The sequence below is a fragment of the Helianthus annuus genome, chromosome 17 (genome assembly GCF_002127325.2).
Source record: "Helianthus annuus cultivar XRQ/B chromosome 17, HanXRQr2.0-SUNRISE, whole genome shotgun sequence".
Lineage (NCBI taxonomy): Eukaryota > Viridiplantae > Streptophyta > Magnoliopsida > Asterales > Asteraceae > Helianthus > Helianthus annuus.
The window spans coordinates 23,467,476-23,539,564 of record NC_035449.2 but is presented as its reverse complement, the minus strand read 5'-3'; the positions used below and the strand labels follow the sequence as shown (position 1 = coordinate 23,539,564).

General features: G+C 39.0%; 4 protein-coding genes and 1 long non-coding RNA gene across 15 annotated transcripts; 1 reads left to right on the top strand and 4 right to left on the bottom strand.

Annotated features, from left to right (window-relative positions):
* Positions 1 to 3,125: 3,125 nt before the first annotated feature.
* On the bottom strand, positions 3,126 to 3,828 carry LOC110923183. The gene has a single exon (XM_022167354.2). It carries the CDS (start codon positions 3,618 to 3,620, stop codon positions 3,369 to 3,371), a length of 252 nt encoding a protein of 83 aa, XP_022023046.1. The 5' UTR covers positions 3,621 to 3,828; the 3' UTR covers positions 3,126 to 3,368.
* A 430-nt stretch (positions 3,829 to 4,258) lies between these two features.
* LOC110923227 lies at positions 4,259 to 7,972 on the top strand. 4 transcript variants are annotated; one of them, XR_004886387.1, is made up of 9 exons: positions 4,261 to 4,476; positions 4,594 to 4,636; positions 4,733 to 4,793; positions 5,910 to 5,971; positions 6,241 to 6,401; positions 6,644 to 6,758; positions 7,032 to 7,118; positions 7,339 to 7,555; positions 7,661 to 7,972. It is a non-coding gene; the product is annotated as an uncharacterized LOC110923227 (long non-coding RNA). The 4 variants fall into 4 exon arrangements; XR_002583866.2 differs by having other exon boundaries at positions 4,262 to 4,476; positions 7,444 to 7,555; XR_004886386.1 differs by having other exon boundaries at positions 4,260 to 4,476; positions 7,032 to 7,555.
* Positions 7,973 to 14,086: 6,114 nt separating this feature from the next.
* LOC110923854 lies at positions 14,087 to 22,546 on the bottom strand. The gene is made up of 4 exons (XM_022167910.1): positions 22,138 to 22,546; positions 17,926 to 18,516; positions 14,309 to 14,500; positions 14,087 to 14,193 (listed from the first exon to the last, which is right to left on the bottom strand). The coding sequence occupies exons 1-4, from the start codon at positions 22,544 to 22,546 to the stop codon at positions 14,087 to 14,089; spliced, it is 1,299 nt and encodes a 432-aa protein (XP_022023602.1).
* Positions 22,547 to 23,388: 842 nt separating this feature from the next.
* On the bottom strand, positions 23,389 to 24,112 carry LOC110923192. The gene has a single exon (XM_022167357.2). It carries the CDS (start codon positions 23,879 to 23,881, stop codon positions 23,630 to 23,632), a length of 252 nt encoding a protein of 83 aa, XP_022023049.1. The 5' UTR covers positions 23,882 to 24,112; the 3' UTR covers positions 23,389 to 23,629.
* A 4,389-nt stretch (positions 24,113 to 28,501) lies between these two features.
* Positions 28,502 to 30,882, bottom strand: LOC110921569. Of its 8 annotated transcripts, XR_004886382.1 has the most exons (6): positions 30,551 to 30,833; positions 29,582 to 30,053; positions 29,368 to 29,461; positions 29,226 to 29,267; positions 28,923 to 29,089; positions 28,502 to 28,835 (listed from the first exon to the last, which is right to left on the bottom strand). XR_004886382.1 is itself a non-coding variant. In XM_022165920.2 (4 exons), the coding sequence occupies exons 1-3, from the start codon at positions 30,690 to 30,692 to the stop codon at positions 29,182 to 29,184; spliced, it is 333 nt and encodes a 110-aa protein (XP_022021612.1). In that variant the 5' UTR covers positions 30,693 to 30,841; the 3' UTR covers positions 28,502 to 28,835; positions 28,923 to 29,181. The 8 variants fall into 8 exon arrangements, 1 of the variants encoding a protein (XP_022021612.1); XR_002582461.2 differs by having other exon boundaries at positions 29,217 to 29,267; positions 29,582 to 30,882; XR_004886385.1 differs by having other exon boundaries at positions 29,217 to 29,267; positions 29,357 to 29,461; positions 29,582 to 30,880.
* Between the last annotated feature and the right edge of the window lie 41,207 nt (positions 30,883 to 72,089).

Genomic DNA, 72,089 nt, shown 5'->3' with positions numbered 1-72,089 from the left:
ACATATGCTCTGATACCACATGTTGGTTCAGTTCTGTTTAAGCATGAAGGAAAACATATGAATCATACCTGTCACCGCAGATAGTGCAGAGGAGAATCCTGTAAGGGAGTTCGACATGCCTGTCATCTTGATTTGGTTCCTCCTTAGGGTGCTAACTGATGATGGGAACTTAGAAACCGAAAAGGGTATCGGTTACGGAGAGGAGGTTTCGTGATGATGTTATGGCTTATGGGGGGTGTGAATTGTGTAACTGAGTAACCCTTAAACCTCCACATAATTCTCCTTATATAAGCACCCAAGAGGAAACCTAATTAGTTACTAAGGGTAATATGGTCCATCAACAATTACCAAACTAATTAAATAATAGGTTCTAATATATTTTGATCTCTATAATGTAAATGATTAAGATGGCTATAGATTAAATATTAAACATAATATATTTAATCTTACACATGAATGTGTTTGGGAATGTTGCATGTATCTGTGCGTTGATTGTGTGTGGTGGTATATGTATAAAAGTGTGTGATGTAGATATCTAAATATGCATGTGTACTGTATGGGTGGATGAATGTGTGTTGGGTTTTGTTTGTGTGCATGTGTGTTTTGGTTTGTGTATGTGTGTGCATGAGTGAGTATGATATGTATAAGTGTGTGTTTGATTATATTTTATGTTATTAGTATACCTGTGTGTGAGTTTGATGTGCATGGTGTATGTGTGTTAGATATATTATATATGTGTGGGTTATATTTTATATTATGTATTATCTTATTCAACCGCATCTTATCTTATATTATATATATATATTATATTCAACAACATGAATGACAAGAAAAATATATAACTAGGTAATATTAAATAGACCATGTATGTGTCTGATGTATACTTATATATGATTAGCGTTTGTGTTCGTGTAAAATGAGACAATTAAATTAAGTATTGTGAGTTTTAAACAAAAAGCGTGTTTTATTATTTCATAAGTTAGTCCGTGGTCGCCGGGGAAAAATTTAAAGAACGATCCTTTAAATAAAATTATACATTTATAATAAACTAATCAAGATAAAATATACGGGATCTAGGTTGGCAATATATTTAAGGAAGAATCGGTTTTTGGATTTTGCTTTGCTTTGCTGAATCAAGGTACGGATTCTTTGGTCTTCTCATTAGAGTATATTTTTCTTTTTATCATATCCGTCACTTTGCAGTACGGATTTTGTTTGTTTCAGTTAGTTGTTTCAGTTCACATTTATTATTTGACAAGTTCGTAGCGGCATGCAATAGATTTTAGCAATTGTAATCATTGTTGCATGTTCCCATGAGAATCAGTTTAAGTTACCTATATATTAATACATGGCCCAAGTTTCTGTACTCTGTCACCCGAGCATGTCTGGCTTGCCGTTTGGGCGTCAACGGCATGACACTTATCGTGACAATGCGTAATAAAAGTTCACGGCGTCTCTAGTGTGCTTGTGTGGCCCCTAGAGACGTATAGATCGATCTTAGCTCTGAGTCCGAGTTTGTTGTCTGGAGATTGGAATAATGGGTGAACGCCACACTCACCATCTCATAGGTGCATGGACTAGCTAGCTATGTACCCGTCTGTTTAGGCTCGTGGGTGCTTCCGTCTCACGTGACTTGGTTTGTTGTTATTTGTGGTCACGTAGTCTGATATCTGTTTCTGATCTGATATGTTTATAATATTGTCTGGTATGCTTTGTATGTCAGATTATGTTCTGCCTCAGATTATGTTCAGCCTTTGGCTCAGCCGTAGTTTTCTTTGTTGTGTTTTTCTTATTTGTTGACAGGTAATCCGGGGAATGTTGGGAACTAGTGATGATGAGAGTAAAATGCGGTTCAAGAATAAAGACTTTTATTTATTTAAGTATTTTGAATTAATTAATACTTACGATTCTTGGTTTGTTTTCGAAACTTTTGGTTGTCTTTTGGATCCTACTTTTCTTTGTTAAACGGCTTGAGTTTGGTTTTTGATATCTGTAATAGTGACATGTCAGCCCTATTCGGGTTGGGCTGTTACATCAAGTGATACTTCAATGGATGGAACAATGTGATCAAACTTCGGAGATAAACTTCGAAGTATCTTCTCAACAATGGTTTGATTAGTAATGATCTCCCCATAAGCTCTCTTCTGACTCACATTTCCCATATTCCGAGAGAAGTATTCACTGACTGTTTCATTGTCTTTCATAGAGAGATTCTCGAACTCTCTTCTGAATCCTTGCAATTTTATTGCTTTCACTTGGGTATCTCCTTGATACTCCATCTTCAGAATATCCCAACTTTCTTTGGATGATTCAGCAGCAGCAATTCGAGAAAACAAATGATGATGAACAGCCTGTTGAATAATGGCCATAGCATGAGCATCTCTTTTCTTAGCATTCTTGAGTTTGGTTGCATCAGATTCTTAGCAACCAAACAGAATGGAATGAAGATTTAAGAACAAACAGAATGGATTAATATTATTAGCAACCAAGTCCCATTGTCCGATCGTAGTTTTTTTGGTCTTTGGTGTATGCTTAGGAGAGCAAACATCGTACCATAATCGTTAGCCGAAAAAACTAACCATAATTAATCATAACCAACAAATCCAGTCGGTTGTGGTTAAGCGAATCAGATTACCATTTGGTTATGCTTGTGATTAAGATTAATGTGTCTTCATGAACCGACTTTAACCAAAACCGAACCAGCCTTATATGTTTGTGGCTTTGTGTTTTTTTAGCTTTTATACCTCTATATTTCCAACTTTTTATATCTCCATCTTTAGCTTCTAACGTTTGAATTCGTGCTTGGAACCTGTATAACCGAGCTTAGTTTACCATAACCGTATGATTTTCCACTCGAACAACCGGAGGTTAACTGACTCATGCTTAACTGACTTTCATAAGTGTCAAATTTATATGTATCATGCTTTGCCGTTAAATTGGTCGACAACAATCCATAGTCGGTGCTCTTTCAAAAGAATTTCAACCCACTATGATTGCAACAAAAAACAGCCAAATTATTTATTAGGAGGCATACAAAGTTATTTTTCCTTTAGTTGCACATGCCAAGCTCATAGTTTAAAATAAATTATTAAAATCTAATCACCATGCTTGTATGCTTACTTTGTGCGAGAAAAAAAAGATGGCAACTTCATTTCATTTGAATCAATAATCATGCATACATACAATTCATCATATTTTTGACTCCTTTGAGTACGTACATAATATTGAAATCCATATACAACCGGGAAAATCGTTGACGACAACATCAACTCTGACCAGAAACCCACTGAGCATATGGAGCTTGTTGATTTCAAGCTATAAATTACATCTCCAGGTTGATTTCTTTAAAGTAGATATATATATTTAATTCAATTGGGACCCCAACAACTCAAGTACATAACTTTTCTCAAAGACTCTTCTGATTGGTCAATGCCTTTGCTTGAAGCCAAGGCAGCCGGCGAAGACAACTTCTTTGTTTGGGTGACTGAACGGAGATTAGACTTAGCGTGGTGGTGGATGGCTCTGATGGTGTAGTTCCACCGTGCAAACCCTTGATCTTTTAGTGCCTCCACCAATCCAACGGTACCGGCCACTAACCATGCTCTCGATGTCGAACTCATTGTATCTTGAAATTGAAACTTTTTAACTATTGAAAATGTTTGTAAGATTTGTTTGATGAAGCAGCACAAGATAAGAATCGGGTATATATAGACGCCACTAGGTAGAACTGTAGAATAGCACCAAGTTTTTTGGAAGCAGAAACGGTAGGCGGACAGTTCATGGTTTTCTAGGGGCAAAAATGGTTTTAGTTGTTAAGGATATGATGTATAAATGGGACAGGCTTGAACACCACATTATGAGTCATCATATTTTATCTTTCACATATCTCTTTGTGAATGATTATCTATACTATATTTATAATACATGAGGGAGGGGTATTTTAAGATACCCAAAAAATAAGAACTTTTCACCACCTTTATTTATAGATAGACCCTTAAAATGAGGGTAATTTGGTCTTTTAAACACTATTTTTTTTGCCCCTAAACTTTTTATACTTAAATTCATTAGTTTTAACAAAATATAGAGGATTAGTTACACTTTCCCCCCTTCACAACAACCTTATAATTATTTTTCCGTGTCTTTTTAAACACTAAATACATTTTGGTCCCTTTATTTTATTTTATTTTAGTTTGACTTTAATTTCATTTTTTATCTTTCACAAAATTATCGGTAATTAGTTAGTATAGTTATTCATGCACGTATGAGGATCTCAGATCCCCAATTTGAATTCCCACTCCTCTCCCAAAAACCTAGCAGTCGTCGTTGCTTCTCCCACGACATTTCCTCTTCACCTTTCAAGATTATCAAGTGTTCGACATCATTCACCATCACTTCCGATGTATCACAATCGATTGCATCACACTATTGCATTAAAGGATCTATTAGAGTTTCTCAACATAAGCCCTAGCGATTAAGGTAACCAACATGTCAATTTAAGTTTTTTACTTTAAATTTGGTTTTATTTTGAAATTTGATAAGCGATGCATCATCTGGGTATTCACCACATCCTTCTTCGTCTTTCTATCTGTTCAGAATATTGATGAATGTGCGTGGATTTAATAGGTCACTTTCACAGGTAGTAGATTCTAACTCTGTTCAATCAAACTCATATGAAGGGATTGTGGTACTTTTTCATCCATTTACGTTTTTGGGTTCTTGGCTTTTGAATTAGGGCTTATGTGAGATGCTGATTACTTAGGTTTTTGGGGGACTTAGACATGTCGATATCCCAGGTAATGGGTTTTAACTTATATAAATGGATTGTTATATTTTTGGTTTTTGAATTAGGTCTCATGTAGGGTGTTTATTTATTTATTTGGTTTTTTTATAAGTTTATTTCAAGCCTATTGTCAACAATTGAAAATCCTAGCCGATCAACTAGCCAATGTCGGTGCCCCAGTAGACAACACCCAGTTAGTTCTGCAAGTTATTTCTGGCCTGAATGATAACAGTGGTATTTTGCAATAGGATCGATGATCCCATCTCATATTCTCATTCCAATATATAACCCAATAACAATCCCTATTTTAGGGAGGATATAATAATAGGAATGGGATCAAATACAAACACTTAAGTTTGTAAGAACCGTAAGAACCAACACATAATTGACAAGTGTCCATCAATAAAAAATTAGTTTAGGGGTAATTTAGACCTTTTGACCATATTTATTTATAACTAATTAAAAATAATTACAAAAAATATAATCAGCACACCACTATATAATTAGCATAACATCCTTAATTGTTCTTCATTATCAGCACATCGTCCTCAATCGTTCTTCATTATCAACATAAACGACATTAGCACAACATCCTCAATCATTCTCCATTATCAGCACACCAGATGTGCTGATTATATCTACTATTGATGTTTGTTTGTATTATTTTGTAACTAACACATAATCAGCACGTTATCAGCACAATTATAAAATACCTTTTTGTTAACTTTTTTAAAAATCACTTTTATAAATACAAAAAAGGTATAGCAATATGGTACTCATATTAAAGATAAAAAAATACTTGATTTTATGGTATGTATATTTTTTTTAAATAATGAAGTATATAAAAGTTATTTTAGTTTAAAAAACCTTGGTGGAATTTGTATTTAATGGAAAATGGTCAAATGAATAGTAATTTTACAAAATTACCCATAATTTGTTAGTAGTAATTTTTAATTATAAGGGTTTTATTTATAATCAATATCAACCCTTGATTTTAATTATTAATGGTTGAGATCTGTTCTTATGGTTCTTATAATTAGCACTGTTTGTACAGGATCTCAACCCTATAATAATATGCCATTATTAAAGGGAGAAATATATTTACCAATATACACGGGTTAATAATTAGGTTATGGAGGAAGAAGCTCTGAAGGTGGAGATGTTGGCCAATGTAGATGATGCTCTTTTGAGGTACAACGTTGTTTATAGGTTATCTCGATAAAATTTCAAAATTTGGCAGGAATTGGTGTTTTTAGCTGGTCATCGACCATAATTTTTCAAACTTGATCTATATCAAAATTTGCTTTAGGAAAAAAACCAGGGTTTACATAACAATGATAACATTGCTCTGTAATTGCAATTGGGATGGTTGGAGTAATTGATTCTTTGCTTGTAAACATCGTATATTTATGTCATCAGAGCCTAAGCCTGCATTAGTAATATTGTTTTTACATTTGCAGGTCTTAAAGTTTTTTTTAAAGGTGTTGTTTGTGGGAGATTGAGATGGAGGTGGATTAGAGAGAGGTTTAAATGGAGTGTTGATAGGAAGTGATATGTTAAGAAGGAAGACGATGGAACACAAGGCTTTGAACTTGCAAGAAGTAGCTTTTGTTTTTTAGTGGTAAGTTTTTGAATTCAATCTTTAAGCTTTGATATTGAATTTGTAATGTTACTCTCACGAATTTGCTGCATAAAAGTGTTAAAGATGGTCGCAAACAGAAGAAATCAGTGTTAATTCTCATATGATTTCTAAAATAGATTAGGGCTTTTTATAGTTAATGGTTTATCGGTTACGCATTTGTTTCTACTTCTGCCGTCATGTCATCAATTGAAGCCCTAATTTGTGGCCGGGGTCTGCTACAGTTGGTGGATTTTTCGATTAAGGTGGTTTAGGAAGTGGCGCAAAAGTTGGTGGATAATAAGGTTAGAGTGGCTTGTAGAGGATCAATGGGTTCTCAACAATTGTTCTCCTATCACTGTAAGCGTTTATTTTAACAACACCAAATTTTTACATAAAAAAAATTAACAACTTAGGGTAAAAAAGTTCTCTATATACAAATCAGGGAGATCTGATAACTGCTTTTATGTGCACCCTTTTAGTTTGATAAATAAGATCTGTATAATAAGATAATTCTTGCTCGAACAGTGAAATTCAGTTTGTGATTATTCTGTTTTTTAAACATTGAGAGATGGAGATAGGTGGATGTTTAACTTGATGTTTCTGACATTAATGCATTGGATTGTATATCAGGTTGCAATCATGACCCTTGCTGTGATGGCCATGAAGTTAAGTTGTATGAGTGTTCTGCGTTGAAGTTGTGGAGGTGTTAGTAGCGGGGTATATTACTAACCCAATCCCAAAAAAGATCAAGATTAGAGGTTTTGATTTAGTCAAATGTTAGTTGATGTATCGTTAGGAATCTGAATCTTCATTTATTATATTGGTCGTTGTAGGTTTTCTTTAAAAAACCTATAATAGGTTCGCATTAGGGCCCCCTTAACCTACGTTTTAGTGAAATTGGAAGCCTAAATTGGACTTGGTTTTGATTTTTTTCCAGATAGGCACCTGGTGGTAGGACAACCCCTGGTTGTCCATTTATATTTAGAATCCTATACTGTGTACTTTATTATGTTTCATTCTCTAACATGTTTTCCACCTTCAGTAAATTCGATTCCAGGAGGCTACAAGCTGATCTAAAAGCACCTGTTTCTGCTTCATTTGAGATTTGAGATGACAGTAAATCAAATCTGTGAGAACTTTGCCAGTATTGAGAGGTATGTTTGATGACACAAGAAGTCCCCTTTATGTCTTTTGACTCAAATAGGATATATGCAGGCGTAGTTAACATTTAAGCTAAGCCCAATGCTTTACTTATTCAGGTTATGTCAAGAATTGCAGACATTAATTGAGAATCATGATCTGACTAAGCTTTTTAGCACTGCATGAAATACTTTAAACAACACATTGAAGGTCTTGGAAGTTTTGATGCTGCACTTGAATCTCCTAAATCTTGGGTTATGAATGTGATGCTGACCATAGCCATATTAAGACACGCTTGGTGTCATTTGTGTATGAGGCTTGAATGGAACCTATCATGATTGTTAATTTTGAAGTCTTGCATTCAAGTATGCTATTTTTTTTTCTAATTCTAGACATCTTTCTTAATTATAAGGCAATCATCGTTAATGCTACTGACCCACTTGCTTAGATATGGCAAGATGGGGGGTCTGAATAACGTGTGAATAAAGGTTGAAACTTGAAATTAGCCAATTTGATGTAGTAATCAAAATATTTGGATAAAATAATTTAAAAGGTGGGTATGCAATAAAAAAGTTTCATCCCTTTTGTTTGCCAATTTAGAGATGAAATTGTTTTATTTAAAAAAAAAAAATTCAGGTGCGAATTGTGAAAACTTCTCTACATACCCTAAGACATATATGACTATTTCATGCTAACGGTCTTTTCAGCTTGTACAAAGACAAGTAAAAATATATTTACATAACAAACCACCTAATAGAATGTGTGTGAAATTAGCCATATGAAAGGACTTACCATCTCTAGACAATTAGATATTTCATGCAATATATAATAAATTACTAACATAACTCCTAATACAATCAAAGAAAAATGATTATATAGAACGATAGCATACTATATATTAAAATTCGTATTTTTAAAAACTAAGCTTTTCAAAGTAGAATTAGTATTAAGGTTTGATGTCTGCCCATAAAGCACCATCGAAAAAGAGGGGCACCTTGCACCAAACAAATTCACAAACATGAGCTTGGGTAAGAGGGCCGGTCGAAGAATCAGGAATTACTCACCAACTGATCCAATCCTCTATGAGAGAGTGGGAAGCGAAGCAAGAAAAAAAGAGTATGAGAACACCACCTCCTCCTTGCGGAAATTGTAGATTTCTTTTCCCGGCCCGACCACCCTAAAAATATCTATGATCAAGATGAAAAATCCTAAGAAACTATTAGACCATCCACATTCTTAGTTTTCACTTTTTCCTAACATTTTTTTTTTGTCAACATATAAATAGATGGGTCATTGATAGACTATACCGATGCTACGAATAAGAAAACTAACAGACGATTACCGCAATGCAAGTTGTCTCCCCCGCCGCATCGCGCGGGCACCCTGCTAGTTTTAGTAATACAAGGGGGGACGCACCATACAACAGAAAACGACACACGCATTTGAAACCGTACTCTTTTGGCCTTTTCGAACATTTGTTTTCTACTCATCTGTCGAATGTATAATAATAAATTTCAAAAATATTTTGTTTATTATTTATCTCCAATCATGCATTCAAAAGTTTCATTATTGTAAGGGGCTGTTTGGTAGGCTCTGAATGGTCATTAAAAGGCTACCTCTTAATGAAATTATTAAGAATTTTACCAATGAGAAGGTAGAAAAATGTGACATGTGATGATTTACCATTAAGAGGTTACCTCTTAACCATTCAGACTTGAGGTTACCTCTTATTCATTCAGAGGTTTTAAACTATTAAGAGGTAGCATCTGAATTGTCATTAAGAATCTACCAAACAGCCCCTAAATTTGTTTATACAGTATGCTAATATAATTAGATTCTTCTATGTATATAACTGAAATAACAAAATTTTATTTCAACTAAATCTTAAATACACTTTGTATGCTAGATGGATAATATTTAACTTGGAGTTAATTACACAGACTGATGTAATTTGTTGCCGAATTTTAGAAAACCGAATGATTAGAGAGCCGTGTAATTACTCCCAGATCGTTCCTTTGTGTTGACACTTGATTTTTACGCGTTCTTCAGGTAAATGAGTTCAGCTTCACGAATTTTGACATGTCTTATGGTAGTTGATGCAATGGTTATTAAATAATGTTTCAGACAAACTTTTAAAACTAGTTTGGGAACGAATGTACTAAGATCTATAAGGATCAGACAACGATGTGATGGTTGTGGCTGTTCATTTTTATCCAGAACCCGAAACCCAACCTGAATTCAAAGCCACCCGAACCCGAATTAGAGAATACCCGAAAAACCCGAACCCGAGAAACCCGAACCCGACCAACCCGAACTTTAAATGGTTCGGTTATCGGGTCACTTTTTCCAGGCCAAAAACCGGAAAAACCCGACCCGAAACATGAAACCCGAAAAAAACCCGAACATTTATTATTTTTTTCTTATAAAAGTGTTTAGATTTGGAGTCTTTAATAGATGGAACACTAAGTTTTGGGACTTTTAAATATGATAATATCATATTGTTAACTAATCTTTGAACTTTGATGATATTTTTTTTTTTTTTTTGAACGGCAAATTTGGATCACTGACGGACCACTGGAGTATCATCGTGCTACCAGAGGAACCACCCGATCATATCCAACTCCACTAGGCATAATGTCACACCAATTCAGGAGGAAACCCAATAAACATGGGAAAACCCCCATTGTGGGAATCGAACCCAGGACTTATTAGTCCCAAAGCCTTATCCCACCACCAAAATGCCACTAGGCTATAAAGCCATGTGTCTTTCATGATATTTTTAAAGTAACAATATGAATTATGATGATATTTTGTAAAAAAAAAATTATTTTCATTTTACATCTAAACCCGAAAACCGAATAACTCGACCTTAACTAACCCGAACCCGAATAACCCAAACCCAACTAACCCGAATTTTAAAATGGGTTGGTTATCGGGTCAATTTTTCCTAGAGAAAAACCCGAACAACCCGACCCGAAAAACCCGAAACCCGAAAAAAAACCCGATGAACACCCCTAGTTGTGGCTATGTTTAAACGTTAAACTTTAAAATTTCATGTTTTAATTAAGTGGTATGTCCAAATTATTATTATATCGTCCACTAAGATATTTATGGGTAGCAACCTCCGTTACCGACACATTTGTATTTCCACTTCGACGTGTTTTGGGGTGTGACACGACGACTCCTCTTTTTCATCTTGTTCAATGCGGCAAAGTCTACCCGTGGACACGGAACCCGCTCAGCCTACCTGTGGGGTGACGACGGTGTTACCTCCCGGGTTCGAAACCTGGAGCGCTACCCGTAAGGGTGCCCGTCACACCTGAAGTGGGTTTAACCGTAATTGGTGAGTATATTTAAAATCACAGCCCAATATAAACCACTGACATCAGAGATCTCAGAACGCTACCCAACGACGCTTCCAATGGACTCCATGGTCACCGTCATAATCCGAGTGTGTAAAGTCGCCGGAGCTAGAGCTCTTGGCTCGAAACCCTAGGAGGCTATCACCTTCTGAACTCAGATCCACCGTCTTTTATCATCAAAATCCCCAATTTTTTATCATCAAAACTAACCCTGGAATCAAAACCCGACTTTTATCATCAAAATCCCCAAATTTTTTTTTAAAAAAAAGCACACAAGGAACAAGTCTTGAATAATGGATTTTGGTAAAGGAGATAGATATGCGATCTTAATTGATAATGAGATGGTAGTCCTTGTAAAAAAATGGTCAAAAGAAATTTTATGAAAAAACGACCTAAGATCCGACCACTCAATGCCACTATGGTGGTCCAACCAATAATCATCAATCGTTCAAAAATCTTGTTATTGATAATCAAAATTACTTTTGATTAATAAGAAGGCTGTACATCATGTGTATCAGGATTCAGGAATACAATATACATATACACCTAACCTCATCTAAAACAAAAACAAAATAATCAATTGGGACCCCAACAACTTAAGTACATGACTTTTCTTAACGACTCTTCCGATTGGTCAATGCCTTTGCTTGAAGCCATGGCAGCCGGAGAAGACAACTTCTTTGTTTGGGTGACTGACCGGAGATTGGACTTAGCATGGTGGTGGATGGCTCTGATGGTGTAGTTCCACCGTGCGAAGCCTTGATCTTTTAGTGCCTCCACCAATCCAACGGTACCGGCTACCATCCATGCTCTCCTAGTACTAGAACTCATATTAGAAATGAAGGTGAGTGAGGTTTAGATTCTGTTTGAAATGAAAGTATGTTGTGAGTGGTTGATGACAAAGCCAAAGATGAGGATGAGGTATATATAGATGCAAAGAGCAAAGCACACGGGAAGTTGAAACAGCACCAAGTTTTAGGGGATAAAAACAAAACAGGAGGCCAAGGCATATTGTTTTTTTTAGTGGGCTGCATGGTGACGCTTTTAGGATGGGGACATTTGTTATAGATGCGTAATAAATGAATGTATCTATTTAAACATGTTAAATAGATTTTTTTTTTTTTTTGTGTACAATATATAAAATTAAATTTGTGCTATGTAAGGTTTTGTTAAAAAAAATAAATTTGATATTTGATGTATTTTTATTTCTCCTTTTCACGTTATGGACCACAGACCATGTTGATTTTTTCTATGGACCACAGACCATGTTGATTTTTTTTCATATTTTTATAGACTTGTGACATGTACCATTTAATGTAAATGTTATTGCTATGAGGGGGCGTGGCACCTTGCAAGGTAGGGTTGCTGTTAGCGTAGTTTACACGGCTACATTGTTGCCGTGATTGTTTGGAAAGTTTAAGGTTTGAGGAGGTGGGGTCTGTCTCTTTGGGGTGTGTGTGATTGTTTGGCTAAAGGTTGTGTGGGAAGTATGGGTTGGGTTATCAATGCCACATAGGACCATTAATTGATTGCTACACTGTCCTCTTGTCTCATCTACCATGGTTGGTATGGATTAAACCATGACAACCATGAACCTAGTTTTCTTTTTCAATATTTCTTGTTTCCTTTTCACAAAATAAATTAAAATAAAAAAATAGTGGTTTGGATCATGGCCACACCCTTAGGGTAGTGGTTTTGAATGATGAATTAGAAGTGGATGACATGACGCTGATGTGGAGAGTCAAGGTGACCATAAGGGTCATGACCACACCCTACAGCATTAGGGTAATAAATGGGTGAGATCCATGATTTTATGGTAAGTGTGGGTGGGCTTCCCCATCGTTTTGATGGTTTTAGGAAACTCAGGGATGAAAATGACATGATATTGTATTATTGGTTGACCTACCCTACCCTACGGCCTCCTTTTCCCATTATTATATATAGGGGTGCAAACGAGTCGAGCGGCTCGCGGGCACTCGAGATAGGCTCAAGAAAAAGCTCGAAACGAGCCGAGCCTTATCGAGCCCGAACCGAGCTCGAGTCTCACATGTGAAGCTCGTTAGGCTCGTCGAACCTTGTCGAGCCTTAGTGTAAACGAGCCGAGTCGAGCCGAGCTTATTTAAACTTGTTTACAAGCCGACCTCGAACCTAAAAATAAGCTTATTTAGTAAACGAGCCCGAACCCGAGCTTTACTTATCGAGCTCGCAAGCCTAAAAAGTCTATTATTTATATTATTTTTATTTAATATACTAATTAATAGATAATAAACGAGCCGAGCCCGAGCCGAGCTCAAGCTTGACAAAATACAAACGAGCCGAGCTCGAGCTTTGAAAACAAAGCTCGAATCGAGCCGAGCTCGAGCCCAAGCTCTCATAAGTTAATCGAGCTCGAGCTCGAGCCTGGCCGAGCTCAAACTCGGCTCGACTTGTTTGCACCCCTAATTATATATAACATTTTGAGTAAGTCTTAGCTAGAGTACAAATGCAATCCCCTCTTTAATACTTAATTACTAAACTAGTTTTTTTAACGTCGCGCGTTGCGGCGAAACCGAGCAAATGATAATGTAAAACAAACGTGATTTAAAAATAAAGCATGTTGTTTAGAAAGACAAACCATTAGAGCAGTTTAATTTATCATCGTACCGTTTTATGATACCAAATAAATAATTTATTTTGAGTACAACTTCGTTTTTAACAAAACTTATAACGGAATGTCAAGGGGAAAAAATCAAGCACAACTACGTACTTAAGTTTTTAGAAAAAAATTATAAAAGTAAATTATTGAAGAAGTATCAGATTAATTGATAAATTAATACATGTTCTTAAAAAGAAAAAAGATTATTAAAAGAAGGGTAAATTACACTTTTCGTCCTTTATGTTTGTAGCGGGTTGCAATGGATGACCTTTAACTTTAATAATTACAGTCTCAGTCCTTTATTTGCAAAACCTGTTACACCTTAGGTTCTTTGACCCTAACCTGGTTAAAACTTTCATTGTGAGGTCATGTGCAACCCATGTGAAGGCAAAACAGTCATTTAATACAAAAAAAAAAGAATGTCAAATTTTAAAAACTTATATAAAAATTATAAACCTAAACCATCATCATCTTCCATGTACTCTCTCTCCCTCTCTCTCTACATACCACTTCTCCAACCATCATCATCAGGCCACCACCACCGCCCGCTAACACCGTCGACCACCGACATCATCACCATAACCATTGACCGCCATAGTCCCACCACCATCAAGATCCAGCCCCTCGAAAGGGGATTTCACCCAAAAAGACGAATCTACCCAAAAAAAGGGTAGTGAAATCATTGGAATACAAAAGACGTGAAATCATGAGACGAGCTTTATTCAACAAAATCCTTGTTCGTCACCTCTTATACCCTAATCGATCATCACCTTCCGCACCTAACTCCAAAATCATCAATTCTCCCTTTCGTAGCTTTGGATCGAACCTCGGGTTCTTCTCAACTAAAAATGAGAATTCGTTGACGGATGAATCGAATATTCCGTCGGAATCTAACAACATTTTGCAACCTCCGTCAAAGGAGCTTGACGTTAAAGATGTCAGCAATAAAGATACATTAACGGCTGAAATGATATTGATATTATAAACTCTAATTTTAGTTTTGTGTATGTTTAGTGAACTGTAGGTTGTGCTTTCCTTGTTGTGATTGATTTGTGAACAGGATAATTTGCACATGTAGAGAGAGAGAGAGTACAGGGTGATGATGGTTTAGGTTTATAACTAATATAAGTTCTTAAATTTTGACATTCTTTTTTTTGTATTAAATGACTGTTTTGCCCTCACATAGGTTATGTTTTGCAAATAAATGATTGTGACTGTAATTGTTAAAGTTAAATGTCACCCATTGCAACCTGCTACAAACATAAAGGACGAAAAGTGTAATTTACCCTTAAAAGAATGGTAAAGGAAATATATGGTTTTAAAAAAGGAAAAAAATATATGTTCTTAGAAGTAAATATAATAATAAATTATTATAACATATTAAATAAAAAATAACAAAAAAACAATATATATTATTATAAAAATAAAGTTACTATTCATCGTCCTTCACCAACAATATATATATATATATAATATATAATATATAATATATAATAATATATAATCTATAATTGTTACCCTTTAATTTATCTCTTTTTTCACCCCAAAGAGAATTGGAATGATGGAATGTGAGGTTTTTTTAGTTATTCGTTGGTTTTCATTTGCACTCTCTCATATTTTATGTTAAATTATTGGAATCATAAGTTTTATCTTTAATTTAAAGTTTTATCGTTATAGTTATAAATTCGAGTTTTTCTACTTTTTACGTTAGCTCACGGCATAAGTTCGTGTTTGATTTTGTCTACGTTTAACATCATGTGGAGGTATAACTTAACGTTTTTGTTTTACGATTTTTCCATTTTTGTTGTTTGCTTACTATCTATCACAGTCTTACAACCTATACCCTGAAACGAGGGGGTTAAACAGTAGTTAATTTATCAATTTATAAGACCACCCGTAGTGGCCAACATTTTGGCGTTTTCCCCCTCAAACACGCCCCAAAACGCCCGGTCCCCACCCCCGCCGGCCGTTTTCCGGCGTTATTTAGCAAAAAAGCCCCCCTAGCGTGATTTGAAACACGCCGAAACTTCATTTGTTTGCCCAATAAGACCTTGCCATGTGTGTATAATTAGTTTTAATTAAAAAAAACAAAAGAAATAATATTTGTGTGTGGATAATTAGATTTTGGCAAAGGTTTTTTTTTGAAGGTTTAAGTTGCAGGTTGTTGTGGGTGACAAAGGAAGAAGAAGGTGATTTTGCACATTCAGTCCCTGCACTTTGATTGTATTTAAAAAAAAGGATTTAAACTTTAAAACCTTTAATATTTCAAGTTTCAAAAATGCTAAATCAGTCACTAAAGTTTTGTTTATTAAATGTCTGATTTGGATCTTTCATAAAACCAAAAATTTTGCAATGTAATTTTTTTACTTAATTTAATGAAGTATTTTAAGTTTTTAATTAAAAAAAAATAATTGTGATATGATTGGAAGGGGCGTTATTGGGCATTATTCCCACTACGCCACTTTTACAATAACGCCCAATAATTACCCCATGCTGACTGGACTGACACATGACAGAAAACGCCCCAGGGTGGGGGCATTATTCATCTAACGACTACGCATGGTCTAACTACACAAACGTACAATCATTGTCCTTTTTGCAAGCCTTAATTATAGATTAACTGCTTTAAAACTTCTACTTTCACTCGTTATGCTTTATTTAAAACTTTGTCACATTGCTTCATTTACACTTAACTCCATCTAAAGACTAAGTTAGTTCAAGCCATGTACATAACATGTGAGGGTGTTAAAACTATTTTCCTTTCCCATTTATTCCATGCCATGCACATGTCTTGAACTGATTGATCCTTTGGACGGAATCTATCTATACTTTCTATAAAAGGAGAAATCCAAGTGACATAAGAAAAGCTGATGTGTCAGCTTGAAAGCATGTCCAACAAGGCTTTTCTTATGTCATCTGCGATGAGGTGGCAGCGATAGAGGAAGCATAGTGACATCATAATTTCAAAGATCTGCCATCCAAACCACTGCCCCAACTTTTAATTTCAAAAGTCTGGCCCACATTCAATTATGAAACCGCTGATGTTCATTGAAATTTCAAACGACTAATGCTCATTAAAATGGGAGGGTAATTTGAAATTTAAAACTTCATAGGGATATGTAATTTACATTTAATGTCATTAGAGCTTCAATTCTTCTCTCTCTCTCAAATATAAATTCAAACCCAAATTCAAAGTCGATCATAATTTCAAAAACCCATTTCAATCTCTCTGTCTACACTCTCTCAACTCTCTATTTCTAAAACTGTAGATATAGAGAAGAGGATGAAGACGAGAGAGGCGGTGCATTTACCATAGATTTCAATGGTAGTTTAAAAATAGATATTTTTGATATTTTTTTTGATTTTTTTCCTTTTATCATGAACTGAAAGTTTGTATGCTAAATGTTCTTCAGGTAGATCTTGCTGGATTTGTTATTTGGTGTTGAAGTCTTTGGTTCGTTGGCCGAGCTTCCGAATGTGATCAAGGTTATAAAATGGATCTCAACTTTATTGATGAAGAGGTAATGTCTGTGTGTGTTTAAAATAAATCATGATTCTATGAAATTTGATTGATATGTTTGTAGCTTTTGAGTATGATATTTTTTGATTTTTTTCTTTTTATCATGAACTGAAAGTTTGTATGCTGAATGCTCTTCAGGTAGATCTGGCTGGATTTGTTATTTGGTGTTGAAGTCCTGAGTTCGTTGGCCAAGCTTCCGAATGTGGTCAAGGTTATAAAATTATTTTATGAAATTTGTTTGATATGTTTTTAGCTTTTGATTATGATATTTTTTGAATTTTTCTTTTTATCATGACAGATGAGAGTTTATATGCTAAATGTTCTTCAGGTAGATCTTGCTGGATTTGTTGTTTGGTGTTGAAGTCTTGGGTTCGTTGGCCGAGCTTCCGAATGTGATCAAGGTTATAAAATGGATCTCAACTTTATTGATGAAGAGGTAATGTCTGTGTGTGTTTAAAATAAATCATGATTCTATGAAATATGATTGATATGTTTGTAGCTTTTGATTATGATGCATTTGATTTTTTCTTTTTATCATGAACTGAAAGTTTGGATGCTAAATGTTCTTCAGGTAGATCTTGCTGGATTTATTATTTGGTGTTGAAGTCCTGAGTTCGTTGGTCGAGCTTCCGAATGTGATCAAGGTTATAAAATGATTTTATGAAATTTGTTTGATATGTTTGTAGCTTTTGATTTTGTCTTTGATTTGTATAGATTGTTTATTGTTTATTCAGATGCTTGCATTGGTGTATGAATGTTGTTAAAGAGGAAGCACTTATGTAAAACCACATAGATCGGCATGCACCAGTTCCAATTTCTTTGTAGCTCTCCAGGAAGTGGATTTGAAAGGTAGCCTGATCTGCTTGCCTAGAATGCACCCTTCACAGATGCTTGTGCCTTTAATCTGAGGTAAACCAGAAACCATAGCTTTCTCATGCAACAACTTTAAACTATCCCAATTTAAGTGTCCATATCTCTTGTGCCATACTTGAAGCAGTGATGACTGATTGGGAGTGTTGGATTCAGCCTTTGAAGCATCCACAACAAACATATTGTTAGTAGAAACATGAATTTTCATCAACTCAGCTCCTTGATTCTTAATGGTGCAGTCACGGCCCTTAAACAACAAAGAATAACCTTTCCTCATGAGCTGTCCCACACTCAGCAGATTATACTCCAAAGTTAGAGCATAATACACATCACTAAGCAATTTATATGAGTTTGGGCCAGTATAAATTCGAACAACACCTTTTCCTTCAACTACAAGTGTCTTTTTATTTCCCAATTGAACATTCATTTTAAAGGTTTCATCAAGTTCAACAAAACTGACCTTGGAGCCTGTTATATGATTGGAACATCCTGAATCAAGAAACCACATATTGTTGGCTTCTTGTTCAGATATAACTGCCATAAACAAGTATTGATCCTCACTATTGCTGTTGTTTTCTTTTGGTTCCACTGGTTCAACAATTATATTGACCTGAGCATCTTCATTATACCAACAATCCTTGGACAAATGACCATACTTCTTGCATGTATAACATTGGGGTACTTTACTTCTATCAAGTGATCTTCCTCTTGTGACGACCCTCACTAAACCAGGTTTCCGGACGACCTAATTAATAATTGATTACTGCTTAATTACTGTGCTTACTTGAATTTATGGATAGACTGCTACTTGAATGCTGATACATGTACTTACTTACATCATACTTTACTTGCTGTCACTCCATGTTTTGCTTACAGCACCTTAGTGACAACCTTGATGCACCAAAAGCAGAGTAGCACAATGAACGGATAACCTATTGAACGTGCTGTTATAGTCAGCATCAGGCAGACACTGCTTCTAAGGCCTGTATGTGCCAAAAATGTTTTACTACACTAGTAGTGAGTGTAGGGATACAAGGGTTGTAGAACTGCGTCTCTAGGAATAAGTACAGTGATCGGATGTGCCTAAAACGTACACTAAGCACAAAGCACAGCACTTTAATTAACAATTCAGCAATTGGTTAGCTAATAAAGTGCCAAAACATGGGAAAAATATTACTAGACACTTTCCAAAGCGTCGGGAATAAGTTGTGTCACTAAAAAGGGTATTAACGACACTTAAAAGCTTTGTTAAGCACTTTAACGGATTACTATCCAACCGAACAACCGGACTTTACCCGGAACATGAAAATATGGCCATAAACATTATTTACCTTTTTCTGAACCAGTTAGGGTCCCTGAATGCCCTAACACCCGCCATAAAGCACTACGCACAACTAACCGGGTTAATACTTAACTAACCTAATTAACCTAACTGATAACTAACTAATTAGTTGAAAATGAACTAGCTACCCCCCCCCCCTTTAGAAACCGTCCCCAACAAGGGGGACATACCTTGTACTATTTTAATTATTTTATTTTCACTTGTCTAATATCTAGAAGGCACTTAAACCTTTGGACCATAATCTTGCAATTGTCTATAAGAACATGAGATGGCACACATGAACATTCACTTAACATTACACCACAACACTCTCTCTTTCCCTCTCTACAAGCTCACGGCCAAGCACCCCTCTTTCAACCCTCCATCATTCGACTTCCATCATCACATTCCAAGCTCATTCTAGTGTCGAGGATCCCGCATAAGAAGGCTTGGTGCACTCGGAGCTTGAAGGACCTCATTCGCTAGCTTTTATCCTCTCATTTTGCGCTTAGATTCTCCCCTAGCCCCGAGCTAGTGGTATGTTACTTAAATCACCTTCTCGAACTATTTTAAGATGGTTAAAATGTTATGTAACGGCTAAAACTCGTAATCTTACAAGATGACATATAAAAGTCTACTAAAAATGCAAGGAAAGATGGTTAAAAGCTCATAAGTTGTGTAAATGTTGTAGTATTTATTTTGTGTGGTTATTTGGACCCGATCTATGTTGGGGTAGCTCGGATCATCATTTAACCCGGGTTGGTCATGATCATGGATCATGACATAAGGTTGTTTTGAATGAAACAAGGGTTAAAGGGTGAAACTCTACCACACACAAATCATGAACTTGTATAAAAGCGTTTTACTTGTGAAATAGTATTTAAAACTAGCAGATCTACGTATCTGCAAGTGGTATTTTCAAAGAACCACGTATCAAAGAAATCATGTTTTCTAAAAACGGATCTTACACTTACAAGTATAATTTTTAGAACACACAAGTGTGTAAGCACTTGTGTAGCACAAAAGTTTTGACAAAATAACAATTTTGTAAAAGATGACGGGAAGTTGTGAAGACGAAAATTCTTTAAAAGTAAGGTTTTTACGAAACCGGACTAACTTATATAAAGATCCGCTAAAAGTAATGAGATTTACTTCGTATTTTGAGTAAATCACAAGTTCATGAAATTTATGCGATTTACATAATTGTTAACTAGTTTGTTGTGTCGGAAATTGTTTTGAATGAATAAAGAAGTTGTTGAATTGGTTTGTAAAAGAAAATGATACGCTTGAAAGCGTGGCCACCTCCAGTTACAGAGGAAACTCTGGCGAAATTTTTCCAAAAACCTAACACTTAGAATTATTTACACTATAAGTGTTAGAAATACCTTTCGACATGTTTTCAAAATATAAGTTTCGCCACGACTTTATTTACAAAATATCGGAGGTGGGATTTCACAAAATAAAACTTAGTAATATATATCTGATATATACATTTTCATAAATCACTTGATGCGTGTTTATGATTATTTTGTGAAAAATACATAAATATTATTTTTAGAGTAAAAATAATATTTTCGAACGTTAACGAATCCAAAATAATACGAACGCTTTCACAATAAATATATAAGTTACACCGGTAATTATTATTACCACTCGATCGTTAAAACGTAACTTACGCATTATACGGAAATATTTATGAACGCGTATTTTGTCAACGTATTATTTTTGGGGAAAATGATGTGAAGTGAAAATATAATATTTTTGAGAAAAATATTTATATTTTGGAATTAGAAATAAATATATATTAAGTAAGACTTAATAATATATTTCGAGCGCACATGTATTAAATCCCCCATCCTTGGGAAGGAGAATGATTACCAAGTATATACGAAAAGTAAACACGAAATAGTTGTCTAACTATTTCCCAAAAACTTAAACCATAAAGCTAAGGCACGGCCGTCCGTCTAATAGAATTAGTACATGTAGGTCGTTGCTCAGCTGCTTGATTTGGAGTATACTTGGTAGAGACGCACCGCTGTGAGTTCATGTCCCCTTTTTCTCTTAACTGTTTTCAGTTTTCTAAACTGCGGGGGTGAAATACATGTTACTATGTTTACAAATATTTCTTATATGGTATGGTTAGCGTAAGGAGGGTTGTTATTTAGATCATGTGAACTGGGTAGGCGGAAACTTGAGGTCATTAATCCTCAGGGTAGGACCGAGGGGCAGGAGCGATAGATCTATTTGGGTGTAGCGAGCCCAGTCCCAGGCCCAGCATAACGGACCTCGGGATGACTTTGTACCCAGCGCATAAGTCTGCTAGGTTTGAGCCTTCCTACTTGCATTTCACACATATCAATGGCCTTGCAAACCATTGGTGATCTCTTTTTCCTTATTTGCTACATACCAAGATTTTATACTTACAAAGGTTTTTACTTACTCACTACACATGAACTTGCTCAACAATTTTTGTTGATTTTTCCAACTTACATGTATTTCAGGTAATTAAGGATTTGGCATGGTATGATACGTTTTCTCGTTGCGTAAAAGAAATAAGGTCATCCAAGTTTAGGGGTCGTGGCTCTTTCCTGGACGAGCCACCGCTTTTAAACTACGTCTACTTTATGGTTGTGGTTTTAAGTCCTGAACAATGTCTTTATGTTAGTAGGTTGTAATTTCCGTTGCATGTGTCGGTACTTTAAAACAATGTTGTGGTACTTTTATTTTGAAACTTAATCAATGGATGATCTTGCATGGTTTTACTTTCATATAGCTTTGTTATGATTAAGCTATGGTATTAAGAAGTCACACCAGATTAACCACGCTTCCGCAAAGCCAGGGTGTGACACCTCTGCCCCGGCCTCTTCCTCTGCCCCGGCCTCTGAAACCTCCAAGTCCTCTGCCATGTGCATTTGAAGGCCGGTTTCCTTCTTGCATAACCTGCAGGGCATGTTCTTCAAACTTTTCCGTTTTCTCATGGGATATGCTATTTATTCTTTCTTCTTGTGATTGCAAGGAACCCATCAGCTTCACAGGGGTGAGTTTAGATAGATCAAGTGATACTTCAATGGATGGAACAATGTGATCAAACTTCGGAGATAAACTTCGAAGTATCTTCTCAACAATGGTTTGATCAGTAATGATCTCCCCATAAGCTCTCTTCTGGCTCACATTTCCCATATCCCGAGAGAAGTATTTACTGACTGTTTCATTGTCTTTCATAGAGAGATTCTCGAACTCTCTTCTTAATACTTGCAATTTTATTGCTTTCACTTGGGTATCTCCTTGATACTCCATCTTCAGAATATCCCAACTTTCTTTGGAACAGCAATTCGAGAAAACAAATGATCATGAACAGCCTGTTGAATAATGGCCATAGCATGAGCATCTCTTTTCTTAGCATATATTCTTGAGTTTGGTTGCATCAGTTTCTTAGCAACCAAACAGAATGGAATGAAGATTTAAGAACAAACAGAATGGATTAATATTATTAGCAACCAAGTCCCATTGTCCGATCGTAGTTTTTTTGGTCTTTGGTGTATGTTTAGGAGAGCAAACATCGTACCGTAATCGTTAGCCGAAAAAACTAACCATAATTAATCATAACCAACAAATCCAATCGGTTGTGGTTAAGCGAATCAGATTACCATTTGGTTATGCTTGTGATGAAGATTAATGTGTCTTCGTGAACCGACTTTAACCAAAACCGAACCAGCCTTATATGTTTGTGGCTTTGTGTTTTTTAGCTTTTATACCTCTATATTTCTAACTTTTTATATCTCCATCTTTAGCTTCTAACGTTTGAATTCGTGCTTGGAACCTGTATAACCGAGCTTAGTTTACCATAACCGTATGATTTTCCACTCGAACAACCGGAGGTTAACTGACTCATGCTTAACTGACTTTCATAAGTGTCAAATTTATATGTATCATGCTTTGCCGTTAAATTGGTCGACAACAATCCATAGTCGGTGCTCTTTCAAAAGAATTTCAACCCACTATGATTGCAACAAAAAAACAGCCAAATTATTTATTAGGAGGCATACAAAGTTATTTTTCGTTTAGTTGCACATGCCAAGCTCATAGTTTAAAATGATTTATTAAAATCTAATCACCATGCTTTGTATACTTATTTTGGGCGAGAAAAAAAGATGGCAACTTCATTTCATTTGAATCAATAATCATGCATACATACAATTCATCATATTTTTGACTCCTTTGAGTACGTACATAATATTGAAATCCATATACAACCGGGAAAATCGTTGACGACAACATCAACTCTGACCAGAAACCCACTGAGCATATGGAGCTTGTTGATTTCAAGCTATAAATTACATCTCCAGGTTGATTTCTTTAAAGTAGATATATATATTTAATTCAATTGGGACCCCAACAACTCAAGTACATAACTTTTCTCAAAGACTCTTCTGATTGGTCAATGCCTTTGCTTGAAGCCAAGGCAGCCGGCGAAGACAACTTCTTTGTTTGGGTGACTGAACGGAGATTAGACTTAGCGTGGTGGTGGATGGCTCTGATGGTGTAGTTCCACCGTGCAAACCCTTGATCTTTTAGTGCCTCCACCAATCCAACGGTACCGGCCACTAACCATGCTCTCGATGTCGAACTCATTGTATCTTGAAATTGAAACTTTTTAACTATTGAAAATGTTTGTAAGATTTGTTTGATGAAGCAGCACAAGATAAGAATCGGGTATATATAGACGCCACTAGGTAGAACTGTAGAATAGCACCAAGTTTTTTGGAAGCAGAAACGGTAGGCTTATGGTTGATGGTTTTCTAGGGGAAAAATGGTTTTAGTTGTTAAGGATATGATGTATAAATGGGACAGGCTTGAACACTACATTATGAGTCATCATATTTTATCTTTCACATATCTCTTGTGAATTATTATTTTAGTAATACAAGGGGGATGCACCATACAACAGAAAACGACACACGCATTTGAAACCGTACTCTTTTGGCCTTTTCGAACATTTGTTTTCTACTCATCTGTCGAATGTATAATAACTAGTTTTTGCCTCACCCGCGTTGCGGGGCAATAAGCCGAATATTTCTCTCTCATAACATGTATGTATGTACAGAGGGAAAAATCATAAATTATATTTTGAACTGGAGACGAAATCATAATTTTAAACTCAGAGCAAAATCATAATTTTGAGCTAGGGGGAAAAACATAATTTTATTTTGAACTGTGGGCAAAAACGTAATTTTGAGCTGAGGGCAGAATCGTAATTTTGAGCTAGAGGGAAAAAACAACATTTTATTTTGAAGTGGGTGCAAAAACGTAATTTTAAACGAAGGGCGAAACCGTAATTTGAAATTGGGAACAAAATTAAAAGTCAGTTTTTGAACTGAGGGCAAAAGCGTAATTTTGAGCTAGGGGCAAAATTGTAATTTTATTTTGAGTTGGGGGCAAAAACGTAATTTTAAACAAAGGACGAAAACGTAATTTTAAACTAAAAATAAAATTAAATTTAAAAAAAGATGGACCAATAGGGAAGAGCCAGGCAAGCTGCCTGGCACTATTCCTCTAACTTAGAAATGTAATTGTAGGAAATAAATTTCAAAAATATTTTGTTTATTATTTATCTCCAATCATGCATTCAAAAGTTTCATTGTAAATTTGTTTATATAGTATGCTAATATAATTAGATTCTTCTATGTATATAACTGAAATAACAATTTTATTTCAACTACATTTTAAATACACTTTGTATGCTAGATGGATAATATTTAACTTGGAGTTAATTAAACAGACAGATGTAATTTGTTGCCGAATTTCAGAAAACCGAATGATTAGAGAGCCGTGTAATTACTCCCAGATCGTTTCTTTGTGTTGACACTTGATTTTTACGCGTTCTTCAGGTAAATGAGTTCAGCTTCAGGAATTTTGACATGTCTTGTGGTAGTTGATGCAATGGTTATTAAATAATGTCTCAGACAAACTTTTAAAACTAATTTGGGAACGAATGTACTAAGATCCATAAGGATCAGACTGTGATGGTTGTGGCTGTTCATTTTTATCCAAAACCCGAAACCCAACCTGAATTCAAAGCCACCCGAACCCGAATTAGAGAATACCCGAAAAACCCGAACCCGACCAACCCGAACTTTAAATGGTTCGGTTATCGGGTCACTTTTTCCAGGCCAAAAACCGGAAAAACCCGACCCGAAACATGAAACCCGAAAAAAAACCCGAACATTTATTATTTTTTTCTTATAAAAGTGTTTAGATTTGGAGTCTTTAATAGATGGAACACTAAGTTTTGGGACTTTTAAATATGATAATATCATATTGTTAACTAATCTTTGAACTTTGATGATATTTTTTTTTTAACGGCAAATTTGGATCACTGACGGACCACTGGAGTATCATCGTGCCACCAGAGGAACCACCCGATCATATCCAACTCCACTAGGCATAATGCCACACCAATTCAGGAGGAAACCCAATAAACATAGGAAAACCCCCCTTGTGGGAATCGAACCCAGGACCTATCACTAGGCTATAAAGCCATGTGTCTTTCATGATATTTTTAAAGTAACAATATGAATTATGATGATATTTTGTAAAAAAAAAAATATATTTTCATTTTACATCTAAACCCGAAAACCGAATAACCCGACCTTAACTAACCCGAACCCGAATAACCCAAACCCGACTAACCCGAATTTTAAAATGGGTTGGTTATCGGGTCAATTTTTCTTAGAGAAAAACCCGAACAACCCGACCCGAAAAACCTGAAACCCGAAGAAAAAACCCGATGAACACCCCTAGTTGTGGCTATGTTTAAACGTTAAACTTTAAAATTTCATGTTTTAATTAAGTGGTATGTCCAAATTATTATTATATCGTCCACTAAGATATTTATGGGTAGCAACCTCCGTCACCGGCACGTTTGTATTTCCACTTCGACGTGTTTTGGGGTGTGACACGACGACTCCTCTTTTTCATCTTGTTCAATGCGGCAAAGTCTACCCGTGGACGGAACCCGCTCAGCCTACCTGTGGGGTGACGACGGTGTTACCTCCCGGGTTCGAAACCTGGAGCGCTACCCGTAAGGGTGCCCGTCACACCTGAAGTGGGTTTAACCGTAATTGGTGAGTATATTTAAAATCACAGCCCAATATAAACCACTGACATCAGAGATCTCAGAACGCTACCCAACGACGCTTCCAATGGACTCCATGGTCACCGTCATAATCCGAGTGTGTAAAGTCGCCGGAGCTAGAGCTCTTGGCTCGAAACCCTAGGAGGCTATCACCTTCTGAACTCAGATCCACCGTCTTTTATCATCAAAATCCCCAAATTTTTATCATCAAAACTAACCCTGGAATCAAACCCCGACTTTTATCATCAAAATCCCCAATTTAAAAAAAAAAAACAAGGAACAAGTCTTGAATAATGGATTTTGGCAAAGGAGATAGATATGCGATCTTAATTGATAATGAGATGGTAGTCCTTGTAAAAAAATGGTCAAAAGAAATTTTATGAAAAAACGACCTAAGATCCGACCACTCAATGCCACTATGGTGGTCCAACCAATAATCATCAATCGTTCAAAAATCTTGTTATTGATAATCAAAATTACTTTTGATTAATAAGAAGGCTGTACATCATGTGTATCAGGATTCAGGAATACAATATACATATACACCTAACCTCATCTAAAACAAAAACAAAATAATCAATTGGGACCCCAACAACTTAAGTACATGACTTTTCTTAACAACTCTTCCGATTGGTCAATGCCTTTGCTTGAAGCCATGGCAGCCGGAGAAGACAACTTCTTTGTTTGGGTGACTGACCGGAGATTGGACTTAGCATGGTGGTGGATGGCTCTGATGGTGTAGTTCCACCGTGCGAAGCCTTGATCTTTTAGTGCCTCCACCAATCCAACGGTACCGGCTACCATCCATGCTCTCCTAGTACTAGAACTCATATTAGAAATGAAGGTGAGTGAGGTTTAGATTTGTTTGAAATGAAAGTATGTTGCGAGTGGTTGATGACAAAACCAAAGATGAGGATGAGGTATATATAGATGCAAAGAGCAAAGCACACGGGAAGTTGAAACAGCCCCAAGTTTTAGGGGATAAAAACAAAACAGGAGGCCAGGGCATATTGTTTTTTTAGTGGGTTTTAGGATGGGGACATTTCTTAAAGATGCTTAATAAATAAATGTATCTATTTAAACATGTTAAATAGATTTTTTATGTACAATATATAAAATTGAATTTGTGCTATGTAAGGTTTTGTTAAAAAAAATAAATTTGATATTTGATGTATTTTTATTTCTCCTTTTCACGTTATGGACCACAGACCATGTTGATTTTTGGACCACAGACCATGTTGATTTTTTTTTTCATATTTTTATAGACTTGTGACATGTACCATTTAATGTAAACTAGATGTAAGCCCCAGCCGCGTTGCGGCCGGGGGCTTATAAATTCAGCCGACATGGATTAGTTAACAACTTAACGTCATACATGAGCTACATCCACACAGTTGCCATGCATGCATTGGTTAAGAACTTTACATAATACATGAGCTAGATCTACACAACCGAGAGACCCACTTTATGATTCGATAAGAAAAATAAAATACAAAACGTAATAAATAAATTTAAGAACAAATTCAGCAAGCATAATAATATACAAAACCAAATAATTAACTTTAATGACTTTTTAAGAAAAAATAATATTCAAACATAAACTTTAAGACCACTACCGTTAACTCAAAGTTTTCTAAAACCAAGGGATGGAAGCAGCAGGTGAGGCATTGTCGAAGCATATCACCATGACATCTTCACCTTCGGTGTTTTCCGGCGAGCAAAGACCCCTCCTGCGTGTCCTCTGTTCGGTCAGATCCGTGGAAGCAAAACTAAGCACATAATTCCCTACGGCGGTGCGACAATAAAATCAGTGGTTCCGGTCACCGAAACGATTAGAATAAAAGGCGATGTGGTGCTGGTAATACGGGGGCGGGTATCAGCTGTTTGTTAGCCATGGGAAAGCGAAGAGAGTAGATAGAGAAGATATGAGAGAGAGAGAGAGAGTAATGCGATGTCTGCAACATGAGATGAGATGGTGGACATAAGGGGTAAAAATGAAATGAACCTGCTTATTTGTAAAAAAAATATCAGTGTGGCGGCAACATTTGAAACACGCACGTAATTATTAATCGGCAACATTTGAAACACGCACGTAATTATTAATCGATGACTCACCATGATACATAATTTTGTCACATATCATTGTCCAACTTTATAAGCATTAGTACAAGTTAATATGCCTAAGAATGTTATATAGTTTTGTCACATGTCACTATCCAACATTATAAGCATAAAGTACAAGTTACAATGCATAAGAATGTTACAAATTTATAATATATAACTAGATTTTAGCTCGCCGCGCGTTGCGCCGGCGGGGCAAAGCGTTCGCTAAGTTAGTTGTCTCCGGGCGTTGCGGCGTGAGACCTATTGCTTTATGTCTTTGAAATGTTGCAACCACCACCAATGAACATGATCCTCAACATACAAACACCTCGAAAACTGATCACATACCTAAATACACCAAACGAATCACAACTCGTATAAACATTCATAAACACGTAGGCAATCAAATCTGATTAAAACTTTAAAAACACACACTTTTATTGAAGCATGAGAACCAATATTCACATAGCCCCTTTGTCGGAGAGTCGCAGAATGAATGAAGAAGCCGCGTCCGTAGCCGGTTGCCACCGCGTCTCCGCCACCGCCGCCGCACGGACACGGCTGCAACACACGCTATACATCCAGTAATTCAGATGTTGGTCCTGTGAAATCAGAATGCGGCCCATGTAAAGAATCAAATAATTGAACAATAATTCTGTTGAGTTCAGTAAAAGTAGAAGGAAAAATATATATATTAGTAGTCAAATGCCCAGTCATCAATCTTATTACTTGCTTCACCTCTTGGAAACCAAATGAAACCCTCATTCAATTTCATCCATTCTGCATCACAAAAAAGACCAAATTACAAGCTATAACCACATTCATAAACCAAACGATTCATATTTAATTTACAATGTATTTAAAAGAACCTGGTAAACACCTTTTGTAGAGATGTTTCAATATCACCAGTAAAATACGCTTCGTGCGACCACTTGTCAATGAAGATCTCGTACAAAATTTAGCAGCAACTTTACCTAAAGCAAACATAAACATTAAAGCTTTAAAACATAAAACACATTTCAGTATTTGTTAAGATACAACTAAAATACGATCTAACGGGGAACTTGAAAAAGTTTTGAATTATTAGTACACACCTCCATGGCCATCATATACACCAAAGAAAGATGTAGTAGGGTCAAGATAAGCAACTGCAACATGCACAATACACAACCAAAAATCCAATCGAAAAACCAACATAAAAGCATCTAACGACACTTTCTTTTTGGTTTCATAAAATAATGTAAACACAGTTAACAAAAACATATCAAAATCAAGTATATGCTTGTTAAATGTTAAAAATCAACATGCCACCCTTGCATCGTCGATAACCGTATCTAACCCGTTCATTCTTACTATCCTCAGACTGCTTATCTATTTTAGGAGTACTGCATGTTTTACCTAAAATCACAACACAATAGAGTTCAACTTTTTACAGGGTCGGGTTAATTCATTTGCCCAGCATGTTCCTCACCACAACCACAACACCCATCATCACCAAACAATTTCGTCTTCAATTCCCAATCTGATCTTTCTATCTCTTTCTATACTACTTTACCAACTTCAAACCTAAACACGTGTAAGCCAATAGATCTATAAATAAACACTTTAAAAGAAAATCTTTAAAAAAATAGGCTCAGATCACTAAATGTATTAGAACAAACTAAGAGGAACTAAACTGCCATGGCTGCTTCCTTCTCGGCAGAAACCAAAAAATCATTCGATTTCCAACGGAAAATGCCACGCCAAGATGCGACAAATTTTTAACTTTGATTGATTTACTCAGACAACAAAAAAATAATCATCAACGCCTTCATCCTACCACGAAGAACAGCCACCAACATCAATAAAAAAAAACTAAACCAAAAGACTCGGATCTAATAGATCATCATCGTCTTGACGGCTCAGTGCCGCCCAGGCTGCAATCGGAGTTGCCATGCCAATAGGAAGGCCCCAATCATCGCCGGCGGTGAATCAACAATACCAGCGGTGGTAACAACAAAACCAAAGGGTAACCCAACATTAAACCACACAATGCAAAGAAAAATAAAAACCAAAACACCGACCTGAAGCCGGAGCCTTCGACAATGGCGGTGCAATACCCACCGCTCCATTTCTCTCTCTAACACCACACAATCCCCTTTGTATCACAGATGACAACAGATCTACGCCAAATGGATCCGGCGGCGATGTATAGTTGCCAAGCATTTTAGAGAGAGAAAGATAGATGGGAGGCCAAACGTTTTAGAGAGAGAAAGAGGGGTTTGCAACCAGGTTGTGAAAGAAAGAGCAAAATGCCTAAGAATGTTAGAAAGGAAACCAGGAAACCACCCCACAGTTTGAAGAAACCACCGTACAAAGATGAAAACACAGTGTACAACATATAATGCATAAGAATGTTACAAATTAGAGTTATATATAATTATATATAATGTTATTGCTATTAGGGGGCGTGGCACCTTGCAAGGTAGGGTTGCTCTTAGGGTAGTTTACACGGCTACATTGTTGCCGTGATTGTTTGGAAAGTTTAAGGTTTGAGGAGGTGGGGTCCGTCTCTTTGGGGTGTGTGTGATTGTTAGGCTAAAGGGTGTGGGGAGTATGGGTTGGGTCATCAATGCTACATAGGACCATTAATTGATTGCTACACCGCCCTCTTGTCTTATCCACCATGGTTGGTATGGATTAAACCATGGCAACCATGAGCCTACTTTCCTTTTTCAATATTTCTTGTTTCCTTTTCACAAAAAAAAAATAAAATAAGAAAATAGTGGTTTATGTCATGGCCACACCCTTAAGATAGTGGTTTTGAATGATGAATTAGAAGTGGATGACATGACGCTCACGTGGAGGGTCAAGGTGACCAAAAGGGTCATGACCACACCCTACAGCCTTAGGGTAATAAAAGAGTGAGATCCATGATTTTATGGTAAGTGTGGGTGGGCTTCACCAACGTTTTGATGGTTTTAGAAAACTCAGGGATGAAAATGACATGATATTGTATTATTGGTTGACCTACCCTACCCTACGGCCTCCTTTTCCCATTATTATATACAGGGGCGGACCTAGTGTACTCGAAGGCGTAGCCCGGGTTACGGCTCAACTTTTAACCGGTAGTGTAAAAAAAAATCTGATTTTTATACTAAGGATACCCCTCAACAACTACTAGAACACCCCTCAAAAAAAATTTTAGAAACTGATATTAAGCCCAAATAATTCTGAATATATTGGCCCAAATAACCAAATGGTAGCCCAATATTAGTTAGCCCAAATACTTAAAAAAAATAACCCAACAGTGTATTTGGGCATTTGGGCGGCACCAGATTGAATTATGCAGGGAGCCAGGGATATCAAAGGTCAATCACAGATTCACAATTGTCGACAATTGCTGTCATCGGCTCATCATCGCAGTATCACGAAGACATGAACAGTCGAACTCGAACACACGATTACCGGCTCATCGCAGGAGGTTTGTCATCGGCTCATCATCACAGATTGACACCGGCTTGCTGTTATCGGATCGGCTCATCGCAGGAGGTTTGTTTCAGACTTTCAGTTTGATTTATTAGATAAAAAGTTTGATTTTTTGTTAATATTATTCATTCACAGTCACACGAACAAGACTACAGGAGTACAGGAGGTTTTGTTTCAGACTTCAGTTTGGTTAGTTTCTTTATGTTGTTGTTACTTATAGTTTTTTTATTGTTTTTGATTGTTTTCAGACTTCAGTTTGGATTTATTAGATAAAAAGTTTGATTTTTTTTGTTAATATAATAATATGTTGTTGTTACTTATTGTTGGCAGTAGCATATCAATAATCGAGTCATCGAACGTACTCGCAGATTCACATGACGATTACACGAAGTCACGAACAACAGAATTGTCACACGAAGATTCACACGAACAGGATTGCTTGCTCTGTCATCGCAGATTCACAGGAGGACGCAGAGTCGCAGATTTAATAAATATTGGTTAGTTTCATTGTTGATAAGTTGTTATTGGCCGCTGATTTATTAAATCTTCGAACAGAATTGGTAGCCGCAGCAGCACATTGAGTCACTCGAACAGAGTCGAACAGAAGATTAATTGATTATTGGTTAGTTTGATCAGTTTTATTAGTTTTATTCTTGTTACTTGTTTTTATTGGCTGATTATTGGTTGTTAGTTTGATTGTTAATTGATTGTTTGATTGTTTGAATTCTTTGAAATGATGACGAAACCAAAATCCAAAAAACAAGCTTTAATTGGGAACTTTTTCTAAACCGAGTGGGCTGAACGCTGAAGTCGCTGAACAACAAGGATGCCAAGTCGCTGAACACGGGCTGAAGGTGTCGCTGATGATCATTGATTGCTGCTGATTGCTGAAACTGTTCAGAACAATAATCATCGAACAGGCTGATTGGCTGAAGTCGCTACTGTTGTGCTGATTTTGAGTTGTGAGTATTCTTTATTTCTTTTCTTCTTGAGTTCTTGAATTGTTTAATTTCGATCTAAAAATTAAAAATAAACCTAGCCCAAATGTAATATGCTCAATATTGATTCGTTAACCTAAATACTAATAACTTAAAAAAAACTAGTTTATAAAATTTAATTCGGTAAGGCCTAAGGGCCTTTTTTGGCTCACCCAGGGCACTTGAATTTTCAGGATCGGCCCTGCCCCGTAATGTAGGTAAAAAAAATTATGTTCTATAAATGTATCGTAAAAAAATTTGGGATACCCCTGAATATTTCTTCTAGTTTCGCCACTGATTATGTATAGGGGTGTAAACGAGCCGAGCGGCTCGCGAGCTACTCGAGATAGGCTCGAGAAAAAGCTCGAAACGAGCCGAGCCTTATCGAGCCCGAGCCGAGCTCGAGCCTCACATGTGAAGCTCGTTAGGCTCGTCGAGTCTTAGTGTAAACGAGCCGAGTCGAGCCGAGCTTATATAAACTTGTTTACAAGCCGACCTCAAACCTAAAAACAAGCTTATTTAGTAAACTAGCCCAAGCCCGAGCTTTACTTATCGAGCTCGCAAGCCTTAAAAAGTCTATTATTTATATTATTTTTATTTAATATACTAATTAATAGATAATAAACGAGCCGAGCTCGAGCTTGATAAAATACAAATGAGCCAAGCTCGAGCCCGAGCTCTCATAAGTTAATCGAGCTTGAGCCTGGCCAAACTCGAGCTCGACTCGACTCGTTTACACCCCTAATTATATATAATATTTTGAGTAATTCTTAGCTAGAGTACAAATGCAATCCCCTGTTTAGTACTTAATTACTAAATTGTTACCCTTTAATTTATCTCTTTTTTCACCCCAAAGAGAATTGGAATGATGGAATGTGAGGTTTTTTTAGTTATTCGTTGGTTTTCATTTGCACTCTCTCATATTTTATGTTAAATTATTGGAATCGTAAGTTTTTTCTTTAATTTAAAGTTTTATCGTTATAAATTCGAGTTTTTCTACTTTTTACGTTAGCTCACTGCATAAGTTTGTGTTTGTTTTTGTCTACGTTAAACATCATGTGGAGGTATAACTTGATGTTTTTGTTTTACGATTTTTCCCATTTTTGTTGTTTACTTACTACCTATCACAGTCTTACAACGTATACCCTGAAACGAGGGGGTTAAACGCTAGTTAATTTATCAATTTATAAGACCACCCGTAGTGGCCAACAATTTGTCGTTTTCCCCCTCAAACACGCCCCAAAACGCCTGGTCCCCCCCCCCCCCCCCGCCGGCGTTTTCCGGCGTCATTTAGCAAAAAAGCCCCCCTAGCGTTATTTGAAACACGCCGAAACTTCATTTGTTTGCCCAATAAGACCTTGCCATGTGTGTATAGTTAGTTTTAATTAAAAAAACAAAAGAAATAATATTTGTGTGCGTATAATTAGATTTTGGCAAAGGTTTTTTTTGAAGGTTTAAGTTACATGTTGTTGTGGGTGACAAAGGAAGAAGAAGGTGATTTTGCATATTCATTCCCTGCACTTTGATTGTATTTAAAAAAAAGGATTTAAACTTTAAAACCTTAATATTTCAAATTTCAAAAATGCTAAATCAGTCCCTAAAGTTTTGTTTATTAAATGTCCGATTTGGATCTTTTATAAAACCAAAAATTTTGCAATGTAATTTTTTTACTTAATTTAATGAAGTATTTTAAGTTTTTAATTAAAAAAAATAATTGTGATATGATTGGAAGGGGCGTTATTAGACATTATTCCCACTACGACACTTTTGCAATAACGCCCAATAATAACCCCATGCTGACTGGACTGACACATGACAGAAAACGCCTCAGGGTGGGGGCATTATTCATCTAACGACTACGCATGATCTAACTACACAAACGTACAATCATTGTCCTTTTTGCAAGCCTTAATTATGGATTAACTGCTTTAAAACTTCTACTTTCACTCGTTATGCTTTATTTAAAACTTTGTCACATTGCTTGTCATTTACACTTAACTCCATCTAAAGACTAAGTTAGTTCAAGCCATGTACATAACATGTGAGGGTGTTAGAACTATTTTCCTTTCCCATTTATTCCATGCCATGCACATGTCTTGAACTGATTGATCCTTTAGACGAAATTAAGTATAAAGCACAAACAACGTAACAAAATTTTAAATAAAGGATGACGAATAAAACTAAGGGGCTGTTTGGCAACATCTGAATGGTTAAGTGTTGAACTAGTAAGAGATCTGAACCATTAAGTGCTGAACCAGTAAGAGGTCTGAGGTCTGAACCATTAAGAGGCTGTATAATGCTTAAGCGTTCAGAGACAAATGTCTGACCAATTCAGATTAGAGGTATTAACCATTCAGACTCTGTATAAATCTTAACAATTCAGAGGCAAATGTCTGAACCATTCAGACATCTACTCGTGAAACAAACAGTCTGAACCATTAAGTGCTGAACCATTAAGAGGTCTGAACCATTTAGTGCTGAACCATTAAGAGGTCTGAACCATTAAGAGTCTCACTAAGAGATAAACAAACAACCTCTAAGAGTTTTAAAGGATTTGATCCGTAAGAATGACTTGCATAAAGGACAAAAGTTATAATTTAGTCTTATAACTAGGGATGAGCAAATCGTTCTCGGTACCGGTACCGAACCGGTACCGGTGCCGAATTTACCGAACCTGGTACTTTTTCGGTACCGATTCGGTACCGACTTTTAGCATTTTCGGTACCGGTTCGGTACCGATCCGGTACGGTACCGGTTCGGTACCGGTATTTACCCTCAAATACCGGTACCGTAACGGTACCTGAAGGGGTATGGTCCCAGATCTCGCGTCAGCATCAACCGCGAGTGACTATTACCCTTATCAAAACCCCCATCAGCTAACAACCTACTTATGTCCATGCGGGAACGCATCGACACAGTGGGTGAATCCAATCTGTCCAGTGATGGAGGACTTACCTGGAATATTAAGAACGGTAGAGTGATGCGGCATAGCATCACATCTGGTGTATGAAAACGGAAGTATTCACAGCGATGCGGCCTCGCACCGCGTCCAGTGAACACTTCTATCAATACAAGGAAGCTGGATAACAGCAACAGTCACCACAGGCGACGATGCGGCTAGCATCGCATCTCGCGTATTTCTTGATCACAAGCAAGAGACGCGATAACATCAGATGTTACCGCAGGCAGCGATGTGGCTCGCACCGCATCCTATACGCCCAACAAGTGGGACTGACACACCAGTGCAAGTAGCGCCAATGACAGTCATCTGTCAGGGCTACGTAAGTAACAGACTGACGTGGCGTAACCTCCATACCCGACAAGTCTGACACACCTGCAAAGGTGCAGCACGTCGTCAGTCTGTCCCTCATCCTCCTCCTTCACTCCTCGGCTATAAATACCAACCCCAAACCAGGTTTGAGGTATCTCTTCACAAATCTCTCACTACTACTACTATCATACTTTGCTTCCCAAGCAGATTACTAATTCTCATACCGGAGAGTGGTAACAAGGAGCACCCCCCACCCCATCCTCCTTGTTACGAGTCACGGTTTGTTTCCCTGTGCAGGAGATCAACCCACCGGTGATCCAGTCAACGATCCTCGGGAGGAAGGGATTAACCCTTCTTGACGAGATCAGTGAGTTAACCCTGCCCGGTTAACCATTGTTTCATCATTGGCGCCCACCGCTACTCTTAGCACTCTTTAAACCATCCTTTTCCCTCTCACAAGATCATGACTGATTACCAAAACAACACTGGGGATAACCAAAATCCCACAAACCTAGGTCCGATAGGGGTCAATCCCTCAACCTCGCAACCCGGACACATCGGTACATCGACGCAAAGGGGCCCATCCCTTACGTTCGGACATGACTTATCACAGTACGCGGCTGTGATCCCACCAGGCACGGACCTTCATACCTGGTATGACCAGCAGGCAGCCCTCCTGACTGCAACATACAACCGCGCTTGTGCGGAAGCGCAAATACAAGCTGGGCCTACCCCAGCACCGCACACCCCTGCTGACCGTATTCTACAATACGAAGGCAGGGTACATTCACGTCCAGCTTCGAGAAGCAGACGTGAAGACCGCGGATCATCTTACTGTGAGGTCCGCTCAATAAGCGAAGACGATTCCTCGTACGGGTCCCACACCAGGGGACCAGTGCATACCCGCCTAGGTCCTTACGTTGAGGACAGGCAACGGTCCGCATCCCGACATGGCTCTGGAATTCAGAGCCGGTTGGGCCCGCAACCGTATACCGAAGGGTATGGTCGTACCGACCCGGACGACCATACATATATCGGGGATTCGCATGACACCAGCAGCAGACCGGGAGGACGCAACTATGTTCCTCCCACTCACCCCCGAAATACATACCTCAGGGCTGCAAAGCGCCCTGAGAATAAACCCTACAGGCCAAAGGCTGCGGCCGAAAACTCCAAATTCGCCCCGCAAATTGCACAAGCCCATGTCACCACAACAAAATTTCCGTTCAATGTGGGGAAATACAGTGGTTCGACCGACCCGGACGACCACATGAACATTTTCATGGGTGCGTGGTGCAATGGCCTGTGGGACGAACCAACTGGTGCAATTTTTTTCCCCCAGACCCTCACGGGCCTGGCCAGGGCATGGTTCGATTCTTTGCCAGTGGGATCACTGGCCTCATTCGAGGACTTGCACGCAAAGTTACTCGCTCATTTCAGCCAGCAACGACGTCACGTACGTGACTCGTTGGACGTTCTGGCGCAGGGATGACAAATCTTTAGAAGCATTCGTCGTCCGGTATAATAAAGAGTGCCTAGAGATAGGTGACGTGCAAGACCAAATGGCACGGAACCATTTCATCAAGGCCGTCAGGGACAGGCAGATGGTTATGACCATCTCCAGCAAGGAGGGCTTGCCTAAAAAATGGGAAGATGTCATGGCCGCAGTCAAGACATACGCCTAGACACAGCGGCCTCTTGAACCGCACGTGGCAAAGGCACAGCCCCAAGCCGAAACCTCCCACCAAGTGTCACGGCCCCCGACCCTGATTCTACCCGTTTCCGGAGCCGCGGGACAGAAACCCCGTGATATTCGTTTAATTGAGTTATTGCAGCGGAAAATTTTGAACATCAGGATCGTTGTAAAGCTAAATTTTTCCCGATTATTTTTATTTCACAATTCGGGATAAAACCCCGATAATTTAAAATACATAAGTTTAGTGATAAATTCTTATTTTAAAACATCTTTATTCATTTTACATTGAGCCACTATTTTAAGCTTGAAATGCTCTTCAGCACTTTTCCTGATTTACAGCAGATCACCTGAAACATGTTTGAAAAAGATTTTGTCAGCGGGGAAATACTGAGTGAATCATTCATTTTACTGAAAATGACACATTTGTTATAATTTACAGTATTAAGAGTTTTTACATATGTTTATTATCAACCAACATTTCAAGAATAGGTATTTGTCACAGGCCAGCTCTGTGACTGTGGTCATATCACCATTGGCTGGCCCAATGAGTGACGTATATCACTTTCTTTTAGGCTCGCCCACCTAATGTGATTAAAACAATAATAATACTGTGCACGATACCCCACATACCGGCTGTAATTTGGTGATTACATAAACTTAATCACTGTAATTATAACTTTTGGAAAATGATTTGGAGTATTGTAAAACAGTTAATAAAAAGAGAATGACTCACATTGTAGATTTAGTACTGACAGAATATGATTTTATCCCTGTTAACCTAATTTCACAATAATGCACACAAAACAGAGTTAGTGATCAATACAGCAGTTACGATAATTTCCCGAGATCAAATATTCACAATGAATGACCAAGTGCGATACTTCAACTCATTTATCAAAATGACAAACGACAAAGTATAGTACTTCAACTCGTGTATCGAATTATCAACAACGACAAAGTACAATGCTTCAACTCATTATCGAATTATCGACAACGACAAAGCATAGCCCAATGTGGGCGGCACTTAGACATTCTTTGGGTATATTGATCCTGGAAACTGAATCGTAATAGCGATCGAATAATTACCCTGTTCTGCGGCAGCGATTCGATAATTGTGTGTGTGTGTTGGACTGTTTTGCTTATAACTCGACCTACGTAACTCCGATTTTCGTCGTTCAAGTGCCAAAATTCAAGTCCCAACCCCTGCTATTTATACTGAAATTTTGACACCGTCGCGTAGCGCGAGGGGGTACCCCCTTAGGCGTCGCGCTACGCGAGTGACCACCCTATTTTCATAGAGTAGCCCTTCGTGCATGTAGGCTTGCTGTGTCGACGGTTTTGTTAATTTCGAATTTTACACAGAGTTATGAGGATAATCGTTACTAGGGTTTTGCCCCCTCTGAGTTTTAGGGCCCCTGATCCTGATTCTGATTGTTCTGAAAATTCTAGGGTTAGTGCAGAATTACTTGGGTGTCTCAATTAGGGTTTTCTTAATAACTAATTACCATCCTAATTATTTAAATTTTAATGAGAGTTGTTACATCCTCCCCACCTTAGGAAAAATCTCGTCCTCGAGATTCACTGGAATAGATGAGGATACTTGCGCTTTATTTCTGATTCCAGCTCCCAAGTGTATTCTGGTCCTCTTTTTGAATTCCATTTGACTTTGACTAATACCAGTCGTTTGTGTTTGAGAAACTTGACTTTTTTATCTTCGATCTGTAGTGGTTTCTCTATAAACTTTAATTTTTCGTTCACCTCTATATCTTGAAGAGGTACTACCAGGGATTCGTTTGATAAACATTTCTTGAGATTGGATACATGAAATACATCATGTACTCCAGCTAGTTCTTCTGGTAGTTGTAAGCGATAAGCAACTGGTCCGATTCGTTGAATCACTGGGAATGGTCCAACATATCGAGGACTCAGTTTTCCTTTCTTACCGAATCTTACCACACCTTTCCAAGGAGATACTTTTAGAAGTACTTTGTCTCCTATTTGGAATTCAAGTGGTTTGCGACGATTGTCGACATAGCTCTTCTGACGATCTCTGGCTGTTTTCAATCTTCCCTTGATTTGAGTTATCTTGTCTGTGGTTTCTTGTACGATTTCTGGACCTGATAATTGACTTTCTCCTATTTCTGCCCAACATACGGGTGTTCTACATTTGCGTCCATATAGTGCCTCGAATGGAGCGGCTTCAATACTTGAATGATAACTATTGTTATAGGAGAATTCAATTAATGGTAAATGGTTATCCCAATTACCTCCAAAGTCAATTACACATGCTCGAAGCATGTCTTCCAGAGTTTGGATTGTCCTTTCACTTTGTCCGTCGGTCTGTGGATGATATGCAGTACTTAGATTGAGTCGGGTTCCCATTGATTCTTGGAAACTTGTCCAAAATCGGGAAGTGAAGCGACTATCTCTATCTGATACGATGGAGAGCGGGACTCCATGTAAGGATACTATTTCATCCACATATAGCTTGGCTAATCTTTCCATGCTAAAAGTTTCTTTTATTGGTAGAAAATGAGCTGATTTGGTTAATCGATCCACGATTACCCAAATTGCATCATTACCTTTTCTGGTTCTGGGTAACTTAGTAACAAAATCCATTGTTATAAGTTCCCATTTCCATACAGGTATTTCTAACTGTTGTAATAGACCTGAGGGTTTCTGGTGTTCGGCTTTAACTTGTGAACAGGTTAAACACTTAGATACGTATTCAGCTATATCCTTTTTCATTCCTATCCACCAGAAATTCTTCTTTAAATCTTGATACATCTTATTGTTTCCTGGATGTATAGTATACCTAGATTTATGAGCTTCTTCTAAGATCTTTGATCTTAAATTTCCTTGTTTAGGTACCCAAATTCTGTTTTGGTGAAATTTCCAAATTCCATCATTTCCTTGTTCTAATTCTTTTAGGTAACCTTTCATTCCTTCGTCTTCGTCATTGATTGCCGTTTTCTGGATTTCTTTCACTTGTTCCCGTAAATCTACTTGTAGATTTATTCTAAGAGCACGGACTCGCTTTTGCTTTTCATGGAACTTACGACTTAAGGCATCTGCTACTACATTGGCCTTTCCTTCGTGATATTGAATATCACAGTCGTAATCACTCAGGACTTCCATCCATCTTCTTTGTCTCATGTTTAACTCTTTTTGCCCGAATATATACCTTAAACTCTTATGATCCGTATAAACAGTAAACTTACTTCCATACAGATAATGTCTCCAAATCTTAAGGGCAAAAACTATGGCTCCTAGTTCTAAATCATGAGTCGTATAGTTTTCTTCGTGCTTTTTCAATTGTCTAGAGGCATACGCAATTACCTTCTTGCGTTGCATTAACACACATCCGTATCCTAATTTTGAAGCATCACAGTATACTTCAAAACCTTCCGTTCCTTCTGGTAAGGCTAAGATTGGCGCATTGGTTAATTTCTGCTTTAAGATTCTAAAAGCTTCTTCTTGCTTTGGTCCCCATTCAAACTTAGTGGCTTTACAGGTTAGCTTAGTTAATGGTACAGCTATCTTGGAAAAATCCTTAATAAACCGTCTATAATAACCGGCTAAACCTATAAAACTTCTAATTTCCATTGCAGTTTGTGGAACCTTCCAGTTGGTAATAGCTTCGATCTTAGCAGGATCTACGTGAATACCTTCGTGATTCACCATGTGGCCTAAGAATTGCACTTCTTGCAGCCAGAATTCACACTTTGAGAATTTCGCGTATAACTTTTCTTTTCTTAACAGAGTTAAGAGTGCATGCAAGTGCTGACAATGCTCGACTTGACTTTTGGAATAAATGAGTATATCATCAATGAACACGATTACAAATTTATCCAAATAGGGTTTACAGATTCTGTTCATCATGTCCATGAATGCAGCTGGGGCATTGGTTAATCCGAAGGGCATGACTGTAAACTCATAATGACCATACCTAGTTCTGAAAGCAGTTTTAGGTATGTCTTCTTCTTGAACTTTCAATTGATGATATCCGGATCTTAAATCTATCTTAGAGAAATACCTAGCTCCTTGTAATTGATCGAAAAGATCGTCAATCCTAGGTAATGGGTATCGATTCTTAATTGTAACCTTATTCAACTCTCTATAATCAATACACATTCTCATTGATCCATCTTTCTTTTTCACAAACAACACTGGTGCACCCCAAGGGGATGAACTAGGTTGTATAAATCCTTTGCTTAGTAATTCATCTAATTGCTTTTTCAATTCTAGCATTTCGGTAGGAGCTAATCGATAAGGTGCCTTGGCTATCGGTGTAGTTCCTGGAATTAGATGAATCCTAAATTCTACTTCTCTGTCTGGTGGTAACCCAGGTAAATCTTCTGGAAATACATCTGGGTATTCTGAGACTACAGGAATTTCCTTGAGTTCTTTGCCTTTAGTACAAATGATTACGGAAATCATATATACTATTCCTTGGTTTCGTTCATATTTAGCAACTTTCATTACTGATATGAACTTTAATGGCTTCCTAGGTTTATTTCCTGAAATCTTAATTACCTTTCCAGTAGGTGCTTGAATTTCTATAGAATTTCTATCACATATGATTTGAGCATGGTTGGCTATTAACCAATCCATTCCTAACACAACATCAAACTCAGCTAATTTCATAGGTAATAGGTTTGCAACAAACTTATGACCTGAAAGTTCTATTTCTACTTTTTGCAAAACCTGATTAATTTCTATGGAATTCCCATCTGCAGTTTCGACTGTAAAGATCTGCCTAACTGTAGTTAATGGTAACTTAAGAGCTTGACAAAATGAAGTATTTATAAAACTTTGGTTCGCACCAGAGTCAAATAATACTTTTGCATAGACGTTGTGGACTAAAAACGTACCGGCGATCACATCCGGAATGAGTTCTGCTTCTTGAGTAGTCAGCTGAAATGCTCTAGCATTCTTCTTAGTAGTTCCTTCAGCTGCCTTGGGTTTGTTGTCTGTGGGGTTGATTAACTTAGGACACTCTGGTTTGATATGTCCAGCTTCTCCACAATTGTAACAAATTATGGATTTCTTTCTGCAGTTTTCTTCCCGATGTCCGGTTGTTTTGCAAAAATTGCAAACTCTATTACACTTTCCAAAATGTCTCTTTTTGCAAAATTTGCATAATAGCACATTTGAAGATTGCCCTGTTCCTCTTTTCTTGAAATTACTACTATTACCCACCCTAAATCCTTGGGTAATTTTCTGAGCCAATTCTTTCTTCCTATCTTCATCTCTTGTGCGTATCAGTTCGTCGGTTAGGGTATTAGCTAATTCTACTGCATCGTCAATAGTGCGAGGTCTCGCAGCTTTAACGATATTGCGAATTTCGCTAATTAATCCCCAAATATATCGAGAAATGAGTACTGGTTCTGGCGAAGCCAAGTTAGGTACTACTCTCGCATATTCGAAGAATGTCGAAGTATAACCACGACAATCTACTCCGGTCATTCGATGATTAAGGAACTTATTTGCCATTTGTTCCTTCTCATACTCAGGACAGAATTTCCTTTCGACCAGATTTTTAAATTCGTCCCAAGTCATGGCATAAGCTACCCGTCTGCCTTTTGCCTGTAACACTGTGTTCCACCATTCTAGTGCTCATTCTTTAAACAGATTTGAGGCATACATGACTTGATCTTCGTCAGCACATTTACTTATTGCAATTACTGCTTCGGTTTTCTCTAACCATCGCAGCGTTGCAGTTGCTCCTTCGTTGCCTGCAAATTCAGCGGGTTTACAAGCAAGGAATTCTTTGAAAGTGCAACCAGGTGTTGCAGCCTTTCGTTTCTTAGGGTGCTGCGTGTGCTGAGATTCATTGTCATGATTTATATGATCATTGCCCCCGTTTATACTGTTACTGTAATTATCTTCGATGGTATGTTTACTAGGAACAATATGTTGTGGATCGTTTGGATTTTTCATAGCAGCAACGAACATTGGAATTGCATTGGCTATGCCTTGGGCAACCATATTTTCAATATCTTGTTTGGTCATATATTGATCTTCTGGGTGTTGCTCCGATTGATTAACTTCATTTACTGGTTCGTTATCGTTATTTGCCATCTGATGATAAATTATTATGAATAATTAGCAATTAACAATTCATACAAATCATTAAACAAGTTATAACACATAAAGCCCAAAATTATCGATTTCTCGATTGCATTTCATATCAGTATAGTATGCATCAATACACACTGATATTTTACAACGTTTTATTTGTTATGTTACAACTGGTTTCACTATTTACTATTACTATTATACAAAGATAGTTTCCGTCCTCCTATTTATCATCCTAAAAACGAAGTTCCCTCTCGTCATACTTCCAGGCAATCTGTCCCCCTATTTCCCTAATTCTATTCCCTGCATCCATCAATTCTTCACCGAAATGGCGAAGTTCAGCCAGGTTCTCATTGCTCATCGGTGGATTGGGTAGGGGTTCTGGGTCGAACTGTGGAAAGAATGAGTAAGCGTTATTGACAATATTTTGAAATTGCCAATCGTTGGTCCACCATTCTTCCATTTCTACAGGTTGGTTATGGACTATTGGTGTCACAGCCCCCGATCCCTATCTCCCGGGAATGGGCGGCCGTGAGCCAGTTTCGGTGGTATCACATTTTATTTATCCAATTTGGCAGCGGAAATTTTCATCAGGACCGTAGTTAGGAAATATTTTAATCAGAGTAAACCACCACATTTTATAACATTAAACATATGGGTAAAACCCAAGTTTTTAATACACACGTTTCATAGGAATAAATCCTATTTATTTAATAAAAACATCCATTTTATTCTTAGGTAACTTTATTGCCACTTTTCCAAGCCTTCAGTGCTGTCCAGCTGGCTTCTATTTGGCTTTCACACTTTGTTACCTGAAACGCGTTTTAAAAACATTTTGTCAGTGGGAAATACTGGTGAGTGAATCCCAGTTTAATCAAGTTTAAGTAAAAACCAATTTACAGTATTGAGGGCACATCCGCAATTACATTTGTATTCAAGACATCACAATTAACATCAGTGGTACGGTCATACTCAACTTATGGGATGTTACCACGCCAGTAACCAATTTTGTATACAAAACCCCAACATACCCACTATAATTGTATTCTTCACAAATACTCAATAACTGTCATTTGCATGGAAAGGTATTTAAGGTTTTGTAAAAACAGTTAACAAAAAGGAGATTACTCACATTGCTGTTTTAGGTTTTTCGTAAGGGTTTCCTGGAGATAATCTATAAATTACACAAATGCACGTGTGTTAGTATAATAACCCATTTTAACATTAGTAATACCATCCCCGAGACGGCATTCCAACGACTACGTCGGGCAGAACAACGACAGCCGTTACGGAACCCTAGATCAATCGGGCAGCGTATCTAATACGTCTCCAGGGGTTATAATACTTACATCGTAGCAGAACCTCGCTATTTTAGGGGGTATAATGCCCGGGTATAGTGTATACTACTTCAGAAATTTAGAAAGAAAGAAAGATTTGAGCGACGAAAACCGAAAGCCCGTTGCCTTCTTATATAGGGCTGTAATTGGACTTCCTCGTGGCCCGCGTGAAGTTTGGGCCGGGTCTACGCGGCCCGCGTCAATGCTAGTCAACGGACTAGCTTGTCCGGCTCATCTACTAGACTCGCCACGATGATGACACGTGGCCGCACCGGGTCATGCCACAAATTGGGTCGCTCGCGGCCCGCATCAACTAAACTGAATAGTTACGCGGCCCGCTTGGGCTTATGGTTTGACGATATCTGGTTCTCCTACTCGCGCAGCCCGCATGGACTTGAGGTGAGGCCCTACGCGGCCCGCCTCAGCTTAATAATTATTGTTTTTTATTTATTTTATATAGTATAATCTATCTTGGGGCTCGGTTTTCACATACGGGGTGCATATAAAGACAAGTTGATATATTTACAATATATATTAGAGTGTCAGAAATATTATGAGGATGTCGGTTTTACCGAGGGTTGTTATATCCTTCCCACCTTGTTTTAGAGCTCGTCCTCGAGATCTACTGGAACAAGTGTGGATATTTCTTTTGCATTTCGGATTCAAGCTCCCACGTGTACTCGGGTCCTCTTTTGGAGTCCCACTTTACTTTGACCAGAACCAATCTCTTATGCTTGAGATTTTTAACTTTCCTATCTTCAATTTGTAGAGGCTTTTCCACAAACTTGAGTTGCTCATTAACCTCTATATCCTTAAGAGGTACTACGAGTGATTTATCAGCTAAACATTTTTTTAAGATTGGATACATGAAACACATCATGTATTCCTGCCATTTCCTCTGGCAGTCGTAGCTGATAAGCTACAGGTCCTATTCTTCGGATAATTTCAAAAGGTCCAATATACCTGGGACTAAGCTTTCCTCTTTTGATGAATCTTACCACTCCTTTCCAGGGAGAGACTTTCAATAACACTTTATCTCCCACTTGGAATTCTAATGGTTTGCGTCTGTTATCAGCGTAACTCTTTTGTCGATCACGTGCTGTTTTCAGTCGTTCCTTGACTTGAATGATTTTATCAGTTGTTTCTTGTACTATCTCAGGTCCAGATAATTGTTTTTCCCCAATTTCTGCCCAACAGACTGGGGTTCTGCACTTTCGTCCATAAAGTGCTTCGAATGGTGCAGCATTGATACTTGTGTGATAACTGTTATTATAAGAAAATTCTATTAAAGGTAAGTGTTCATCCCAATTACCTCCAAAATCAATTACACAAGCTCTAAGCATGTCCTCCATTGTCTGAATTGTCCTTTCGCTTTGTCCGTCCGTTTGAGGATGATAAGCTGTGCTTAGATTTAACCTGGTTCCCATTGCTTTTTGGAAACTTGACCAAAAATGAGAAGTAAAACGGCTATCTCTATCGGAAACAATTGATAAAGGAATGCCATGTAAAGAAACGATTTTATTTACATACAATTTGGCTAATTGTTCCATACTAAAGGTTTCCTTCATTGGTAAGAAATGAGCTGACTTGGTTAACCTATCTACAATCACCCAGATTGTATCATTACCTTTTCTTGTTTTAGGCAATTTGGTAACAAAATCCATTGTTATCAATTCCCATTTCCAAACGGGTATTTCTAATTGTTGTAACAAACCTGAGGGTTTCTGATGTTCAGCTTTAACTTGTGAGCAAGTTAAACATTTAGAAACATAAGTTGCTACATCCTTTTTCATTCCTATCCACCAGAAATTTTTCCTTAAATCCTGGTACATTTTATCACTTCCTGGATGCATCGTATATTTAGACTTATGGGCTTCTTCTAATATACGGTGACGTAAATTTCCTAATTTAGGTATCCACATTCTCTTTTTATGGAACCTCCAAATTCCATCTGTTCCTTGTTCTAATTCCTTAATCATTCCCTTTAATTTTTCAGTATCCTCCTTGATTACTGATTCTTGTGCTTTTCTAATCTGTTCGTTTAAATCTATTTGTAGATTTAATTTAAGAGAACGTACCCTTTTTGGCTTTTCGTGATATTTTCGACTTAAAGCATCAGCCACCACATTGGCTTTTCCTGCATGATATTGAATATCACAATCATAATCACTAAGCAATTCCATCCAGCGTCTCTGTCTCATATTCAATTCTTTTTGCCCGAAGACATATCTTAGACTCTTATGATCTGTGAATATGGTAAACTTACTACCATAAAGATAATGTCTCCAAATCTTAAGGGCAAAGATTATGGCTCCTAATTCCAAATCATGGGTTGAATAATTTCCTTCATGACTCTTAAGTTGTCTAGATGCATAAGCTATAACCTTTTGACGTTGCATCAATACGCATCCATAACCTAATTTAGAAGCGTCACAAAAGATTACAAAGTCTTCAGTTCCTTCTGGTAGTGCTAGTATAGGTGCATGGGTTAATCTTTGCTTAAGGATTCTAAAGGCTTCTTCTTGTTTTGGTCCCCATTCAAACTTAACAGATTTACAGGTTAGCTTAGTTAAAGGAATGGCTATTCTAGAAAAATCTCGAATAAATCTTCTATAATAACCGGCCAATCCTAAGAAACTTCTAACTTCAGTTGGTGATTCTGGGGTTTTCCATTTGGTAATTGCCTCGATTTTTGTTGGATCTACATGAATTCCTTCATGATTCACCAAATGTCCGAGAAATTGCACTTGTTCTAACCAAAATTCACACTTTGAAAATTTAGCATAAAGCTTTTCTTTTCTCAATAAACTTAAAAGTAAGTGCAAGTGCTTTGCATGCTCATCTTTACTTTTAGAGTAAATTAGAATATCATCTATGAAGACAATTATGAATTTATCCAAATATGGCTTACATATTCGGTTCATCATGTCCATAAATGCGGCTGGGGCATTGGTTAAACCAAATGGCATGACAGTAAATTCATAATGACCATACCTTGTTCTGAATGCGGTTTTAGGAATATCCTCTTCCTGTACCTTTAATTGATGATATCCTGATCTTAAATCGATTTTAGAGAAAAATCGAGCTCCTTGAAGTTGATCAAACAAATCATCGATCCTCGGTAATGGGTACCGATTCTTAATCGTGACTTTGTTCAATTCACGGTAGTCAATGCACATACGCATTGATCCGTCCTTCTTTTTAACAAATAAAATCGGCGCTCCCCATGGCGATGAGCTTGGCTGTATAAATCCCTTCTCTAACAACTCGTCTAGTTGTTTCTTCAGTTCTTGCATTTCAGCGGGTGCCAAACGGTAAGGTGCTTTGGCGATCGGTGCTGTTCCTGGTAACAGATGAATTCTGAATTCAACTTCCCTGTCTGGCGGTAGTCCTGACAATTCTTCTGGAAAGATATCTGAAAATTGGGATACTACTGGGATATCTTTTAATTCTTTTCCTTTAGTGTTAGTGATTATTGAAATCAAATACACTATAGATCCTTTTCTTATACAACTTGCAGTTTTCATCACAGAGATGAATTTAGTGGATCTAAAAGGTTTATCTCCTTTAATTGAGATCTTTTCACCTCTTGGTGATTTTATCTGAATTGTCTTTTGATCACATAAAATACTGGCTTTATTGGCTATTAACCAATCCATTCCTAACACAACATCAAATCCAGCCAGATTCATTGGATAAAGGTTTGCAATAAATTTTTGATTAAAAATTTCTATTCTTGCTCCCTGCAAGATTTCAGAAATCTTAACAGTTTCTCCATTTGCGGTTTCCACTAGACATTCTTGTGGTAGTTTAGTTAATGATTGATTTAGGAGTTTGCAAAACGAAGTATTAATAAAACTTTGGTTTGCACCAGAGTCAAATAATACTTTAGCAAAAATATCATTAACTAAAAACGTACCAGCAATGACGTCTGGAATCGTCCTGGCTTCCTCTGTAGTTAGTACGAATGCTCTGGCATTTTTAGGATTTTTGTTGGTTGCAGCTGGAGCCAATTTCGGACAGTTTGTCCTAATGTGACCTTTTTCCCCATAATTGAAACACATTCCATTACTGGATTTCTTCTTGCAATTCTCTTCCTTGTGTCCTGGGGCCTTGCAAAAATTACAGTAAGTAGAGCATCTTCCAGAATGCTTCTTTCTGCAGGCTTTGCAGTAGGGTGCAGAGGTAGAACCTACATTCCTACGATTGGAATTCCTAGAACGGAATTCTTGAGTAAGCCTTTGGGTTAGGTTTCTCCTCTGATCTTCTTCTCTAGTACGGATTAACTCATCTGTCAAGGTATTAGCTAGTTCTACAGCTTCCTCTATGGTTTGGGGTCTAGCTGCCTTGACTACATGTCTAATTTCTCCAATTAATCCCCAAATGTAACGGGAGATTAACACTGGTTCAGGTGATGCAAGGGTAGGTACTATCCTAGCATATTCAAAGAATGTGGTAGTGTAACCCTTACTATCTACCCCGGTCATTCTTAGATTCAGAAACGTATTTGCTATCTGTTCTTTTTCATTAGGAGGGCAGAATTTCCTTTCTACCATGTTCTTGAATTCTTCCCATTCCATGTTATAAATTCTATCACTTCCTCTTGACTGGAGGATAGTGTTCCACCATTCTAAGGCTGCATTTTTAAACAGATTTGAAGCAAACATTATTTTATCTTCCTCAGCACACTTGCTTATTTTCAGAACTGCCTCAGTTTTCTCTATCCAGCGTAAAGCTGCAATGGGTCCTTCATTGCCCGAGAATTCTATTGGTTTGCAGGACCAGAATTCCTTGTAAGAACAACCATGTGGCATGGTTCTTCTTCTTTTGGGAACGGGCGCTTGAAGTATGGGTCCATTGTTCACGCTGTTTTCGGGTTCAGTTGGTCGCTTACTGCTATGCTTACTTTTATTATTCGCTTCCTGAACTGTTTGAATAATAAATGGCATCGCATCTATAATTCCCTGTGCCACAATATGCTGAACGGCACTATTATCCATTTGATTTCCGTTGTTATTATTGTCCGAATTCTCATTAACCACGTTAATGTTACTCTGGTTATCGTTATTCAGATTTTCTTGATTTCCCGCGTCGGCCATCTGAATTTTAGACATTTACCAAATATTAATATCACAAATAATATTTATATATATCCAATCACATGACACACACTTTTTAACCAAAAGCGTCGAGCATTGCGACATTTACTCTATTTATATAGTATGCATCAATACACACCAGTATAGAAATAAAAATTACAGTACCGACTGAAATGTAAAGCTACAATACTAATAGTATGCATCCGTAGTTTTTTTTTTTTTTTTTTCTAACACACACACACATATATTATTTTATTATTATTACTACTACCGTATTGTCATCACGTTTACTGATATGGATTCATCCAGAAATCCATATTACGCTCATCGTATTTCCATACGAGGCGTTCTCCCACCTGTCGCATTCTATCACTGCTTTCTAAAATTTCTTCCCCAAAAGTCCTAAGTTCCTGGACATTTTCTGCACTCATTGGGGGTGCAGGTTCTAGGACTGGGTTTGGAAACTGAGGTACGGGTTCCTGATACGGAGGCATAGGGGCTTGGTACGGGTATGGATTTTCTAAAATTTCCCTAACATATGCGTCACTAATGTTGTAGGGATCTTGAGGATCTAACCCTGGATAAGCTCCTAAATTGGGTATTGGCACATTTTCCTGAATTGGGTTTTGTTGCACGTAGTCCCTAACATCGTCCCACCAGGGGTCGTAGTTGTTTGGATCTAGGGGATCAGGTGCAGGTACCCTAGGTATCTCCTCCGGGTTGAAATCAGGCATTTCTATCTGGTCTTCTATTTCCATGGGTTGATCAGGATTTTGTGGTTGGGGTGCTAGCATTTGTTCCAGGTTTGGGTCGGCAGCAGTGGTTGCTAAAATATGGATATTAGCGATACCCCTATTGAGCATATCCTGATTATAAGCATCAGTTTCTCTTTTTGCTGCGGCTAACACTCGCTGTTCCTGCAACTTTTTCATTCTTTTCCTACGCTCGTGCGCTCCCCTACTGAACCATCCCCTCTTTTTCTGAGGAAATGGCTCTTCAGACTGAGCCTTAAACACAAAGATCCCTTCTTCTGTGTCAGCAGAATACCCTGAGAGGGCAGGCTGAGAAGAGGAGGTGCCTTCGCTCCTAGGCGAACCAGACAGTTGACGATAGGCGTCAGAAGGTCCTTGGTCACTCATACTGTAAACTAACAAATAGTTAGATAACATATAGCAAGAAATACAATTATACGCGTATTTCCATAATTTATTTCCTAACACTTTGAATTTTGATGTCAGCAGAACACTTCTGTGGCTGAATCAGTGGCATAGCTCTGATACCACCTTCTGTCACAGCCCCCGATCCCTATCTCCCGGGAATGGGCGGCCGTGAGCCAGTTTCGGTGGTATCACATTTTATTTATCCAATTTGGCAGCGGAAATTTTCATCAGGACCGTAGTTAGGAAATATTTTAATCAGAGTAAACCACCACATTTTATAACATTAAACATATGGGTAAAACCCAAGTTTTTAATACACACGTTTCATAGGAATAAATCCTATTTATTTAATAAAAACATCCATTTTATTCTTAGGTAACTTTATTGCCACTTTTCCAAGCCTTCAGTGCTGTCCAGCTGGCTTCTATTTGGCTTTCACACTTTGTTACCTGAAACGCGTTTTAAAAACATTTTGTCAGTGGGAAATACTGGTGAGTGAATCCCAGTTTAATCAAGTTTAAGTAAAAACCAATTTACAGTATTGAGGGCACATCCGCAATTACATTTGTATTCAAGACATCACAATTAACATCAGTGGTACGGTCATACTCAACTTATGGGATGTTACCACGCCAGTAACCAATTTTGTATACAAAACCCCAACATACCCACTATAATTGTATTCTTCACAAATACTCAATAACTGTCATTTGCATGGAAAGGTATTTAAGGTTTTGTAAAAACAGTTAACAAAAAGGAGATTACTCACATTGCTGTTTTAGGTTTTTCGTAAGGGTTTCCTGGAGATAATCTATAAATTACACAAATGCACGTGTGTTAGTATAATAACCCATTTTAACATTAGTAATACCATCCCCGAGACGGCATTCCAATGACTACGTCGGGCAGAACCACGACAGCCGTTACGGAACCCTAGATCAATCGGGCAGCGTATCTAATACGTCTCCAGGGGTTATAATACTTACATCGTAGCAGAACCTCTCTATTTTAGGGGGTATAATGCCCGGGTATAGTGTATACTACTTCAGAAATTTAGAAAGAAAGAAAGATTTGAGCGACGAAAACCGAAAGCCCGTTGCCTTCTTATATAGGGCTGTAATTGGACTTCCTCGCGGCCCGCGTGAAGTTTGGGCCGGGTCTACGCGGCCCGCGTCAATGCTAGTCAACGGACTAGCTTGTCCGGCTCATCTACTAGACTCGCCACGATGATGACACGTGGCCGCACCGGGTCATGCCACAAATTGGGTCGCTCGCGGCCCGCATCAACTAAACTGAATAGTTACGCGGCCCGCTTGGGCTTATGGTTTGACGATATCTGGTTCTCCTACTCGTGCGGCCCGCATGGACTTGAGGTGAGGCCCTACGCGGCCCGCCTCAGCTTAATAATTATTGTTTTTTATTTATTTTATATAGTATAATCTATCTTGGGGCTCGGTTTTCACATACGGGGTGCATATAAAGACAAGTTGATATATTTACAATATATATTAGAGTGTTAGAAATATTATGAGGATGTCGGTTTTACCGAGGGTTGTTATATCCTTCCCACCTTGTTTTAGAGCTCGTCCTCGAGATCTACTGGAACAAGTGTGGATATTTCTTTTGCATTTCGGATTCAAGCTCCCACGTGTACTCGGGTCCTCTTTTGGAGTCCCACTTTACTTTGACCAGAACCAATCTCTTATGCTTGAGATTTTTAACTTTCCTATCTTCAATTTGTAGAGGCTTTTCCACAAACTTGAGTTGCTCATTAACCTCTATATCCTTAAGAGGTACTACGAGTGATTTATCAGCTAAACATTTTTTTAAGATTGGATACATGAAACACATCATGTATTCCTGCCATTTCCTCTGGCAGTCGTAGCTGATAAGCTACAGGTCCTATTCTTCGGATAATTTCAAAAGGTCCAATATACCTGGGACTAAGCTTTCCTCTTTTGATGAATCTTACCACTCCTTTCCAGGGAGACACTTTCAATAACACTTTATCTCCCACTTGGAATTCTAATGGTTTGCGTCTGTTATCAGCGTAACTCTTTTGTCGATCACGTGCTGTTTTCAGTCGTTCCTTGACTTGAATGATTTTATCAGTTGTTTCTTGTACTATCTCAGGTCCAGATAATTGTTTTTCCCCAATTTCTGCCCAACAGACTGGAGTTCTGCACTTTCGTCCATAAAGTGCTTCGAATGGTGCAGCATTGATACTTGTGTGATAACTGTTATTATAAGAAAATTCTATTAAAGGTAAGTGTTCATCCCAATTACCTCCAAAATCAATTACACAAGCTCTAAGCATGTCCTCCATTGTCTGAATTGTCCTTTCGCTTTGTCCGTCCGTTTGAGGATGATAAGCTGTGCTTAGATTTAACCTGGTTCCCATTGCTTTTTGGAAACTTGACCAAAAATGAGAAGTAAAACGGCTATCTCTATCGGAAACAATTGATAAAGGAATGCCATGTAAAGAAACGATTTTATTTACATACAATTTGGCTAATTGTTCCATACTAAAGGTTTCCTTCATTGGTAAGAAATGAGCTGACTTGGTTAACCTATCTACAATCACCCAGATTGTATCATTACCTTTTCTTGTTTTAGGCAATTTGGTAACAAAATCCATTGTTATCAATTCCCATTTCCAAACGGGTATTTCTAATTGTTGTAACAAACCTGAGGGTTTCTGATGTTCAGCTTTAACTTGTGAGCAAGTTAAACATTTAGAAACATAAGTTGCTACATCCTTTTTCATTCCTATCCACCAGAAATTTTTCCTTAAATCCTGGTACATTTTATCACTTCCTGGATGCATCGTATATTTAGACTTATGGGCTTCTTCTAATATACGGTGACGTAAATTTCCTAATTTAGGTATCCACATTCTCTTTTTATGGAACCTCCAAATTCCATCTGTTCCTTGTTCTAATTCCTTAATCATTCCCTTTAATTTTTCAGTATCCTCCTTGATTACTGATTCTTGTGCTTTTCTAATCTGTTCGTTTAAATCTATTTGTAGATTTAATTTAAGAGAACGTACCCTTTTTGGCTTTTCGTGATATTTTCGACTTAAAGCATCAGCCACCACATTGGCTTTTCCTGCATGATATTGAATATCACAATCATAATCACTAAGCAATTCCATCCAGCGTCTCTGTCTCATATTCAATTCTTTTTGCCCGAAGACATATCTTAGACTCTTATGATCTGTGAATATGGTAAACTTACTACCATAAAGATAATGTCTCCAAATCTTAAAGGCAAAGATTATGGCTCCTAATTCCAAATCATGGGTTGAATAATTTCCTTCATGACTCTTAAGTTGTCTAGATGCATAAGCTATAACCTTTTGACGTTGCATCAATACGCATCCATAACCTAATTTAGAAGCGTCACAAAAGATTACAAAGTCTTCAGTTCCTTCTGGTAGTGCTAGTATAGGTGCATGGGTTAATCTTTGCTTAAGGATTCTAAAGGCTTCTTCTTGTTTTGGTCCCCATTCAAACTTAACAGATTTACAGGTTAGCTTAGTTAAAGGAATGGCTATTCTAGAAAAATCTCGAATAAATCTTCTATAATAACCGGCCAATCCTAAGAAACTTCTAACTTCAGTTGGTGATTCTGGGGTTTTCCATTTGGTAATTGCCTCGATTTTTGTTGGATCTACATGAATTCCTTCATGATTCACCAAATGTCCGAGAAATTGCACTTGTTCTAACCAAAATTCACACTTTGAAAATTTAGCATAAAGCTTTTCTTTTCTCAATAAACTTAAAAGTAAGTGCAAGTGCTTTGCATGCTCATCTTTACTTTTAGAGTAAATTAGAATATCATCTATGAAGACAATTATGAATTTATCCAAATATGGCTTACATATTCGGTTCATCATGTCCATAAATGCGGCTGGGGCATTGGTTAAACCAAATGGCATGACAGTAAATTCATAATGACCATACCTTGTTCTGAATGCGGTTTTAGGAATATCCTCTTCCTGTACCTTTAATTGATGATATCCTGATCTTAAATCGATTTTAGAGAAAAATCGAGCTCCTTGAAGTTGATCAAACAAATCATCGATCCTCGGTAATGGGTACCGATTCTTAATCGTGACTTTGTTCAATTCACGGTAGTCAATGCACATACGCATTGATCCGTCCTTCTTTTTAACAAATAAAATCGGCGCTCCCCATGGCGATGAGCTTGGCTGTATAAATCCCTTCTCTAACAACTCGTCTAGTTGTTTCTTCAGTTCTTGCATTTCAGCGGGTGCCAAACGGTAAGGTGCTTTGGCGATCGGTGCTGTTCCTGGTAACAGATGAATTCTGAATTCAACTTCCCTGTCTGGCGGTAGTCCTGACAATTCTTCTGGAAAGATATCTGAAAATTGGGATACTACTGGGATATCTTTTAATTCTTTTCCTTTAGTGTTAGTGATTATTGAAATCAAATACACTATAGATCCTTTTCTTATACAACTTGCAGTTTTCATCACAGAGATGAATTTAGTGGATCTAAAAGGTTTATCTCCTTTAATTGAGATCTTTTCACCTCTTGGTGATTTTATCTGAATTGTCTTTTGATCACATAAAATACTGGCTTTATTGGCTATTAACCAATCCATTCCTAACACAACATCAAATCCAGCCAGATTCATTGGATAAAGGTTTGCAATAAATTTTTGATTAAAAATTTCTATTCTTGCTCCCTGCAAGATTTCAGAAATCTTAACAGTTTCTCCATTTGCGGTTTCCACTAGACATTCTTGTGGTAGTTTAGTTAATGATTGATTTAGGAGTTTGCAAAACGAAGTATTAATAAAACTTTGGTTTGCACCAGAGTCAAATAATACTTTAGCAAAAATATCATTAACTAAAAACGTACCAGCAATGACGTCTGGAATCGTCCTGGCTTCCTCTGTAGTTAGTACGAATGCTCTGGCATTTTTAGGATTTTTGTTGGTTGCAGCTGGAGCCAATTTCGGACAGTTTGTCCTAATGTGACCTTTTTCCCCATAATTGAAACACATTCCATTACTGGATTTCTTCTTGCAATTCTCTTCCTTGTGTCCTGGGGCCTTGCAAAAATTACAGTAAGTAGAGCATCTTCCAGAATGCTTCTTTCTGCAGGCTTTGCAGTAGGGTGCAGAGGTAGAACCTACATTCCTACGATTGGAATTCCTAGAACGGAATTCTTGAGTAAGCCTTTGGGTTAGGTTTCTCCTCTGATCTTCTTCTCTAGTACGGATTAACTCATCTGTCAAGGTATTAGCTAGTTCTACAGCTTCCTCTATGGTTTGGGGTCTAGCTGCCTTGACTACATGTCTAATTTCTCCAATTAATCCCCAAATGTAACGGGAGATTAACACTGGTTCAGGTGATGCAAGGGTAGGTACTATCCTAGCATATTCAAAGAATGTGGTAGTGTAACCCTTACTATCTACCCCGGTCATTCTTAGATTCAGAAACGTATTTGCTATCTGTTCTTTTTCATTAGGAGGGCAGAATTTCCTTTCTACCATGTTCTTGAATTCTTCCCATTCCATGTTATAAATTCTATCACTTCCTCTTGACTGGAGGATAGTGTTCCACCATTCTAAGGCTGCATTTTTAAACAGATTTGAAGCAAACATTATTTTATCTTCCTCAGCACACTTGCTTATTTTCAGAACTGCCTCAGTTTTCTCTATCCAGCGTAAAGCTGCAATGGGTCCTTCATTGCCCGAGAATTCTATTGGTTTGCAGGACCAGAATTCCTTGTAAGAACAACCATGTGGCATGGTTCTTCTTCTTTTGGGAACGGGCGCTTGAAGTATGGGTCCATTGTTCACGCTGTTTTCGGGTTCAGTTGGTCGCTTACTGCTATGCTTACTTTTATTATTCGCTTCCTGAACTGTTTGAATAATAAATGGCATCGCATCTATAATTCCCTGTGCCACAATATGCTGAACGGCACTATTATCCATTTGATTTCCGTTGTTATTATTGTCCGAATTCTCATTAACCACGTTAATGTTACTCTGGTTATCGTTATTCAGATTTTCTTGATTTCCCGCGTCGGCCATCTGAATTTTAGACATTTACCAAATATTAATATCACAAATAATATTTATATATAGCCAATCACATGACACACACTTTTTAACCAAAAGCGTCGAGCATTGCGACATTTACTCTATTTATATAGTATGCATCAATACACACCAGTATAGAAATAAAAATTACAGTACCGACTGAAATGTAAAGCTACAATACTAATAGTATGCATCCGTAGTTTTTTTTTTTTTTTTTTTTCTAACACACACACACATATATTATTTTATTATTATTACTACTACCGTATTGTCATCACGTTTACTGATATGGATTCATCCAGAAATCCATATTACGCTCATCGTATTTCCATACGAGGCGTTCTCCCACCTGTCGCATTCTATCACTGCTTTCTAAAATTTCTTCCCCAAAAGTCCTAAGTTCCTGGACATTTTCTGCACTCATTGGGGGTGCAGGTTCTAGGACTGGGTTTGGAAACTGAGGTACGGGTTCCTGATACGGAGGCATAGGGGCTTGGTACGGGTATGGATTTTCTAAAATTTCCCTAACATATGCGTCACTAATGTTGTAGGGATCTTGAGGATCTAACCCTGGATAAGCTCCTAAATTGGGTATTGGCACATTTTCCTGAATTGGGTTTTGTTGCACGTAGTCCCTAACATCGTCCCACCAGGGGTCGTAGTTGTTTGGATCTAGGGGATCAGGTGCAGGTACCCTAGGTATCTCCTCCGGGTTGAAATCAGGCATTTCTATCTGGTCTTCTATTTCCATGGGTTGATCAGGATTTTGTGGTTGGGGTGCTAGCATTTGTTCCAGGTTTGGGTCGGCAGCAGTGGTTGCTAAAATATGGATATTAGCGATACCCCTATTGAGCATATCCTGATTATAAGCATCAGTTTCTCTTTTTGCTGCGGCTAACACTCGCTGTTCCTGCAACTTTTTCATTCTTTTCCTACGCTCGTGCGCTCCCCTACTGAACCATCCCCTCTTTTTCTGAGGAAATGGCTCTTCAGACTGAGCCTTAAACACAAAGATCCCTTCTTCTGTGTCAGCAGAATACCCTGAGAGGGCAGGCTGAGAAGAGGAGGTGCCTTCGCTCCTAGGCGAACCAGACAGTTGACGATAGGCGTCAGAAGGTCCTTGGTCACTCATACTGTAAACTAACAAATAGTTAGATAACACATAGCAAGAAATACAATTATACGCGTATTTCCATAATTTATTTCCTAACACTTTGAATTTTGATGTCAGCAGAACACTTCTGTGGCTGAATCAGTGGCATAGCTCTGATACCACCTTCTGTCACAGCCCCCGATCCCTATCTCCCGGGAATGGGCGGCCGTGAGCCAGTTTCGGTGGTATCACATTTTATTTATCCAATTTGGCAGCGGAAATTTTCATCAGGACCGTAGTTAGGAAATATTTTAATCAGAGTAAACCACCACATTTTATAACATTAAACATATGGGTAAAACCCAAGTTTTTAATACACACGTTTCATAGGAATAAATCCTATTTATTTAATAAAAACATCCATTTTATTCTTAGGTAACTTTATTGCCACTTTTCCAAGCCTTCAGTGCTGTCCAGCTGGCTTCTATTTGGCTTTCACACTTTGTTACCTGAAACGCGTTTTAAAAACATTTTGTCAGTGGGAAATACTGGTGAGTGAATCCCAGTTTAATCAAGTTTAAGTAAAAACCAATTTACAGTATTGAGGGCACATCCGCAATTACATTTGTATTCAAGACATCACAATTAACATCAGTGGTACGGTCATACTCAACTTATGGGATGTTACCACGCCAGTAACCAATTTTGTATACAAAACCCCAACATACCCACTATAATTGTATTCTTCACAAATACTCAATAACTGTCATTTGCATGGAAAGGTATTTAAGGTTTTGTAAAAACAGTCAACAAAAAGGAGATTACTCACATTGCTGTTTTAGGTTTTTCGTAAGGGTTTCCTGGAGATAATCTATAAATTACACAAATGCACGTGTGTTAGTATAATAACCCATTTTAACATTAGTAATACCATCCCCGAGACGGCATTCCAACGACTACGTCGGGCAGAACCACGACAGCCGTTACGGAACCCTAGATCAATCGGGCAGCGTATCTAATACGTCTCCAGGGGTTATAATACTTACATCGTAGCAGAACCTCGCTATTTTAGGGGGTATAATGCCCGGGTATAGTGTATACTACTTCAGAAATTTAGAAAGAAAGAAAGATTTGAGCGACGAAAACCGAAAGCCCGTTGCCTTCTTATATAGGGCTGTAATTGGACTTCCTCGCGGCCCGCGTGAAGTTTGGGCCGGGTCTACGCGGCCCGCGTCAATGCTAGTCAACGGACTAGCTTGTCCGGCTCATCTACTAGACTCGCCACGATGATGACACGTGGCCGCACCGGGTCATGCCACAAATTGGGTCGCTCGCAGCCCGCATCAACTAAACTGAATAGTTACGCGGCCCGCTTGGGCTTATGGTTTGACGATATCTGGTTCTCCTACTCGCGCGGCCCGCATGGACTTGAGGTGAGGCCCTACGCGGCCCGCCTCAGCTTAATAATTATTGTTTTTTATTTATTTTATATAGTATAATCTATCTTGGGGCTCGGTTTTCACATACGGGGTGCATATAAAGACAAGTTGATATATTTACAATATATATTAGAGTGTCAGAAATATTATGAGGATGTCGGTTTTACCGAGGGTTGTTATAATTGGTTCAGTGATGGTTGGTGCAAAATTCATAGGAATTGGGTTTTCGATAGGATAAGTAAAAATACTCGGACTGACAGGTTGCATAGTCTCACATTTTTCTAGTAAAATATCTATCTGATCCTGAAAAGTAACTCTTTTAGTTTGGTTAGAACTTTCTCCAACTTCTACTTGGGTTGGGTTAGAACCTTGCCCTATTTCTATTGCTATTTCCTGAGAATACTGATCGAACTGCTCCTCCATTTGCCTGGATTCGTCATTGGCTTCAGTTTCTGGTTCTTGTGGATTAGGGTTTTCTTGGATTATAATTGCTTTTCCTTTGTCTAAAGGTTTACTAGTTTTAGGGGTTCTTGTAACTGTCTTTCTCTTACGTATACGGCTTCCCCATACATAATTTTTCTTTGGCCTCCTTTTTGGTTTGGTCACTGGTGGAGTAGGAAGTTTTACAGGTTGGTCCACATCAGCAATATATCCCGTGAATTCATGAGAAACTTCTATGTTCACTGGGTACAAATTGAGGTTCTGAAAAGCTTCAGATATCTCGTTCATGCTGTGTAGCATATATGCAAAATGCATAAAATATCAAGTTAAAACTTTGGAACAAAGTTTAACAAATAACATGGAAGTTTTATCGCACACTATTTGTACAAAATACAGAAGACATACTCAATTTTTTTTTTTTTTTACTAACTTTTATTTATTCACTTATTGAGAAGTACTGCTTAAAATTTTAGAGCATCTTTAAAGATTTGCATGTTCAGCCACAGTGGCTAGCATATATAAATTTGCCCATTTTTCATCGAGTTTATCTTCCCAAGGTGATTTCTTAAGTAACTCATGGGTTTCCTTTTTAATCTTCTTTTCTCGGATTTGCTCCTTACTTTTCTTAATAATCATACTCCTTTTTTCTAGGAGAAAGCGGATTTTCATAATTCGCTTTTTGCACAAATATTCCTTCCTCAGGAATTGTAGGGAGCCTTGAAGTTTTAGTTTTAGACGAACTTCCTTTCTCGTAAATTGATCTATCTAATTTAAGATAGATATCTTGCAACTTTTGTTTACCCATACTGTAACTAACAAATAATCAGTTAAAAGCATATAATCACATAATCACATAATCACATAATAGTAATCAGGAAGAATTAAGTATCGGTTAAATACTTAATTAGCTTAACTCAGTGGCTCTGATACCACCTTGTTTCTGTCACGGCCCCCGACCCTGATTCTACCCGTTTCCGGAGCCGCGGGACAGAAACCCCGTGATATTCGTTTAATTGAGTTATTGCAGCGGAAAATTTTGAACATCAGGATCGTTGTAAAGCTAAATTTTTCCCGATTATTTTTATTTCACAATTCGGGATAAAACCCCGATAATTTACAATACATAAGTTTAGTGATAAATTCTTATTTTAAAACATCTTTATTCATTTTACATTGAGCCACTATTTTAAGCTTGAAATGCTCTTCAGCACTTTTCCTGATTTACAGCAGATCACCTGAAACATGTTTGAAAAAGATTTTGTCAGCGGGGAAATACTGAGTGAATCATTCATTTTACTGAAAATGACACATTTGTTATAATTTACAGTATTAAGAGTTTTTACATATGTTTATTATCAACCAACATTTCAAGAATAGGTATTTGTCACAGACCAGCTCTGTGACTGTGGTCATATCACCATTGGCTGGCCCAATGAGTGACGTATATCACTTTCTTTTAGGCTCGCCCACCTAATGTGATTAAAACAATAATAATACTGTGCACAATACCCCACATACCGGCTGTAATTTGGTGATTACATAAACTTAATCACTGTAATTATAACCTTTGGAAAATGATTTGGAGTATTGTAAAACAGTTAATAAAAAGAGAATGACTCACATTGTAGATTTAGTACTGACAGAATATGATTTTATCCCTGTTAACCTAATTTCACAATAATGCACACAAAACAGAGTTAGTGATCAATACAGCAGTTACGATAATTTCCCGAGATCAAATATTCACAATGAATGACCAAGTGCGATACTTCAACTCATTTATCAAAATGACAAACGACAAAGTATAGTACTTCAACTCGTGTATCGAATTATCGACAACGACAAAGTACAATGCTTCAACTCATTATCGAATTATCGACAACGACAAAGCATAGCCCAATGTGGGCGGCACTTAGACATTCTTTGGGTATATTGATCCTGGAAACTGAATCGTAATAGCGATCGAATAATTACCCTGTTCTGCGGCAGCGATTCGATAATTGTGTGTGTGTGTTGGACTGTTTTGCTTATAACTCGACCTACGTAACTCCGATTTTCGTCGTTCAAGTGCCAAAATTCAAGTCCCAGCCCCTGCTATTTATACTGAAATTTTGACACCGTCGCGTAGCGCGAGGGGGTACCCCCTTAGGCGTCGCGCTACGCGAGTGACCACCCTATTTTCATAGAGTAGCCCTTCGTGCATGTAGGCTTGCTGTGTCGACGGTTTTGTTAATTTCGAATTTTACACAGAGTTATGAGGATAATCGTTACTAGGGTTTTGCCCCCTCTGAGTTTTAGGGCCCCTGATCCTGATTCTGATTGTTCTGAAAATTCTAGGGTTAGTGCAGAATTACTTGGGTGTCTCAATTAGGGTTTTCTTAATAACTAATTACCATCCTAATTATTTAAATTTTAATGAGAGTTGTTACACCAAGGGTCCAAGCGTAACAATAAACGCAACCGGGACGTTGGAAATCGCGATATTCCCAAACCATACTTCCCGCGGACCAACCCGTTTGACCCAAAGAACTACAACCCCCAACGGGAGAACCGGGCACCAAGGAAGGATTCTCGGGACCGCAACTGGACCGAGATCACTGTGTCGCCAAGCGAAGTCTTTCTTACGGACGCACAGCTCTTGCGACCGGCCCAACCAATGAAGTCCAAGAAAAATCAGGATCTCACACTCTATTGTGAGTACCACAAGGACTCGGGCCACACCACAAACAACTGCATCAGTCTCCGGCTGGAGATTGAGCGAGCCTTAAAAGAGGGGAAACTGCAACATCTTTTGCCAGGTGGACAAAAACCCACCAAGCGTATCACCCCTCATGGCGAAGGCACCTCCTCCGGGAAGAAGACCATGTACGTGGCCTCCACGCACATGATCAACGGAGGTAAAGGTAGGCCGCACAAAGCGGCGAGAAGGCCGGACAATGACTGGAAAGACGAGCAAGTCGTCTTTCCAAAAGTCCGAGGCGGACTGCGCGACAGGCGCGCCGTCGTAATTACAGGCCAACTGGCACATTACTGCACCGAGCGTGTATTCATCGACCCGGGTAGTACTTCTGATATAATCTACGAACAATGCTTCAAACAGTTCAACCAGGAGGACAAAGATCAGTTGCAAGCAGTAGATTACCCGTTGGCCGGGTTCGCAGGGGAAACTGTCTTTCCCCTGGTCCAGATTACTTTTCCTGTGCGTCTTACCAGCGGAAGGCACACAAGAACAGAAGAGGTAAACTTTATGGTTTTACCTCACACCTCCAGATATGACGTACTCCTTGGGAGGGAATCCCAAGGCGATTTCAATATGATTACGTCCGTCCCCCATTCTGCTGTCGGTTTCCCAACCGAATCAGGGGTCGCGATAATCTACACACGAAGGGACGTCATGATGTCGGACGAAATATGTCCGACCAAGGTCGCAAGGCCCACTCCCAACAACCAACCAGAAAAATGGGTTCTCAACGCGAGATACCCAGAACAAAAGATTACATTGGGTCACGCCTTGTCCCCAACCACCAAAGCGCACCTGAAGCAACTTCTCTTCAGAAACCAAGACATTTTCGCGTGGACACCCGCAGACATGACAGGGGTCCCACGTGATATTGCGCAACATCACTTGAATACCTTGCCAGGTATCAAACCGGTGATCCAAGGCCAATGCCACCTTGGATCCGCTAAAAACCAGGCGATGCAAGAGCAGGTGGAAGAACTGCTCTCCGCAGGCATCCTGCGGGAAGTTAAATACCAGACTTGGTTATCCAACCCAGTCATGGTAGAGAAACCATCCAGGGGCTGGCGCATGTGCGTCGATTACAAGGAACTCAACAAAGACTGCCCCAAGGATTGTTACGCACTCCCAGAAATCGATGAAAAAGTCGATAATCTGGCACCATTCAGATGGAAGTGCTTCCTTGATTGCTACAAAGGTTACCACCAGGTACAAATGGCAATCGAGGATGAAGATAAAACGGCATTCCACACTCCTACCGGGAATTACTGTTATACAAAAATGCCGTTTGGGTTGCGCAACGCGGACGCAACCTACCAAAAACTGATGAATGACACTTTCCGCGGGCAAATAAGCAAAAGTGTCGAAATATACATGGACGACCTAGTCGTCATGAGCATGGAGGAAGATACCATGCTCACAGACATCGAAAGAACATTCCAGACTCTGCGAAGCGTTAACATAAAGCTCAATCCAGGGAAATGCTCGTTTGGAATGGAAGAAGGCAAATTCCTTGGGTTCATCGTGACTAAAGATGGATTCAAGGTAAACCCAGAGAAAGTTCAGGCGATCGAGCGCATGCCATCGCCTTCAACGATGAAAGACATGCAACGGCTGGCCGGCAGGCTAGCCGCACTAAATAGATTCTTAGCCAACCATGCAGCTAAGTCCTACCCCTTCATCAAGACCCTGCGGAACTGTTTAAAGAAAGAACAATTCCAGTGGACCGCAGAGGCGGAAAATGCTTTCCGGGAAATGAAGGAGTGTTTGATACAACTCCCAACTCTGACCGCACCACGCAAGGATGAGCCACTCATATTATACCTATCTGCCGCGGACAACGCGGTAGTTGCGGTATTGATAGTGGAGCGGGAGGGGGTTCAAACACCCATCTATTACATCAGCAAGATGCTCAACGACCCAGAAATAAGGTACTCAATAATGGAAAAGTTGGTATTAGCACTAGTGCACGCATCAAGACGGTTGCGACGCTACTTCACGAACCATGTCATCATGGTGCTAACCAATTACAGGATCGGCCCGATCCTATCCAAACCTGACATCTCTGGGAGATTAGCAAAATGAGCAATAGAGCTGGGCGCGCACACGCTGAACTATAAACCGCGCCCCGCGATTAAAGGCCAAATCTTAGCTGATTTCGCCGCCGAAGTACCGGTGAATCGCATCCAAGAATGCGAAGAAGCACAAAACCCTGCACCAACACCATCTTCCTCAGAAACATGGGCACTATTTACCGATGGTGCCTCTAACGAAGAAGGTGCGGGCGCAGGTCTGCGACTCGTCAGCCCTGATGGCCAAGAACTTACATATGCAATCCGCCTCGATTTCAAAAGCACAAATAACGAGGCCGAATACGAGGCCCTACTCGCAGGACTACGTTTAGCAGTCAAACTCGGCGTGCAACATCTGGAAGCACACGTCGACTCTTTGTTAGTTGCAGGAAGATACGCGGCGACTATGCCGCAAAGGGGGATATCATGATCCTCTACCTCGAGCAAGCCCTGAAACTAACATCAAAGTTCACTTCATTTAATATCCGACATATTAACAGGAGTGAAAACAAATCCGCAGATGCACTCTCCAAACTTGCATCCACCAGCTTCCAACACCTGGCAAAGGAAATACGTATCGAAATTCTACAAAATCCTTCAGTACCCCTACGCCAGGTCAAGTTTATCCAATACGGGACAACATCGTGGATGACACCAATTATTGCATATTTGCAATCAGGTGTGACTCCCGAAAGCAAGTCGAAGGCACGCAAACTACAATACAAAGCGTGCCATTATCAAATGGGAGACAGTATCTTATACCGCAAATCATACCTAGGGCCACTCCTACGATGCGTCAACCCCCAGGATGCCACATACCTCATCAGAGAGATACACGAGGGTATGTGCGGCATACACGCAGGACCACGCATGGTAGTGGCCAAAATCATGAATGCTGGGTATTACTGGCCCGTCATGCACCTGGATGCCGTCAAAGAGCTGCGCAAATGTATCAACTGTCAACGACATGCTCCAAAAACTTTGCGCCCCAAAAACAACCTGGTCCCGGTCACCACCGCATGGCCCTTCCAGAAATGGGCAATCGACGTTGTGGGACCTTTCCCTGACGCACCAGGTGCAGTCAAATTTATCATAGTAGCGGTTGATTACTTCACAAAATGGGTAGAGGCAAAACCGCTCGCCTCGACCACTGCTATGATAACAAGAAAATTCATATGGGAACACATCATTTGCCGTTTCGGTCTACCAATGTGCATCGTCACCGATAACGGCACTAACTTTGCTGCCGACGAATTCCAAAAATGGCTAGAAGAACTACATATCGAGCACATATTCTCATCAGTGGCACACCCGCAAGGGAATGGCCAAGTCGAGAGTATCAATAAAAGTCTAGTCGAAGGCATCAAAGCAAGGTTGGGAACAGCCAGACGTGGCTGGGTCGATGAACTCCCAAGTATCCTATGGGCTCACCGCACAAGCCCAAAAACAAGCAATGGGGAGACACCTTTCAGCCTAGTTTACGGCTCAGAAGCGATGATCCCCGCGGAAGTAGGCCTCCCTTCACCCAGAATGTTGGCTATTGAAAAAATAGACAACAGTATGGAACGCAGGATTGACTTAGACCTCTTGGAAGAAAGGCGTGAAAACGCTGCCATCAATGAGGCTAAGTACAAATCCAAACTGGAAAAGTACTACAACTCGCGTGTCCGCGTTTGTACTTTCAACCCGGGAGACTACGTCCTCCGTAACAATGAAGCATCTAATGCTAAACGCCCAGGAAAACTTGCCCCCAAGTGGGAAGGACCCTACCTCATCAATAAGGTCTTGGGAAAAGGCGCGTACAAGTTGCAAACGTTAGAAGGCGAACCTATCGCACGTACATGGAATGCACAACAGCTCAGACGCTGTTACATGTAAGCCATGTTTTTACATTTTCATGTAACCTATCGGGCCGCAGGCCATTGGCAATTAAATAAACGAGCAATTTAATGCAATATTGTTTGTTACTACTATTACAAATGCGTGTTCCACTTTGCGGTATCCGCAAAAACAGATTGGCAAAATCTTCATTCGCGATACCCACACAAAGTGCCAACCACACACAAATATTGTAATAGGCCAGCAAAAGGCAGAATATTAAGTATATATCCGGCCGGACATACAAGTTTTTACAAAACTTACACAATTCCTAAACCCTAAAAAGGTAAACAATGGATTGACGCGTACTCATATGACAAAGGTATGGAGTATACTTGACCCCATTCACAAATGGGTAGAGTTCCGGATATACAAGTTTTTACAAAACTTAACAATTCCTAAACCCTAAAAAGGTAAACAATGGAATTGACGCGTACTCATACGACAAAGGTATGGAGTATACTTGACCCCATTCACAAATGGGTAGAGTTCCGGACATACAAGTTTTTAAAAAACTTACACAATTCTAAACCCTAACAGGGCAAATGACGGAATTGACGCGTACCCATACGACAAAGGTATGGAGTATGCTTGACCCCATTCACAAATGGGTAGAGTTCCGCATACATACGTTCAAACATGCAAGAAGTAAAAACACTTGTACAGATTGAACAACAAACTTTATATTCAAAAAATTCAAGCACCCACGCGGTGCTTAATGGATTTACATAGAGTTTCCAACATTTACAAAAGGAAAACAAAAAAGGGGGCACACTAGCCAACCTAAACCCTACTTTGTACCACTGGTACCCGCGCCATCTTGGCCGCCACCAGCAGGATCCTCCTCTTCTGCATCGGCATACAGCATCCGCAAACGGTCTACATAATCTGCAGCCTCTAAACATTCGTCCAACTTCTCCATGCAAGAGAGGGACGTATCATAAAAGGAGGCAACAGCCGCGTTAAGGCGCGCTTCGGTATCCACGTCGCGAAAGCCGGATCGCTCTTCAGTATAACCACCTTCAGACATGACGTTTATATGACCGATACAACGGCTGTAACCAGCTTTAAAACCGGCATCGCGGGCATGTTCCTTGACCAAGTCCAAACCAGTTGCGGTTTCAGGAGCATCCATGATGGCCTGAACAATCTGCAACAAAAGGATAACAAGGTCATTATACGGTCAACCTTTGATACAAAAGTCACAAAATACTTACATGTCCAATGCCATGACTCCGCATCCACTCACGATCAGCCTCCAGTTGTTGGAGCGAAGAAGTCAGCACATCTCTGGCTTCAACAGCAGCATCAGCCCGCTCTTCCGCAACAGTCACGCGGGCTGTGAGGTCTGTAACCGCGACCTCCCGGGTCTGAACTTCAGCCTTTCAAAGAGCAATAACCAGTTCACAAAATCAGCAAACATTCTCAAAAGGCGAAAAGATAAATACAACAGGAATAACGAATTATACCTGAAGGCTAGCAACAACTTGATCCAAACGGGTGCTCTCAACATTCGCCTCTTCAAGAGCCTTAGCAGAGCGACTCTCCCTCTCTTTGGCCTCTTTAAGGGCCTTTGCAACACGAGCCCCCAATTCCTTGGCCTCTTCAAGCGCCTTTACAGCCCGGGCCTCCGCCTGCTGCGCTTTAACCGCAATCACCTCAGCTGCAGCCTTCTCTTTGCCCAAGGCAACGTTCGCTGCCTTGGCATTCGTCAACTCCTGACGAGCACGAAACAGATTGTCATTCTGCTTAGCCCAAGATTCATTCCACTTCTTGCGCTCATTGGAAAACTTTTCGTTCCAACTCTTGCGTTCATCAGAAAGTAACTTGGCAAGAGTACGAACCTGTTTTAGCTCAGCAGTTGCAGCCCACTCTGCAGTCTGTTTCTGCTTATCAAAAGCAGCTCTATCTCTTTCAAGCTGCTCCGCACCCGCACGAGCAGCCTTCACCAACTCTTCTGCTTCGACCCGCATGCGAGCAGCTTCCTCCTCCCTGCGGCCCAACGCCTTGTAATCTTCCAAAATGGCGTTCGCCACTATGGAACTTCCTACTAGCATGGTAGAAAGTTGGTTGATGCGCAACTCACAGGGTGCAGAACGGGCACGTTCAACTTCAAATGGGGTGCCCAGACCACCCAGAATCTCCTTGCACGCAGAGGGGTCGTTGGAAATATCACCCCCCTGCATAACAGTCCAGGGGGGTCGGTGATAAACAGTACTTCGACCCTGGGTATAGGTGCGGTAATAATACTCCAATTCAGACTCCCCAGGCTGAATTGGAGGCCCATCATAACCCGCACCACCGGCAGACGAACCGGTAACCTTCTCACCAGCGGAAGATTTCTGCGGCTCAGCATCAGTTTTTTGCGGCTCTACATCAGACTTTTGTTTCCCAGAATCAGAAAACCGTAGATCCAAATTATCACCCTCATTGGGAGAGATCAGATTGTTGGAGGAATCAATGGTATCGAAAATCTGGGTCGCGACCTTCTCCGCAGTACCCTCCGCTTGCACGGTTGGATCAGGCACCAACTTGACAAAAGGCGCCGAAGGTTCCTTAGACACCCCCGCACCCGCACCCGTGGTGTGCGGGGGAGACGAAGGAGCATCAAAGATAGAAAAATCTTTATCTTGAAGCTCTGCAAAACAAAGTTAATAGCTATCAAAAAAACAAGTTGTGCATAACACTTGAGACAAGCTATAAAACACTTACCAACAGTAACCGCAGGTTTCTTTGGTGTCGGACCAGTCCTTTTAGACTGCAACCTCCGACGTTTCGGTTCACCGGCACCAGCGGCCGTCTCTTCTACTTGCCTCTTCCCACCGGCAGACTGCGAACCCGCAGCGGTTCCACCCGCAGCTGCACCCAAACCCTCAAGGATATCAGATACTATCACGTAATCCATGTATCTACGGAAATAGAGTGAGAGATACCTGCCGCCTGCGGCACCAGATGAGGCACAACAGTAACCTCTGGTATTTTCTTCTGGAGAAAGCGCACGCCTTTCACCACCTGTTTCTTGGGCACACCCTTCGCGTCAGGATCCCCTAAGGCCCCAAGATCACCTGCATGGAAACCATCCAAAAGGTGGGTTGGTGAAACCATTTTCGTTATCATAAGTAAAGAAAATCCCTAAATGTACCTTTGCCTCGCGGCAATTCAACTGCCAACGCGGCCTCAGTAGGCACCCGGAAGTTATCTCGGATGATGACATTAAACCCATCGTCATCATCCGCACAAGCAACTATTTCAACCTTGCCCTCAAAATCTGAAGCAAACATCCTCCATAGGGCAGCATCCTCTGATAGCAAAACTTGCAAGTCAGTAACGCATAAGGGAATAAGGAAAATAGAACAAACGAAAAGTACATACCACCACTTTTCTCCCGCACCACGGGCCTTGACTTCTTGTTCATCCTTGTCAGCATCATGCGCAACACCCACAGCTGTGTGTTGCTCAGCTTCACCCACTCAATGGTCTGCAACTGCGGAAACCACTCCACCGTCTTTACACTAGGGACTGCAATGGTTTCCGTTATGATCGTCTCGGTCACATTCCGAAACGTCATATTCGCAACAACTGCAGCAGCCTTGATATAAAAGAACTTCATTTTCCACTTCGTGATACCCTTGGGAGGAGTCATCAGTTTGGGACTACCATCCCGTTGACGGAAAGAAAAGAACCCCAAGGATACCGTCATTTGATAAAAACGTCGGAAATCTCCAACGGAAGGCTCTATGCTAAGAGCACGAAAAGTTGATTCAAAATTTCGAATACAGATCATACCAAACGGACTCAGTTGGGAAATGTGGATCTTGTACCACTCCAAAATCTCAACAACGAATACAGTCAAAGGTAACCGGAGGTTACAGTCACCAAAAAAATCTGCCCACATAGTAATGTAACTGGCCAGAGCATCGGCACCGGTCTTACCCTCCGATGGGTACAGGGCCCCATATTCTGGGGGCATCTGGACGTCAAGGATCAGACGATTGAATGACGACCTTGGCCACTTTAGCACCGGTAAACCACCACCGGGAGCCCCCCCTTCCTCTTCTTCTGCCACCACCGGCCGCGAGGATTCAGGGTTTTCACCCTCAGCATGGTGAACATCCGATGGTTCAGCCATTAACAGAATGCAGGAAAGAAGGCAGAGAAACAAAACGAGTTCAAAAAACTCAAAAAACCTCACTGGAAACTTCAAACAATTGATCGGAGAAGACAAAGTAACTTTCTTTCTCTCACCGGGAAATTTTTGAAATTTTGAATAAGTGAGGGGAAACCACGAACGGTTTCCCCTTATATACCCATCGCAATTAATGCGGAGGGAGAAAACGAATCATCACGTTCAAAAAGAGCGAGTTACGCGACACCACGTGTCAAGCGTCGTTTCCGCTGACGGTTACTACGCGCCTGACAAGAGAGACCTTTACACTCCTTGCTACAGTGCATTTAATGCCTCGGGCAGTGCAAATGTCCTTTCATTTCAGCACATGTCAGAATGATCTCACCAACTTCCACCAACTCACACGTGATATCAGCCACGTATGCAATAAAAAGCGACTACATTATCCAATTATAAGCGGCATGCGGTTTCTCTGGTATACCGCACCATAACCCATACCGCATGTCGTTTTTTTACATACCCCTAAAAATAGGCAAAAATATATATCTCCACATTATAAGGGGGTATAATACCTATCCGCACTACCCACGAGCACACGTGGAATATGCGGAAATGACACACACGAGCCCGTTCAGGTGTGTCAGA

Coding starts and splice junctions, on each gene's coding strand:
- LOC110923183 (XM_022167354.2), bottom strand. CDS start 3,620: ATGAGTTCGACATCGAGAGCATGGTTAGTGGCCGGTACCGTTGGATTG.
- LOC110923854 (XM_022167910.1), bottom strand. CDS start 22,546: ATGGAGTATCAAGGAGATACCCAAGTGAAAGCAATAAAATTGCAAGTA. Junction 18,517..22,137: donor ACATGGCAGAGGACTTGGAG/GTTTCAGAGGCC, acceptor TTGTTGAACCAG/TGGAACCAAAAGAAAACAAC. Junction 14,501..17,925: donor CTGTGAAGGGTGCATTCTAG/GCAAGCAGATCA, acceptor ATATCATTTCAG/CCGTTAATGTATCTTTATTG.
- LOC110923192 (XM_022167357.2), bottom strand. CDS start 23,881: ATGAGTTCGACATCGAGAGCATGGTTAGTGGCCGGTACCGTTGGATTG.
- LOC110921569 (XM_022165920.2), bottom strand. CDS start 30,692: ATGCTTGGCAACTATACATCGCCGCCGGATCCATTTGGCGTAGATCTG. Junction 29,462..30,550: donor GTCGAAGGCTCCGGCTTCAG/GTCGGTGTTTTG, acceptor TGTTTGCTTTAG/GTAAAGTTGCTGCTAAATTT. Junction 29,268..29,356: donor CTACAAAAGGTGTTTACCAG/GTTCTTTTAAAT, acceptor TTTGTGATGCAG/AATGGATGAAATTGAATGAG.